Source organism: Pezoporus flaviventris, unplaced genomic scaffold (genome assembly GCF_033815535.1).
Source record: "Pezoporus flaviventris isolate CSIRO_AGI_PZ_B2104156 unplaced genomic scaffold, CSIRO_AGI_Pfla_v1 ptg000002l, whole genome shotgun sequence".
Taxonomy (NCBI): Eukaryota; Metazoa; Chordata; class Aves; order Psittaciformes; family Psittacidae; genus Pezoporus; species Pezoporus flaviventris.
Window position 1 is genome coordinate 69,828,704 of NW_026892550.1, and position 67,722 is coordinate 69,896,425.

The 67,722-nt window shown below is 52.6% G+C and overlaps 2 protein-coding genes across 2 annotated transcripts; both read right to left on the minus strand.

The window, feature by feature from the left end:
• Positions 1-9,038: 9,038 nt before the first annotated feature.
• On the minus strand, positions 9,039-28,117 carry LOC133274854 (adenylate cyclase type 10-like). Its single transcript, XM_061464362.1, has 26 exons — positions 27,732-28,117; positions 27,356-27,549; positions 26,944-27,048; positions 25,790-25,828; positions 25,093-25,236; positions 23,462-23,667; positions 22,940-23,033; positions 22,392-22,498; positions 21,791-21,979; positions 21,556-21,677; positions 20,845-20,921; positions 20,368-20,557; positions 19,407-19,459; positions 17,977-18,130; positions 17,094-17,286; positions 16,475-16,561; positions 15,768-16,048; positions 14,983-15,119; positions 14,322-14,447; positions 12,547-12,801; positions 11,583-11,921; positions 11,284-11,350; positions 10,636-10,807; positions 10,149-10,256; positions 9,812-9,990; positions 9,039-9,240 (listed from the first exon to the last, which is right to left on the minus strand). Exons 1-26 carry the CDS (start codon positions 28,115-28,117, stop codon positions 9,039-9,041), a joined length of 4,206 nt encoding a protein of 1,401 aa, XP_061320346.1.
• Positions 28,118-38,936: 10,819 nt separating this feature from the next.
• LOC133274860 (adenylate cyclase type 10-like) lies at positions 38,937-67,088 on the minus strand. The gene is made up of 27 exons (XM_061464374.1): positions 66,946-67,088; positions 57,629-57,709; positions 57,253-57,446; positions 56,841-56,945; positions 55,687-55,725; positions 54,990-55,133; positions 53,359-53,564; positions 52,837-52,930; positions 52,437-52,522; positions 51,688-51,876; positions 51,453-51,574; positions 50,742-50,818; positions 50,265-50,454; positions 49,304-49,356; positions 47,875-48,028; positions 46,992-47,184; positions 46,373-46,459; positions 45,666-45,946; positions 44,881-45,017; positions 44,220-44,345; positions 42,445-42,699; positions 41,481-41,819; positions 41,182-41,248; positions 40,534-40,705; positions 40,047-40,154; positions 39,710-39,888; positions 38,937-39,138 (listed from the first exon to the last, which is right to left on the minus strand). Exons 1-27 carry the CDS (start codon positions 67,086-67,088, stop codon positions 38,937-38,939), a joined length of 4,023 nt encoding a protein of 1,340 aa, XP_061320358.1.
• Between the last annotated feature and the right edge of the window lie 634 nt (positions 67,089-67,722).

Sequence of the window (67,722 nt, forward strand, 5' to 3'; positions counted from 1 at the left end):
CCACCCCAGTTCCGAAAGTAGGGACTTTGAAAAGGACAGAGAAAGTATATTAGAAGGTATACGTATGATAAATGCCGAGGAATCCGAAAGAAAGAGGGCGGTGCCTCGGCGCCGGATCGATTGCGGCGCCACTTTGAAGCACGCAGTAGAAAATAGGGATCATGCGCGAGCGGGAGATTTAAAGGAACCGCGAGCCTCTCCAACCCACTATGCCCTAGAGTGAAAAAATTTTTAACTCAGTCACGGAGGAGCCAGGTCTGCAGATGGCTACATACCGAACGAGATACATCTGATAAGAAAGACACAGCTGCGAGCAACGGAGACCCCGAGTTCGGCGCAGGATCAGCCCCCGAATCCCCTGAATCCGAGCCAGATTTATATCCTCTGCTTCCAGACCCTGACTCTTCGTCTCCCGGGTGGGTCTGCTCAGACTTACTGGCCCTGGAGACGCTCAGTTGTAACAATGGATAATCAAAGAGGTGAACATTACCGGGGAATTTTCTGCAATGGGCATCTTTGCATATCCTGTGTTTACTACACAGCAGGGGGCTAAAGAGTGGGAAGCTCTTGATCTCAAAATAGTTAAGGAGGCCTGACAAACAGTGACCACGTATGCGTTACAATCCTCTTATACTCAAGCTATATATGTTATGATTTTTTCTTGCAACTGACAGGGGGAGCCCATACAGTTTCTCTGTGATACTCATGTACTAGAAGTTGGTAAATATAAGTATGTCCAGGTTTCTATCAACCCTTGGAGACCTCTGTAGATACTGCTGGCCACTTCTTCCAGCACAGGCTGGCCACCTGTGTCGGAATGAGTGTGCATTTTGGTCAGTATAAAAGCCCAAGCCTCATACGATGTGGGGGAGGCAGAGCCTCTGCGGGGACGCCCGCTAAGGTTGAGCCTGCCACCTCGCACTGCAGTGATGCTTCTCGGAGCTGGTTTGCTGTTAGTCTCCACAGGGTCCTTGTGCCACGTTCTGTACGTGGGACTGTAGTGGGAGTAATGATGGCTTTTGCAGGGACTTAAAAAGAGGGGGGGAGGGAGAGAGAGTAATGATGCTGCACTTAACCTGTTTAACCCGTCTACTTCTCAAGAACTGAAGAACTGATAACCTGGGGGAGGGGGTATATTGGTGTCCTCCTGCCTACAGGTCCATGGTGACTGCCTGCAAAGTTTGTCAAGCCTTGCCATGAGCTGGACAGACGAATGGATAAACCTGATGCCTCAGCTACAGGAGCTGACCGTGATTACCCCAAGCAGAATGAGATAGAGGAAGAGAAAGAACAAATAACTGCAAAACATCACTTGGGGGCAACTGAAAAGTAACATCCTGAATATGTGTGCTTGTAAAATAGCTATTATTAGAGGTTGTGATTTTGTGTATAAAACCACCTGTATTTACTAGCTAGGTGCTAATAAGAAACTGCACCTTGTACTGTATAGATTTGTCACTTGTAAAAGAGATGTTAGAGTATGGAAATTTGCAGTAGCTGCTAGAAAATGCTAAGGCAAAAGCTAGAAAAATTTTAATACAATGGTAGTGTTATAAAGCAGGTGATGGAACAAATTTAAGAGGGGGGGAGAATTCCACTGGTAAGAAATTTCTTTGGCTAGTCCCTCACTGCCATCAGCATCTTCAACATGCTGCTGCACCCTGTAACAGTTACTCTGCTAATGTAAATGTGTGTGTGCCTTGCTGTAGTAGCAACTTGTTACTGGATGAAGCAGGTGAAACTGTGCATTGACAACAAGGTGCAAGGACTGAGGCTGACCAAATGCCTGCTACCACAATCAAGGGCAAGACTGGGTTGGCTTCTGTGTTTGCCACCAAGAAGAACCTTTAGCTCCGCTGTTGGCTGCAACCCAGCAGGCGTGGAGCGGTGGGGACACATGCCATGCCAGACCTTGATGTGAAGGATCAGAGAGCTATACAGCCTGTTATCAGAGAGCCATACAGCAGAAAAAAGGGGCAGGCCCAGGCAGCCTCTGGTTGGCGTATGTTGGAAATATAATCTAGCCCGGATCCCCTGCTCAAGTAGAGCCACCCAAACCATATATAAAACATAAAGGGGGAAGATGTGGAGACGGTGTTCTCACAGGAGAATGCATAAGTGGTACATAAACTTTGAATAGTCCTGAAAGATACAGCAAGGCCATGGGAGGCCCGAAGAAGCTTAAGCAAGCAAGATAAGAGGCTGGAATTCACCAAGTTAATGAGAACTGTGGACTGTTGGCAAGCTTTCAAGGTTGAGTTCTCACAGCTGTGTTTAAGCAATTATATGTTAGTCACTAAGGGTCTTCAAAACATGTATCCAATCATAATATGCCAAATCACTGTAAGTGCTTCAGCTCAACTAAGCAGACTGGGTTGCTGAGTTGCTAAGCAGACAATTCTACATCGAAGGCAATTCCCGATTTGTTTTAATGTTGACTCTGTAAGACATGCAACACTGCAGAACCTTTTGTTGTTGGAACAGGGACATGGATGTGAAGAGTCTGATGGAATGTCTTGTATGAGTCTCTCTGATTATGTTAATTCGATGCACGCACAGCTGAGAACCCTGGCTCAGCTTACCCAGCAATAGTAAATGAGCAATATCCTAAGAATAACTAGATGGTTGTCTTCACGGGGCATTACAGGTTGAGTCAGACACTGCTGTTTAAAAGTATTGCACTTATGTATCATGATTAGGTTAATCATCGTAGCTATTAGACTTGTTTATAGTTGTGTGATAAAACAGGTGAACAGAATAACCCATAATGCCTTGCTTGCACAAAGAAAAAGGGGGGAATTGTTGCAGAATGACTCTAAGAGCAGGACCATAGAGTTCTGGAGGACTGTGCAAGCAAGGCAGGGGGTGGCCCCCACAGGTGGTCGGAGACCGGACCTGGGAGGACAATGTGGAGGAAGCTGTGGGGGGGCTAACCAATACTGTTGCGCCAAGAAGGAGTGGCTGAATACCACTCCTATATATGTGTGAACTGCGTCACAAATAAGGTAGAAGTTGCTTATCACCCATATTGGGTTGGCCTGTCTGATTCTCCTCGCCGCTTACAAGGTGCCACCAGTTCATTTCCCCAGTTAATTCTTGAATCCTCATGAAAAATAACGTAGTAAAGCTGGGATAACCCCAGGAGTGGAGGAGCAGGCTTGCCTGTGCTACACGTTCCCTGCATTGAGGGTCTGTTCTGCTGCAGGTCTGATGCTGCCAGACACAGGCAGGGGTAGGCAGGATCAAATGCAATCATTAGGCATGTTTCATAGGATTGACCAGGAAGAGTCATTCCTGCGTGAGAGGCCAGGCCGGGACCTTGTTGAGAGCCACAGAGTGGCTGGCACATGCCCTTTGTACCTGGGGGGACGTTACTGGGGTCCATTTGGGGGCGTTTCTCTCTCCAACCACAGCCAACACCAACCAATGCCACTCATCTTCACTGCTGGAACCCCACCAAGGTCGAGCTGGTCCAGTGCCGAAAAAACATCAGGGCTCAGAGCTGTTTAATGCAGAGGGGAGAAGGAGATGAACCCCAAGCAGTGGCTCTTACACAAGAAGTAATCAACTCTGCAGCGATGCCTTGCACTATTTTCTGTTTTGCTCTGTCCCAGAGCACTTAAATCAATCCAGTTTAGTCTCACTGCTTCTCAGGTTAAAAATCCCCCCTAAGACAAAATCTTCCAGCTTTCAGAGGGGGAAAATCTGGGAAATGACCCCTCCAGGATACATTCACACTGACCTAAATGAGGTTAAAGCCGCCTGCTGAAGCAAGAAAGTGCAGGCATATCACGCAGTGCACTGATTGATTACTATTAAGACCACACAGACATGGATATTTTCCTTCCCGCTTCTCCCAGATCACTTTGCCAGGATCCCAGTGGCACCCAACAGCCAGACCACGCACATAAAACCGACAAATGAGACTCTTCATCAGTATGGTGTGCTGGGTTCAGCAGTAGCAGTCATTTTCATCCTTCTTACTAGCTGGTGCAGTGCTGTGTTTTTGACTTTAGTCTGAGAATAATGCGGTAACACACCGGTGTTTTTAGCTGTTGCTAAGACACCTCATGCCATCAAGGCAGAGATGTAACATACAGATGGGCTCGTGATCAAGGGGTGAACTTAACAATGGACACTATTGCCAAGGTTACTCATGAGTGTGAAACGTGCTGCAGTTAAGCAAGCCAAGCGGTTAAAGCCTCTTTGGTATGGAGGACGATGGCTGAAGTACAAATATGGGGAGGCCTGGCAGATTGATTGTATCACACTCCCACCAACCCGCCAAGGCAAGCACCATGTGCTTACCGTGGTGGAAGCAACCACCGGATGGCTGGAGACACACGCCGTGCCCCACGCCACTGCCCGGAACACTATCCTGGGCCTTGAGAAACAGATTTTGTGGTGACACAGCACCCCACAGAGAACTGAGTCAGACAATGGGACTCATTTCTGGAATAACCTTATAGACGCTTGGGCCAAAGAGCATGGCATTGAGTGGGTATATCACATCCCCTACCATGCACCAGCCTCTGGGAAATCGAACGGTACGATGTTAAAAACTACACTGAGAGGAATGGGTGGTGGGACTTTCAAGCATTGGGATACACACTTACCAAAGGCCACCTGGTTGGTCAACACCAGAGGATCTGCCAACAGGGCTGGCCCAGCCCAGTCAGAACTTTCACATACTGTAGAAGGGGATAAAGTTCCTGTGGTGCACATGAAGAATTTGCTGGAGAAGACGGTCTGGGTTATTCCTGCTTCAGGTAAAGGCAGACCCACTCGTGGGACTGCTTTTGCTCAGGGACCCGGATATACTTGGTGGGTGATGGGGGAAGATGGGGAATTCCCGTGTGTACCTCAAGGAGATTCAGTCTGGGGGGAAAACAGCCAATGAACTCAATTATATGCTGTTGCCTGGTATATAACACTTTTATAGCCCATCAGCTGGATGCCCATCCCCACCACTCTGGGCTTTGAAAAGAAGAAATGTGCTGTCATGATCATCAGTGGAGAATAAAGTCATGGGAAAAGCCAGCAGCAGCAGCAGAACTCTCCTCACGTCACCATCAACTGACCCTGACTTCCCTCCGACCATCATCCCAACAAGGAATGAACTTTGACAAAACCAGGTGAGCTCAGGGGAAGCAGGGGGAGGAAGAAGGGAGAGGAAAGAGCGAGCGGCTGTGTGGTTCTGGGTTACAGGCTCAGCTTAAACCACGAAATACGGTTATTACAGTGAAGGATGATGGAACGGGCTAACACTCAAACCGGGATGGAGGAATGCCCTAAACCGAACCTAAGTAATTTCCTTAAAAATCATAAAGAAACAAACTGGGGAAGTTGAAGGGGGAGAGAGCAAGGCGGGGGGGAGGGGGGGGGGGAACCCCAAAGGTATGAAAATAGCTTGGGTGCTAAAGGGGATCCTGCTGAGCCACAAGACCCACCCATTCCTTCCTCTGAACATACTTTCTTGGTGTTTTACCGGCTACTGCGAGGTAACAGCTGTCTGGGGAAGCAATATTCACCCTTCATGTGGGAAAAATGGAACTCTATCAATAATCAAGGTAACTGCAGCCTGCAAAATGCACAGGGAAGAGGCAAGGCCAGTCATGCTGTGCTTGAAGCTTCCCTGAAGCTGTTTGTTCAGGTCAGCTCTTCCATCCGCTTTGTCTTTCCCTCAAACCCAGGTTTCAAGCCCCTTCCCCAGTTACCCCCAAAACCACCCCACGCCACCGTCTCCCACTCAAACCTTCCCCTTCCACTGTTCCACAGGTTCCCAAAACCTTTATTTCACACACAGCCCTTTCCACCCACTTCCACAGCCCCACACACTCTCCTCAGGGAGAGGCACCCTCCCCACACCGCAGCTCTGAACCTCTGCAGCCACCTACAGGGCTGGGAGCAGCATTTTCGTTACGGGAAACCCCTCTCATTTGGAGCTAATGTAGACCTGCAGGCTCCTGGAAATCTGGGAGCAGTGTTTCCCTCAGGAGCCCCCATCACCTCAACCCCTCTCTCGTCCGGGACAGCCTTTCCGTTGTTTCCACCTTCTTTCTGCACCTCAGCCCCGGGGCATCCCCTCAGACCACTCCAGGGGGCGGAAATACCATCTCAGATTCAACTTTTCCATTTTACATCTCGCTCAGGAGGCTTGTTGTCCTGAAGTTACCCTCAAGTTTTGCTGCGGCTGGAAATGAAACCACCTGTAAGTGGCCATAAAGCTGCCAGCGGCATGGACCAGCACCCTTCCGGCAACGAGACTACCCGTCCTTTGGAGAGGCAGCTCTCTCGACGCCCCAGAGCCCAAGGCTGGTATGAGCGTGGCTCTCTTACCAGGATCCCTGCCCAGCTGCAGAGGACTGGATGTGGCTGGGCTGGATATCACACTGGGACTCCCACCCTCAGCCACTGACACGTGCTCCCACTGTACCTGGCAAAGGAAGGTGGCTCTGGTAAGCTCCTCCAGGAGCTGAAACCACAGCCCTGAGCACAGTGAGCACGCAGCTTTTGCTCTTCATGTCACAGAATCATAGTATCCCAGACTGGTTTGGGTTACAAGCGACCTTAAAGCTCATCCAGTCCCAACCCCCTGCCACGGGCAGGGTCACCTTCCACTAGAGCAGGTTGCTCCAAGCCCTGACGAGCCTGGCCTTGAGCACTGCCAGCGATGGGGGAGCCACAGCTTCTCCAGAAGAAAGGACCTCAGCTCATGGCCAGGGAAAAGGCCACATCGCCCAAGGCCTGGCTCAGCCGGTAACTTGTACAGGTGCTGCTGGGGCCAGCCAAGTGCTCGGTTGGAGTCTCATGGCCCTCGCACCCCAGCCCATCCGCAGCGGGGCGGAAAGCCGCAAGTGGCTGGGGCTCCAGGCGAGGTTCAGTGCTCAAGGCGGTGGAGCTGGCCCCTCGCAGCAGTCTAAATGCACCAAACAGCTTGCCTGTGCTCCTGACTGTGAGGATGGAAGGCACGGACCCAGAGGTAGAGTACAAGCTGGATTGCTTATTACAAGGATTACACGACATTTATACGCTTCCAAGCAATTAGCCAAGCACCTCTGTGTCTGCCTTGCGGTTACGTTTACGACATCGGGCAAAAGGTGTACCTGATCTTTCTTATCAACATCCTCTTTCCAGTTCTGACATCCTTGTTCCTTCCCGCAACGCGGAGGTGGAGGCGGCACGCCCGTGCTCTGCAGCTTCTTGTCCCGCCGCCACCAGGCGCAGCCCCTCGCCGGAGGAAAGCCGCCGCCGCTGCCTCCGCCCGGTTCTCGCGGGAGCGCCATTTTCCTTCCCGTCGCTTCGCCTCGTGACGGACGGGATATGTAGCATTCAGATTTTGGGGCAGGTTTACATCACCTTGATTTTCTGCTGCTTTTTTAATGTTTCTCCACATGTCATGCGCTGCGTCTACCTGAGCCGGGCAGGGCCAGGCAAACACTGGTGATGGCTCTGGGATGGGCAGCGAGTGCTGCTGACAGCAGCCCCAGAGCACCCAGAGCAACAGGAGAAGCCTCGCTCGACCCTGCAGACCTCGCAGCGTGCGCAGCAGGACCCCAGGCACGAGCCAGGCTGGCCTCGCCACACGCGACGTCACAAGGGGGGGTCAGTGCACCCTGTGCCCTGGAACCGGCAGATCCCGCTGCAGCCGCCCTCCGCAGGGTCCTGCTGACCCCAAAGAGAAGGCCCCGGCCCCCAGGACTCTCCCAGCCCTGCAAGAGGCCGCACAGCGGCAGCACTAGCAGTGCTCCACTGACTCTGGAGCGAAGGAGATCAACAAATGCACACGTTCAAGAAGTTCCAAGGAAGGCCGTAGGGCATCTGGGCTGTACCAGTAACACGTGGGTGAGGTGAGACACTTCACTTGGACTGAGGATGGGAAATGTACAGTGTATACACCAGATGGACATGTCAGTGAAGCTGTACCTGTCAGTCTGAGGACCCTTTTTACCATCAGGTGACTACCACTGCTGGTAAAAAGTACTGGAAGTTGCTCATTTCCCTGCCTCCAGGTGTGAACTTCCACCTCATGGCTCTTCTAACTTGTTAAGACTTGGATGATATTGAATGCTTGCAAAGGATTTAATCCAGGGAGCCACTGGATTTGTTTAGATGAGACCACTGGGCTGAAGATAGTATTCATAGTATTACGTGAAAACTAATACATGCTTTTATATAATAGACTTCTATAATGCAACAGGATTTTAAAAGCTCTTTTAAAATGACTGCACTTGGCTGGAAAATCCTTGCGAAAAGAGGTAGATAATTTTAAAATCAATTTAAACAATAAGTAAAATGGAAAAAAAACCAACAAAAACCCAACAAAAACCAACCAAGCCCAGCAAATACTCCCAAATAAATGCCTACTTCTCCTGTCCTTTCCCTTCTCTGTCCTGCTCCTTTTGATGCAGCCCAGGATATGGTTTGCTTTCTGGGCTGTGAGCGCACACTGAAGCCGGCTCAGGTTCAGTTTCTCATTGACCAAATGCTCAAAAGGAACATGACCAGCAGGTCAAAGGAGGGGATCCTGCCCCTCTACTCTGCTCTCATGAGACCTCACTTGGAGTATTGTGTGCAGTTCCATTGTCCTCAACATAAAAAGGATATGGAACTGTTGGAACAAGTCCAGAGGAGGGCCACGAGGATGATCAGGGGACTGGAGCACCTCCCGTATGAAGACAGGCTGAGAAAGTTGGGGCTGTTCAGCCTGGAGAAGAGAAGGCTGCGTGGAGACCTCATAGCAGCCTTCCAGTATCTGAACGGGGGCTATAGGGATGCTGGGGATGGACTCTTCATTAGGGACGCAACAAAAACCAACCAAGCCCAGCAAATACTCCCAAGTAACTGCCTGCTTCTCCTGTCCTTTCCCTTCTGTGTCCTGGGAGATATTTACAGATCCTGTAACAATAAAAGGATTTAATCTGAATGCGAAGGGACACATGAATATTTAATAATTTGTATGTATTGCTTCTTACGGTACTACAAATATTTGGAGAGTACCGTCTTTCTCCAAATGTAAGATAGATGGTGGTAATGAACTATATGATCATTTCCAAGCCAGCATCATAGCTCGTGCAGGCTGCTGACAGATACAAGTCCACTGCCCTGTCTGTGCTGGCCCTCATGCGCGCTGCCAGGCAGGACAGCCTCCATCCAGCAGAAGTGCCCTCCAGCCTGAAGAGGTGCTCCAGTAAGGAAAGACAGCGGCTCTGCCGCAGCAGCCAGGCGAGCTTCTTCTTCCTGCCAAGCAAGAGAAACTGCTAGGCCCAGAGGCTTTAGCTCTACAGGCTAGAGCCTATGAGCTGGGTCAGACAGGGCCAGGGGGCAAAACGGGTGCCAGACAAGACCGTTACACTTCCTTGGAAGAAATAGAGCTGATGGAGGGGGAGCTGCCAGAAGGGAAAGGGGCAAACAACAAGTACCACAGTGGGAAGCTGGCCGCTAGAGAGGATGTTGGCCTGACAGCACCAGGGGGGCCAAGCTCCTCTTACTGCTCCTTCTCCATGCCCTGGTCCTGCCTCCAGCCCCCCCACCCCTTTTCAGTACAGCTCTCTCTTCCCAGCCAGCACCAATCCACTGCCACAACTCGTGCCAGCAGACACATCCCTGGCTGCAAGCTGCTTTGATACCCTAAGGTATGCTTTGTTCCAAGGGCCTCAGAGGGAGGGAGGGAGAGAGGAACTTTATCGTTCCCTGTTCTACCCTCACATTGCTCTGTGTGGCCTCAAGCCTCGTCAGGTCTGTGCCCATATGCCTGTGACCAGGTAGGAAATAACTCTTTCTCCCCCGGGTTCTTGGTCGTGTTTCTTACTGGGCCTTCTGTGGAAGGGAAGATGCTCTTCTGGCAACATAAGCGGCACACTGCAATTTTTCAACCTGCGACCTGACAAAGTCTTCAGCGCGGTTCCGGGGAAATGGCCTTCCAAGCAGGCTCAAAGCCTTTCTGATCATTTTCTTTGCCAGCTCTGTGCGTCCCACACCATAGCAGACCTGCACAGGAAAAGGGAAACATCGCAATGTGGACTAGATGCCCAAGAGACTGCAGGGATCTGCCAGTGGCCAGAGAAGCCAGAGCTCTCCTGTCCACTGCATCTGGGGAAGGCATCCAGCTCCATCACTCAGGAGATCCCTCCAGACCGCGCCTTTACCTCCCCTTTGAGGCTGAAGAAGGTGGCATCTTCAAAGCGGGATATCACATTCGCTTTACTCTTTAGAGAGTTCCTCAGGATATCTGCTTCGCTCAGCTTCCTGAGGGCCTTTGTGAAAGCACACGGAGAGCAGGTGAGATTAGTGCAGAGCCCATGGCTACCCTTGTCCTCCCCCATTGCCTCTGGCATCTGTCTTCAGAGGGTCTGTTTCTTCCCCTGGTGATACCTGCACAAACAGTCATGTTTTTGACTGTGTGCCTCAGAGCACAGGCACCACTGATCGTTCAGGCCTCCTCCCTGCTAATGCCCCTCATGCTAAGGGCACAGCACCCAATGCCTCTTCCCACACAAGAGGCAAACCAAAGGAAGAAGTGAGGCTCAGAGCTCAACATCTTCCTTCCAAGGACCCACAAAGTCGTGTCCTAGTGCAACGCAAACTTGTCCTTCCCAGAGCCAGGCAGGACACACTGCAAGCAGGGCGACTCACCATGTAGTAGTTGGAGACATGCAGGTAGGCAGCTGCAGTCTCCAGAAGATAGTAAAAGGCTCTGGCAGCATTGCCCAGTGTTGTGTAGTGGTGAACCAATGGCACAAGCACTGACTCCACGATGCCTTTGCAGTCACATGAGAGCGCATTGTTGTCCTCTCTGTCAGTCGCACTACCCAGAGGACAGTGCCCAGGGGAAGAAGAGAGCAAAGAATACAAGGGTATCATCTAGAGTGGTCTTCCTTCCCAGAGACAACATCAAAAGCCCTTTGTGCAAAGCAGAGCAGGAAGCCACAGACAGGTACTAGTCATACAAGTCCTTTGGGAGGAGGGAGTAAGGAAGAAGCTAGGCTTTCTGTCACCTCCCACAGGCAAACCACCTGAGCCCTTGTGGTGGCTTTTTCCCTGTAGATTTTGCAGTACTACTCTGCAGGAACTGGAAAGCGAGGGCTTCTTTGACACTGAGCCGTGGGCGTCCTTAAGCACTCACTCATCTCCACAGCCATCTCCTCTCAGCTCCCACCCCACGGAAAGGCTCTTCGCTAAGCTAGAGTCACGGCTGACAGCCAAAAGCCAGCATTTTCTTTGTCTCCTCTGCACACCCTGAACTCACTCGCTTCAAAAAGAATCAGAACCTTGTCTGCTCACCCAAAATCCTCTTCCACAAAAGCTTGCTGCTGCTGCTGCTCCTGCTCCTCCTGAGTATCTGTAATACCTTGAAAGAAAACCAGGGACACCTCCCACATGTATCCTGGGATAAGAGTTGCTCTCCCTCTCCCAGTAGGCCTGCAAGGATCCTTGCAAGGTGCTAACACACTGAGGAAAGTCTGCAGTGGGTGTCCACTCCTGCTGGGCTCGTTCCTAGCAGATCTACTCCCACTCGACCCCCAGCACCAATCCCTGGGCTCCCGGAGGGCCCAAATTACAGAGCATGGTGCACAGCATACCTGCAGAGATGTAAAACCTCTCCTTCTTCAGCTGTTTTCCAGCCAGCACCAAGGCCTTCCAGGTGTGTGGGTCATCCCCATCATCAAAGTCCTTACAGCTCCCTTTGTCCTGGGTGCTGCTGACAGCGAAGCGGTGGAAGACAATAAAGTCCCCTTGGCCGCAGCTCTGGCATTTGTGTGCATACCGCTCCAGGAAGGCAGCACACTTGGAGTGCAGGGTGACCCGCTGTTTCTGGACCCACAGCTCGTAGGCAGCCTCCCGCAGCAGCGGCTTATGGAACATCAGCACACCAAATGGACACCCCACACTCTGCTTGCTTGGGGGGGAGGTCTCCACACCTGCAAGGCAAAGGGCCTTTGTATGAGCCCAAGCTGTGGCCAGATGGGGAGCCAGTCATGCCTCGGTGCAGATCCTGAATAGCAACAGTGCTGCTGCACGCCAAGCCCTGCAGCATGGGGTGAAAGGGCTGATGCTAGCACAGCCTTGGGGATGCAGTTCTCAGCTGCACTGGTCCAGGCAGGAGCTGGGGATGTTGTTGCCAGCCAAAGCAAGCCCCAGCCAGCACTTTCTCCCCGCTCTTGGCATGGCAGCCACCAGCCTCCTGAGCAGGAACCCTGCATCACAGGGTAATCAAAGCCCAATAAAAGCTTGCTGAAGACCCTGGGCCATTCTGGAGGGCATCTTTTGTCTGGATGCTGCAGGTGGCTGGGAGAGGATGTCAGGGATTCCACTCGTCCCATGCCTGCGCTACGAGCAGCACTTGGATTCAGGGGAGCAGAGGCATTTGGGACAGCTGGTGGGAACTTCCCTCCAGTGCAAACCTAGTGTGCTTTCAGACTGACTTGTAACAGCTTTGACAAACCCATCCCCAACAGCCATGCCAGCCCTCACAGGAAGGGAATCACGCCACGCCCTTAGGAGCCCATCTGGGAGCTCCTTGTCCACCCCACTGCTACCACTTACCAATCTCTGCCTGCGGAGGGGTGGCTGGCTCCTTGCTAGGATCTTGGACGTCTTCTGGCTCCTCAGTGCTCTCCGTCCACTTGAGGATGTTGTCACTCACTAGACTGTCCAACAAGGTAGTCATCTTGTGCCTCATTCTAATCGGAAGAATGTATGACAGCAGCTGGGTAGTGAACACCGGCCCGATGATGGCTGCAAACTTCAAAACAGTCTGCTCCAGTGGGGTGATCTCGTCCAGCTGAGCCAGCACAATCTCTGTCAAGGAGAAGCCACACGTCTCAGTCCTACCTCTTCCCCACACTGAGGCTGGAGGCACTGCAAAGATTCGACGCATGAACAGGATAGGCTTTGGCCCTACACTGGCCACTTCTGGGCAATTGCAGCCCAGGACAGGTGTCTGCACAATGGCTCCGCTCCTACTGGATTTGCAGTTCACAGGGCCTGGGAAAAAGTGAGACACTCAACAGACACACTCCCCCACTGGGATAGGGCAGGATCCAGCAGGTACATGCGTCCCACAATGTGCCCTGCCAAACCTGGACTAGGTTTTTGCCAGCCCTGCAAGCAGGGAACAGACAACTTTCACCACCTCAGAGGTGAACTCAGAGCTCCCGAGAAAGGTTGTCTCAACTCAGCCAGACCTTACTCTTCTTTTCTTTGACTTTTCTTCTTGGGTTGCTTTGGGCAAAACAACTTAAGAGCAGGAATGTTTCTTCAAGGTTCATACAAATGGCTACTGACAGACAGGAGGGACATTCAACAGTCATTGACAGTTCCCCTGGCTACAGGTGAACTTCCATGAAAATCCACAGGAAAGTGGTTTATTTTTTTTAATTACGTGTGTCTTGGGTTCAGCAGTAGCAGTCATTTTTCTCCTTCTTAGTAGCTGGTGCACTGCTGTGTTTTTGACTTTAGCCTCGGAACAACGCTTGTAACACCGACGTTTTTAGTTGTTGCTAAGTAATGTTTAGTCTGACCAAGGATCTTCTGAGTCTCATGCTCTGCCAGGGAGGAGGGGAAGCCAGGAGGAAGCAGAGACAGGACAGCTGACCCAGACTAGCCAAAGAGGTATTCCATACCACAGCACATCATGCCCAGGATGTAAACTGGGGGCAGTTACCAGGAAGGGTTAGATCACTGCTTGGTCGGACTGGGTATCGGTTGGCAGGTGGTGAGCGGTTGTATTCTCTTCCCTTGTTATTTCCCTTATCATTATTATTATTGGTGGTAGCAGTAGTGGTTTGTGTTATACCTTAGTTACTGAACTGTTCTTATCTCAACCCATTGGAGTTACATTCTTTCCATTCTCCTCCCCATCCCTCCGGGAGGGGGGGTGGGGGGGTGGGGGGGAGTGACAGTGTGAGATGCGTGGCTGGGCTTAAACCACCACAACATGCCATGAAACCACTGTTAGCTGGGGAACTCAAAAAGAAAGTAGCAAGATGGAAGCTGTGTTCAAAGGTGAGTCAGAGGCAAGTCAAATTTTTGTCCCAGTAGAAGATTTGCTTCTGTGAGAAAAGGGAGTCATTTTAGTGTTGCATCAACAACTTTTCCTCTTCTACCTGCTGCTGGAAAGCAACCAGCAGGCTCAAGCTGCTCCACACACAGGAAGGAAAAATGGTTGCCCACAATGCCAGGACTGTTGCTGGTTGGAGCAGAGCCACCTTTTCCAGCCCCAAAGCTGAGAGGGTGACTCTGCAGCACAGTGATGCCCAGCCTCCCTCCAGCCCCTGCGGCACAGCCAAGAGCCAGCAGAGTGGCTCTCTGCCCCTCACCTTTCAAGTTACTGGGCAGCATGGTGCTGTCCAGGTTCACGCCTGGCCTTACAATGCAGATCATGGCCGCAGCCCCTGCTCTGGACCTTGAGCTTGCTGTGAGGGATGACTCCAAGACTGCAAAAGCTAGGTGGAGCAAGAGAGAAGGAATGAGGCAATTTGCAAAGTGACCTGCAGCCTGAAAATGTTTCCAAGTTCACCTGAAATAGTCCAAGGCCCCTTCACACCACACAGTACAGGTGCACTGACCTGCGGGTGCTGAACATGCTCTCTGAGCAGAGCAAAATAGTTTTCACTGGAAGTTTCCCGCTCCTGGCCCTCACCTCAAGCTGGAGTTTGTTCTCAGTTAAGCTAGCATTTGGCCAACATAAGTTCTGTGCTCATGAGAACGTCTCACGACCACAACCTACGTGGTCCAGAACCATTTCCCCTGAGGTTTAGCCCCAAGAACTGAGGCCCCTCCAAGCCACAACTTGTGAGCCACTGCTTTGGCTGTCCTGACAACAAGGCACACAGAAGCCCGTGCCTCTGCCAGGCCAAGTTCTGCATGATCTGCTGCAAGATCTTACTCTGCCCCTAATCCATGGGGCAATGAAGGGGCAAGTTTGTGCTGTAGGGAATGCAACACAGCAACTCATTAGTCAGTGGCAAAGGTTCTTACTGTTCAGGTTCTCCCAGCTGTCCTCTGCTTTTTCACCCCACTTCTTGGTGCGGAACAAGAGCATGTCGTTGCAACGAAGGAAGTGCACCAGCTCCTCCAAGTAATACGGGATCCCCAAGCTTCTTTGGACAAGGAACCTGGGCAGGAACAGATCCAGCAGTGATCAGCACAAGAGAAGTAGAATCATAGAATGGGTTGGTTTGGAAAGGACCTTAGGATCATCTAGTTCCAACCCCCTCCCATGGGCAAGGACACCTCACACTAGACCATGTCGCCCAAGGCTCTGTCCAACCCGACCTTGAACCCTCCCAGGGGTGGAGCATTCACCACATCTTTGGACAACATGTTCCAGTGACTCGCCACCCTAAAAGGAAAAACAGTTGAGGTGGGTAGCAAGCCACTCAGGCATAGCTGGGGAGCCAGCATCTTTGTCACAGCTACACCTCACTTCTGAAAGGGAGGTCCTCCTGCTGGCATGTGGTTTTTGGCCCCCCTGAACCTCCAGCCTTTGCTGAAGTCCCTGGGGAAAGACTTGCAGACAGTGCCCAAAGCACAGAGCAGCAAGCCCTGCCTTTCCTCTCCTCAGGAGCTTAGGTGCTCTCTGGCAGCAGGGCAGACCTCTGCCCCAGGGAATCTGCCACACAGCCTGGCCACTTAGACCAAGCCCTTTTCACACCCCAGATATGCTTGGCCTTGGGGGTCTTCCTCCCTTCCTCCTTGTGAAACAGCAAAGGGTTGGCAGCTCCTATGCTTCGTGTCCAGGGAGCTCCCCTGCTCCAACTTACCTCACTAAAGCCCTAGGGATGCTGACCACTCTAAGGTCCTGGCAGAGCTTCTGCACCACAGCTGAAGGTTTCAGCTTCTCTAGTTGAAAGCAGATGATTTTATGGGACATCAGGTTGTTTGCTGTGGCTTTGTGAAAGCTCTCGGTTCTTGCAAAGCCGGGACATAAGCTCATGACCATGAAGACAGAGATGTTCCAGAGCAGAGGTGCCATGATACTCCAGGAGGCGGGGTCAATGAAATGGGCATTGTCGATGACAAATATGGCATTTCTGTCAATGGTCTGGAAAAAAAAGAGTTGTTCTGAGGGGAATCCAGTGGATTCTCAAGTGTCTTACAGGGAAGGAGATTTTGCCTCTGTCTCTTGAGAGGATGCTCTCAAGTCTCACCCCAACCAACTCCGTGCTTGGAAGCTTCCCAATGCCTAATTTCTTTGAGATTTTCAGGTCATGCTTAACATCACCTGCCCTGCAGAAGGAGGGAGCTTGGGCAAGGGAACGCAGAATTCTCTCTCCTCCAGGGAACGCTTTAAGGGAGGAAAGTTACTAGTATGCTTGTCGGGCTATGGAGAGAACATGGGGGGTTTCTCAGGCCCTAGAGGGCAAGGACCAGGTCCTCCCACCCACTCACACTGCTGTGGCGCAGAGCCCAGAGCCAGCAGGGTTGTTTTCCTCCTCTGACCCAGAAGGAGAAAAGGAGAAATGCTCACCTTCTCTAGCACTTTTGCCCAGGTTGAATGCAATTCCTCTTTCCTTTGCATTTCATGCATTTGGCGAACCTTGTCTGAAATGGGAAACTAGACAGAAAAGCAAAGTCAGGGAGAAACATGTCTCCAGGGCTCGCTACACCTACCCACCAAGCAAGATGGCAGAGCAAACCCTCCCTGCTCTGCCTCAGCACCTTCCCTCTCCCCAGCACGGGTGCAAGAGGCCACAGTGGGACTTCAACTAGAGCCTAAAGCAGAGGCTCAGGCAGAGCTGCATCTTGGCGGTGGGCTGAAGAGCTGGTTCTCTGACTGTGGGATCTTGGGCTGGCTGGAGCAGACCACTCACACAGCAATGACCTCAGCACAAGGTCAGACCCAGCCTCATTCCAGTGCTGCTTCCAGAATGCCGAACAAGGCACCAGGCACTGCCAGATGCAGCGCGGGACATTAAGTCACCACATACAGGCAGCCCCCGGGGCCAGGAATGGGAAACATGTGCTGTGACCCCCTGCAATCCCTCCCCCTGAGCTAAGGCACTCCAGCAGCCTTAGAAGACTGCTGAAGAACCAGAAGGGCTCAGGAGAAAGCCTTCTCCAGGGTCAGAGAGGCCTCTCGCTCTCACCTTGACAAGGAAGATGTCATTGAGGAGGCAGTAGTTGCTCTCTTCGATTATCCCGTTGAGATTTGTCCGTAGCACGTGCTCCCTGGCACTGCACGATTCACACTCATGGAGGCCCATCACCCTGGCCATCAGAATACGCATGGCAGAGAAGGACTGCCTCACGTTGACCTCTAGCAGTTCCATGCCAAATACCCTGCCATGCAAAAGCAAAAGGCACTGAGATCCCCAACGGCCCAAGTCTTCTAAGACAAAAGAGCTGGAGTTGCCTTTAGGGGGAACTCTTCAGCCTCCCACTTCAAAGTGGTACCGGGAGTTTCACTCCTTGTAAGAGAAAGGGCACAGAGAGGCAGTTGCTGCCAAGCCACTGGGAGAGCTAGGTCCAGACCCCTTCTGGTTTCTGCAGCGCTGGTCCATGTCTCCCTACCTCCCTACTGCAGAGGGACTTGCAGAGCTAAGAGGTGATCATGGAGCAAGTGGAGTTTGCCTTTGGGCTCCAGACCTTAGCAGTCTGCCTCTCAGCCACAGAGAGGCTTTTCTGGCCCAGTATTCCTTCTGGGAAACAGTCAGGGGGCAAGCAGGGCTTCTGAGACAGGCCACCCTGCTATATGTTGCATCTGGAATCCAATGCAAAGCACCGAGTTTGGGCTTTTTCCTTCTATTTGTGAAGGAGGAAACACCACAGGTCAAGAAGCACCTCCAACACCCCAAAGAGACAGGGGTAGGAGCAGAGCACGCAGGAGATAACTATGGAATGCCTCCATGAGGCTTTTTGAGGAGGCTTCAGTCCAAGGCCAAGGCACACTGGCCAAGGGGCTGGAGCGTTCCATGGCTCTCAGGGATGGAAAGAAGCAGTGTCCCAAAACTACAGGACAAAACCCTGTACCTGCAGCCAGCAGACTGGCCTAACTGGGACAGGTGATTAAGTAATTGGCTCTTCCCAGCGCCCCTTGCGCCCTCAAATGCCAGTATGTGTCTTTGTCCAAAACGGTTAGAGGCTTCCAAGCAGTTGACAAAGAGGTCAATCTCCTTCTTCCGACCTGTGAAGACAAACAAGAAAATGAGCTGCTGGGGCATGCTAGAAAGCAAAGAGCTGTCCCTTTGGCTGGTACCCTCCACCACAGCTTCCCTCCCACTACCACATCTGGCAGCCTACGATACCCCTGCTGCCTTCCAACCCTCTTGTCCCAGCTTTTGCACCTCTGCCTTCCTCAGAGTGGTAGCGGATGCCCTGTCCCACAGAGATTCAGACAGCCCCATGCAAATCCCCCCTCAGGGATCCAGTACAAGGCTGGAAGGGATGATCTGAGTTGCTTCAGGCAGCTGTGTCCCAAACAGACTTAGAACATCTTCTCCTGGCTGTACGACTGGCCACAGAGCACATCAGTGTTGATACACAACCGTGTTTTAGTTCTTGCTGAAGAGGGCTTGCACAGCATCAAGGCATTTTCTATTTCTCATGCCACCCTGCCAGCAAAAGCAGGCTGGGGGTGCACAAGAAGTTGGGATGGGGCACAGCTGCAACAGCAGACCCCAGCTGGCTTATTTCATTGCATATGATGCTGTGCTTCGCAAGAAAAGCTGGGGAAAAGGAGGAGGAAGGGGGCACATTACGAGTTCCTGTGTTTGTCTTCCCAAGTCCTTGATACACATGTTGAAGCTCTGCTTTCCTGGGAATGGCTGGACACCTGCCTGCCACCAGGAGGCAGTGAAAGAATGCCTGATTTTGCCTGTCATGGATGCACAGCAGCTGCTTTACCTATTAAGCTGTCCGTATCCAGTGGGCTCACTTTTACCCTTCCAATTCTCTTCCCCATCCCACTGTGGGGAGTGAGCAGCCGTGTGGGGCTGAGTTCCCTACCGGGGTTAACCCATGACAGGGCCCAAAACATCCAGCAAGACACTGAGTGATTAAAGGCGTCCGTGATGCTTGACTTTTCCATGTTTACAAGCAGATGCTGCCAAGAAAGCACCTCTGAGGAGTACAAGGGGGAGAACCAACCACCAAAACTCCCCATCAGTCTAGCAGAAGGAAATCTCTTTCCTGATCCCAAGGATGTGGGACTGGTTTAGCCCCCAGGGTGTGAGCAGCTTGAAACAAACCTTCCTATCAGGTCTGGAGCCTGCCTGGGATCACCGAGCGCCTCACCCTGCTTCCCACCCCAAAGATATCAACTAAGTAGGCACTGAGAGAGCCAGCACTTCCTCAGGGCCTCTGCAGGCAACATTATCCCCAGCAAAACCTTTTCCGTTCCCAATACATGTTACTGAGGGGAAGAAACTGGGGTTCAGAAGAGCAAGGCATTCTCCACATACCCAGCAAGGAGGCGTTCTCTGGCATCTTCATGGCAAGAGCCATGCCAAATATGCTAGGAGCAGGGGAAAAAGAAAGTACAAGTCAGTTAGCTGGTTAGAAGCCAAGGGACATCAAGAAGCAGCCTGGCATGGAGGGGCTGGATGTGCTCCTCAGGGTACCTGTTTTTCTTTCGAGCAGCATGTTATCCCCTGCATGCTCCCCCCCACCAAAGTTCAAGCTGGCATGCTGAGAGAGCTTTAAGCATTAAGAAACCCAACAGCCACACCAGGACAAGAGAATATATTGAGAGTCCGTCAACAGAGGCCAGACCCAGAGACATGTGAAAGAAGCAAGAGTGAGCTGCTGGTTAGCAGATATCTTTACTGCGTTGGCCAGGAAAAACCGAGAGTCTTGGAAACAAGGACCCAATGGGCTGGGATTCCAAGCACCTGGCACCTCTGGCTTAAGTCTTCCTGTATTTTCAGAGACTAACATTCAAACCATCATCCAAAAAGAAGGTCAAATCCTGGCCCAGAGGAAGAGCCCAGGTTTGAGGAGGAAGACATGATGAAGAATGTCCTGAGGGTCCACCTTTATCCATGGGAACCAGACTGGCCCAAAGCTTCCCACTCAAGAGCAGCTAGGACAAAACCTTCTTGGGTCAGCATTACCAGGGCATGTGGTAGAGCGAGCACAGCACGGAAAGCACAGTTTGAAAGCCATTTGGACAGAGCCTGAAAGCCAGGTTGTGTCTACCAAAACAAAACCTTCCCCATTCCTGTGGTTTCACTCCCACTCTCCCAGCAAGAGGAAACAGCAGGGAAGAGAGGTAAAAAGCCTCCTACACCAGGGCTTCTGACCGTCTCATCCACAGTGAATGGAGAGCGGCTTCTGCTCTCTCTGCAGAACTCCTCTATGCTGGCCAAGCTGGACCCTTGATGCCACCATCCCCTCATCCAGACTTCTCAAGAGGACACTCACCTGTTGGTGGTGATCCCCACATATTGATAGACAGTGACAGGATGTTTGAAGCCTTTCATCTTTCTCTCCGGCAGCTCCTTGAAGTAGCAAGAGGGCAGCCCAGAGCTGGCACAGGTTGTGGTATCACAGGTCACCAGCCCAGAGTAGCTCATCATCATCCGGGCTGCCAAGTTCACCTTCTGGCCAATGACTGCCAGAGAGATGAAGAAAGAGCACACAGTGATGTACCTGTGCCACCAGCTCCACAGTGCCCTTCCAGACCAACGGCTGCCCTACATCCGACACCCGCAGCCCCACAGTGGGTTAAGCAGATCCCAGGGGAACAACCAGCTGTGGAGCCCAGTGTCCCACCCCAGCCCAGGACTGGTGCTGCCTGGGCCATTCCTGGCTGGTTGTTGGACAGGCACTCTCCCCAGCCTGTCTTCCTCTTCCCACCAGCTCACGCCAGTTTCCCACACCGCACACACGTGCTTGTACCTGTGTACTCGTGCCTCAGAGGGTGGCCAATGAGGCCACAGAACGCCATCCCACTGGTAACAGACACAGACACTGTCCTGGCACACAGGGAAACAACACGGCTTCAGAAGCGCTCCAGGTGCAGTCCTGCCCACCCAGCTTCATCTCTTCCCGCATCTCCCCTCAGCACTAGCCTGGGCCACTGGCCATCCTGCCCTGCCAGCCTGGGGTTCGGGGTACAGAGAGCTCAGGGCTGTAAAGGACCCAGGCGGCAAGGACAAGGAACAGGGCTTAGAGCACAGGCAGGAACTTTTGGGCACTTCTCCTGAGACCCCCTTCCCTGAGCTGTGACCTGTGACCAGTGGGAAAAGAGGGAGGGAAGAAGGTGCCACAGCGTCACTGCCTGTGATGACAGCAATGTAAGATCAGGTGTCTAGGCCCCATCACTGTTCACAGGCCAGTCACCCAGAAGGTGCTGCTTCTGGCACCAAGGAGCCTCTCGCCTTCACTAGGGCTCATTCCAGCATGGTGGCTAGCAGGGTGTGCTTGGAGACACTCTGCCTGGCTGCCCAGGGATAAGCCCAGGGGTTGCCTGCCACCTCTCAGGGCACTGTTTCCTTCCTGCCAAGGAAGGGAGGACAGGGGAGGGTAAGCTAGACGCAACACTCTTTCTTCCTCTGCTTTACGCTGGCCCAGGCAGCATGCGCTCCCTCAGCCCCACCAGACACTCACCCTGTTTTTGCAATGATCTTGGAGCACGAGTTGAAGATCTGAAAAGCACTCTGCAAGGCATGAATGCTCTCATGGGCCAGCTTTACTCCAGGGAGTCCGAACACACAAAGGAATGTACAGCCCTGCCAAGGACAGATGCAGCACATCTTGCCACAATGCCTAAGAAGGAACCTTCCCCTCTTGCTCAGTATCCACCCTCTTGGGTTGGGGGGAGATGATTCCACCTCACACTCACTTTGTCAAACAGGAAGACTTTGTTCACTTCACCCTTGTGAGGACAGACGATTTCCTGCATCAGGCTGCTGACTTCACTGAGGACACTGCGGAAAGATACTATGTCCTTTGTATCAAAATTCAGGTGGAGGAAGAGGATGGTGACTGGCCGTAGCTCACAGAGGAAGTCCTGCGGCACTCTGTCTTCAAGCTGGAAGACAAGAGCATGACGGCTTCACAAGCCTGCTCTCCCAGGGGCTGCCCACGCCAGGTACAAAGGGAGAGCTGGTGTCCTGGCAATAGCAGGTACTAGTAGGGGAAGAGAAGATCCTCCTCTCGGTTTAAATGGTCGGCAGGCTGCCCAGCTTGCAGCAGTCAGATACCAAATCAGAACACAAATGACAAAGGCGAGAAGGGCGCTCCGGTAACACCCCATCTTGGGACAGTTACGGACATGAGTGGTGACACTGAGCGATGCTCATGGGGCTTCAGTGGATTCTCCCCTCTATCCTGCCATCACGTCCACAGAACATGAAGAGCCATACCCACAGAAAAGACAAGAGATGCAAATGTCTGCCCCACCACCCATCTCTCTGAGGACAACTCATCCAGTGGTGCAGCACCTGTGCCCCTTGGCCCAATTTGCCCACATTGTCATCTCGGGATGCATTTTCTTTGTTTGGCTTGCTCTCATGGAAACTCCCTCTCTGAATGCACCACTTCTTCTGCCCTGCAAAAAAAGCAGCCCCAGCAGCAACGGCCCAGGCGTACCTTCCTGAGAACAGCTTTTGGGATGTAACTAAGTATGTCTCCCACATCAGTATCAGGGTTCAAGAAAAGAGCAGGCCTGACAGCATCTGCAGAGAGGAAACACACATGGTTGCTGTGGGAAGATGGGACTACGAGCTGTTGGAAAGCAGGGGCTAGCACTGGCAACAGGGGAGAGACTCCTGCGTTTGCTTGTGTTGCCACCTGCAGGTGCTTAGGGCAGAGCTGTCCCCTGGAAGGAGATGGCAGCAGCAGCAACTGCCCCAGCTGATGCACAAGAGGGCCAAAAGCATGACTGCTAACTGAGAGGGGAAGAGGGGAGCGGTAGTTCATCCCTGACCCCTGCAGCAGCCAGGCCCCATGTTTCCAAGCAAAACCAAAACAAGGTGAATCTGGCACTCACATTCGTTTTCCGTGAAGCAGCACTTCTCCTTCTGTGGAAGCTTGTCTAAAACATTTTGGCATTCCGACAGAGACATCTGGTTCATGCCCGTAACCTGAAGGTACACAGAAGGAAAGCACTTGACACTGGCTTCTCCAGGAGTCCCAGGGGACAGATCCTGCCCTCCACTGTCACTGTCCAGAAAAGGGGAGAAGAAGCCTATCTGGCTGGACAGGACAGCAGTGCTTCCTCAGAAACCCTGGAGCTGAGCAGACGTCTTCCAAGCATCCCCCAGCTGTCAACAGCTCCGTGACCCACGGAGGACACTGCTGGTGGGGCCAAAACTCTTCCAGTGCCTCCTGACCCCTCAAACCAAGCAAGCCCAGCCCAGAGTTACTCCTAACATAAAAGGACAAGAGCATCAGCTGCTCTCCCCTTTCAGAGCTACAACTCTCTCCACATTCAGCTCTTCAGCTTTCTGAGGCCTCCCTCCTTCAGGTCCAGGTCCTCAGAATGGCTCTAGATGCTGTCCCATCCACCTACCTTCACAGCTGTTTTGCCCGCAATATGGCTGGTTCTGAGCCTGTGCTTCTCACATAGCTCCCAGCAGGAGGCTGAGAGGACAATTTCACCTGCTTCCGCAAGCTTTTCGGCCTCACAGACATCCTCCAGGGCCTTGCCAATGACACAGAAGTACTGCTGCCTCTCGTCTCCAAACCTCAGGTGGTGCATATTCCCTGCAGAGATCCCTGGGAGAGAGAGAGGGAGAAGCAGAGCTCTACAGCCTCCAGCATTTCAGCTGTTCAGAAGCCAATCTGAACCCCAGTGGGGAGATGGTCATTATGGAGGGGGAGGGCATCCTCCATCCTTCTCGAGGGGCTACTGACACAGGACCCTTAAATGGGTGTTAAGAAATAGACAAACCAAGTGGACAGTGACACTGTGTTGAGAGTGCTGGCTGTCTTAACCTGCCCCAGAAACCCAGCAAACCAAGCCCCTGATCACCGCCCACCCCCTTTACATGCAGGCGGGTTGTAGCTGTCTGCTCAAGAAAAATTACAGCCTGCAAAACCCTTCTCACAGCCTTAAGCAATGCAGCTCTCCTTTGCTCTTTGTGAAAGGCAGGGGAGAATCCAACACGGAAAAGGATGCAAAGCTGCCTCCACCTGAAAAATGAAGGGATAAGTTCCTCCTGCAGGCATCTGGCCGACAGCAGATGCTCAAAGACCCCAGTATTCAACCTGACACCTGCTCTTCCTTTGAGCTTCACAGAATCATAAAACCATAGAACAGTGAGGGCTGGAAAGGACCTTAAGATCACCTAGATCCAACCCCACTGCCATCTCGCACTAGACCATGTCACCCAAAAGGCCGCCAAATTGGTCAGGCAGGATTTCCCCTTAGTGAAGCCATGCTGGCTGTCACCAAGCACCTTGTTGTTTTTCATGTGCCTTAGCATGCCTTCCAGGAGAATCTGCTCCAAGATTTTGCCAGGCACAGAGGTGAGACTGACTGGTCTGTAGTTCCCTGGGTCATCCATTTTCCCCTTCTTGAAAATGGGGGTTATATTTCCCTTTTTCCAGTCGTCAGGAACTTGACATGACTGCCATGATTTTTCAAATATGATGGACAGTTGCAACTTCATTCACCAGCTCCTTCAGGAACCGCAGACGGACTGCATCAGTTCCCATGGGTTTGTGCACATTCAGGTTCTTAGGATGATCTTGAACCAGATCCCCTCCTACAGTGGGCCGAAGGTCTTCATTCTCACAGTCCCTGCATCTGCCTTCCAGGACTTGGGTGGTGTGCTCAGAGCATTTGCCAGTGACGGCTGAGGCAAAGAAGTCATTAAGAACCTCAGCCTTCTCCAAATCCAGGGTAGCCAGTTCTCCTGATAGCTTCTGGAGAGGGCCCATGTTGCCCTAGTCTGTCTTTTTATTTGCTACATACCTATAGAAGCTCTTCCTGTTATCTTTCAGATCCCTTGCCAGGTTTAATTCTAACTGTGAACGCACACAAACCCAGTGGTCTGGTGTCCAACTACAGGTGGCCCCTTGAATGCTTGCAGGAGATGCTTTCCTTTGGCGCTAGCCCCAGACGGGGATCCCCGCATTCCCTGCCAGTGTGAAGCACAGGAGAGTGCCACAGATCTGCACCTGGCACAGCACTTGTACCTATCTTAAGTCGGAATTTCTGACCCACGAGCATGTCATGCCTCCGGTACTTCTTCTGGATCTGCCAGCTACAGTGCACCACAAGGCTGATGGTCTTGGCCATCTCACTGGGTCTTGCTCTCCACAGCAGCAGCACAGCATCCCCTGGGGAAAGCAAGGGAACGTCAAGGCTCTGCTGAGACCTGACTCTCCCTGACCTACGCTCCATGGCAGGGACAGCAGAAACCAGATGACGTGCTGAAAAAGATGGACTTGTGGGAGGCCATAGGCCTCTGGAGGACCTCTGGACTTGCTGGGACTCCTCCTCCTCTTGCGGCCTGGCAGCCTGAGCTGTGCTGTCACCAGCCCGTCCCTCCATTCCCCCGTCCCCCCGTCCCTCACCAGCACTCCAATAAATGCCTTCGGCTTCACCTTCTAGTAGGTCTCCTCCTCTCAGTGCTGCCTCTGCCCTCACCCCCAGCACAGAGCCCTGCAAGCTGAGGCAGAGGGAGGGGAGCCACCACCCTTGCCGAAGCCAAACTGCAGGCCCAGGGTGGGAAGAGAAGCCTGGAGAAAGGGCGCTGCAAAGGCGTATGAGAGTGGCCAGGAAGATGGCTCAAGGTGCTGCACAGAGCCTCTGAAGGAGGACAGCAGAGCTGCCACAGCAGTCCCGTGCTGCAGATTAATACCCATGGGCATCATCATCCTAAGTACGTACCAGCAAACTTCAAGATGTCACCTCCAAGAGTCAGCATGTCTGGAGACAGAGGGAAGGAAAGGAAGAGTCATGTGGACACCTTCTTCCATAATCCACAAAGGAAGCCCCCGTGCTCAGAGCGGAGCACCCAGGCGACGGTGCACTATCCGGCACAGCTTAGGAAAAGCACCACCCTGGCCTGCCTCCCAGGCTCCCAGGGGCTGCAGCCCTGGTACCTGCACAGAAGGCACAGAGGCATGGCCTCAAGCTGCCACCTAATTTTCAGAATGGTGGAGGCTGGAAGGAACCTCTGGGGTCCATCTGGTCCAACCCTGCTCTCAAGCGGGGCAGAGCCAGCTGCCCAGGACGCTGGCTAGATGGCTTTGGAAGAGCCAAAAGAGGAAGATTTCTCAAGCTCCCTGGCAATCAGTCAGTCACCCCTCACAGCCAAAAAGTGTTTCCCAACTTACAGAGGGAAACTGCTGTGCTTCAGTGCGTGCCCATGGCATGGCCTCTGGTCCTGACAATGAGCACCACTGGAAAGAGCCTAGCTCTGTCTAATCTGCTCCCTCCCTTGAAGTTTTAGACACATTACTGTAAGATCCCCTGAAGCCTTCTCTTCCCTAGGCTAAACAGGCCCAGTTCCCCCAGCCTTTCCTTGTAGGAGAGATGCTCTAGACCCTTCATCCTCTTCGAGGCCTCTTCTGCTTTTCTTTACAAATGCTGCCAAAGGGGTGTCCAGAATGTGCTCATAATCAGCTCAGAAGGGTCAAGACATCCCCTGAGAAAATGGGCTTGGAAGGGTCTCTGTCTCTCCCTGTCTTTCCCACACAACGCCAGTGCCAGCATGTCCAGGTCACTTGTGCGCTGGCACTTGCTTGGTGCTCTCAGCCTGCTCTGGGCCCCCAGGCACCATGGAGCTGGGTGTTCCCATCAGAAGCACAGAGGTGGCTGCTGAGAAAGTGGGTGCCTCTTTGGCCACAGTGGGGAGCAGAAAGGACCTGCACTTGTCCTGACTTGCCAGGAGAGCCTGGCCGTTCTCACTGTTCCTCCAGGCCACAGAAAGTCCCAGCCCTTCCAAGGAAGCAGGACTAGGTTGCCCAGGATACCAGCCTCCCCATTCCATGAGCAGCCCTATGGCCTGCCGCCAGGCAGTCCTGCAGCATGGCTCTTACCCTCCAAAACGTCACACAGGTAGTGATTGAGGTCTTCCGCCAACTCATCAGTGCCTCTCTGTGAACCACCCTTCCAGATACAGTGCTCTGTCAAAGAGGTGAAATCTGTAACAGAGACACCCAGAAATCAGGAAATGAATGCCCTGGGGACCAAAGGACCTGGCAGCCAGTTCCACACTGGCCAGCCGGGGTGCCCAGCCCGGCACCTTCCCATGCCCCAACACAGTGTGGGTTGCAGCAGTGCTTAACCACCCATGATAGCCCATCCTTTTTGGGAATCCCAGCAGAAGACCTCAGCATTCATTATGGCCACTCACTATCAGCAGCAGGGGCAGGGCTCCAAAGGGCCTGGTGTGTGCCAGAATGGCTCACGTTCCTCGATGTCACAGTTGCTCCTCCCTGCGCACCCTACCTGAAATATCTGCAAAGAGCAGCACTCCGTGGACTGCCTGAAAGCTGGTCCCGAGGTAGTCGCTAGAAACAAGGCTGGGGAGAAAAGCTGCTGCTTTGTCCAGCTCTGAGCTGCAACGTTTCCTCTCCCAGGAAGAAGACGCCATCTGCACCCTGTGGTGTCCGGGGTACCTCAGGATCATCTGCTGTGCCCAGCTGGGAGAAGAAATATGACCCCAGTGCGCCATGTGAGGTGCCTGCATGTGGGGCAACTGTCCCTCTGCCCACAGGGTGGCCACAGTCACTGGCAGTGGCCTCCTCAGTAGGTCTTTGCTTCCCTGTCAGCTCTCCGCACACATCACAATGAGCTGACAGTGACATTCTCTGCGGGTCATCACCTTTGGAACTGCTGCCCCGTGGCCGAGGCTTCCTCCTTGACACTGGGCCACTGGCTGGAGGTGGCCAGCACCACCCCATTGCTTGGGGACAGCACCCAAGGGAGGCACATGCAGACCTGCTGCAGTGCCTTGCACACACAGCTGTTTGAGAGCACTGCTCCTTCCCGACAGCGGAATAGCTTGTCACCGTTTTCCCAGTAGTCTTGCCCGCTTCTTTTTCCAGTGCTCCCTTGCTGCTGCAGCAAAGGGAAGGGACAGTGCTCTCTGGTCTGGAGACAGGAGGGGGAGAGGGACTGGGAACCCTTGCTGGGCTGTATCTGAAGAGCACCAGGCAGCATGCAGTGGGCCACCCAGAAGTCCAGGACAGACTCCAAAATGGTGGGCATGTTATCTGGCAATGGAAGTAGTTAAGATTTTGTAAAGGGCTATGTGTATGAAAGCTTGGGGATGTTGAGTTTACACTAGCAGGTAGCAAGGAAAAATGTTTCCTTACTGTCCTGGGTCCAGCAGTAGCCGTCATTTTTCTCCTTCTTAGTAGCTGGTGCAGTGCTGTGTTTTTGACTTTAGCCTCGGAACGACGCTGATAACACCGATGTTTTTAGTTGTTGCTAAGTAATGTTTAGTCTGACCAAGGACTTTCTGAGTCTCATGCTCTGCCAGGGAGGAGGGGAAGCCAGGAGGAAGCAGAGACAGGACAGCTGACCCAGGGGAACAGAACAGGGGTGAGCAAGTGGCCCCGTGGTCCTTAGCTGCCGGCTGGGTTGAAACCATGACACATCTCCAGTGCAGACTTCCCTCCTGCCTCTCAAGGGGCTCCATGATGTTGGCTCCACGACACAGGCTCAAAATGCCAAAATTAATATTTATGGGGTAGAAGAAGGTGAATCCCATTGGTTGCAGATGCTGTCCCTACGTTAATATTTTTTTTCCTCCCCATAAAATCTAGTCTTTAGGTGCTGTTGCAGAATGACTCTAAGAGCAGGACCATAGAGTTCTGGAGGACTGTGCAAGCAAGGCAGGGGGTGGCCCCCACAGGTGGTCGGAGACCGGACCTGGGAGGACAATGTGGAGGAAGCTGTGGGGGGGCTAACCAATACTGTTGTGCCAAGAAGGAGTGGCTGAATACCACTCCTATATATATGTGAACTGCGTCACAAATAAAGCAGAAGCTGCTTATCACCCATATTGGGTTAGCGTGTCTGCTTTTCCTCGCCGCTTACAAATGGAGCCCGAACAGGGACGCAGACTACAGGGCCCTGGTCGCTGGGGACCCGGATTACAGGGCTCCGACTAGCGGGGACCCGGGATACAGGGCCCCGACTAGCGGGGACCCAGATACAGGGCCCCGACTAGCGGGGACCCAGATACAGGGCCCCGGTCGACGGGGACCCGGATACAGGGCCCCGGTTTAACGGGGACCCGGATACACGGCCCCGCTCGACGGGGACCCGGAACGGCGAGTGAGCGGCGCCGGCGGCAGTGGCCGGGAAGCGCGGGCAATGCTGCTGCGGTGGCGTGACGGACCCGGGTGCTCGGACTAACCGAAAGGAATCCGCCGCTGGGGCGAACCAGACACTGCTGCGTCGGGAGGCCGATCCGGAGACCGAGGTTACAGGACGACCCAGAAGAAGATGATCCGGAAAAGGCTGGCCATGAAAATGGACCGAGAGGTAGCCCTGGACTTATTACAGTGCTTTTTATAAGAGCGGGGAACTGAGCCCTGAACTTTTTACAGTGCTTTTTATAAAGCGGGGAATTGAGCCTGAGACTCTAAAGCAGCTAGCAGGTCTAGCGGCTAGGGAAGGCTAAGGGATTTTTTTTGCAGATCCTAATACAATATTTGAGGAGAGTGAGTGGCGAAAGTTTGGTGATGAACTATTTGACTCAGTGCTTAATGATTATAAAAAGGCAAAGAAACTCGGTAAACCACGGAGGGAAGTAATGAACTGTATAAAAAGATACAAGGCAGAAAAGAAAACTGCCGCGGTAGCAACGGAGAAACTAGGAACAGACGTCCCCGGTCGGTTGAAACCGGGGGAAGATTACAACTCGTTCCCCCCCCCAACTCGCGGGAGCACAGGGTTTCCCCCCACCCCCCACCCCCACCCCCTTCCTTTTCTCCCCTTCCATCAGAAGGTGCCGCGGAGGAGGTGCAACCCCCTGCTCCCCCACCACCCCAGTTCCGAAAGTAGGGACTTTGAAAAGGACAGAGAAAGTATATTAGAAGGTATACGTATGATAAATGCCGAGGAATCCGAAAGAAAGAGGGCGGTGCCTCGGCGCCGGATCGATTGCGGCGCCACTTTGAAGCACGCAGTAGAAAATAGGGATCATGCGCGAGCGGGAGATTTAAAGGAACCGCGAGCCTCTCCAACCCACTATGCCCTAGAGTGAAAAAATTTTTAACTCAGTCACGGAGGAGCCAGGTCTGCAGATGGCTACATACCGAACGAGATACATCTGATAAGAAAGACACAGCTGCGAGCACCGGAGACCCCGAGTTCGGCGCAGGATCAGCCCCCGAATCCCCTGAATCCGAGCCAGATTTATATCCTCTGCTTCCAGACCCTGACTCTTCGTCTCCCGGGTGGGTCTGCTCAGACTTACTGGCCCTGGAGACGCTCAGTTGTAACAATGGATAATCAAAGAGGTGAACATTACCGGGGAATTTTCTGCAATGGGCATCTTTGCATATCCTGTGTTTACTACACAGCAGGGGGCTAAAGAGTGGGAAGCTCTTGATCTCAAAATAGTTAAGGAGGCCTGACAAACAGTGACCACGTATGCGTTACAATCCTCTTATACTCAAGCTGTGTATGTTATGATTTTTTCTTGCAACTGACAGGGGGAGCCCATACAGTTTCTCTGTGATACTCATGTACTAGAAGTTGGTAAATATAAGTATGTCCAGGTTTCTATCAACCCTTGGAGACCTCTGTAGATACTGCTGGCCACTTCTTCCAGCACAGGCTGGCCACCTGTGTCGGAATGAGTGTGCATTTTGGTCAGTATAAAAGCCCAAGCCTCATACGATGTGGGGGAGGCAGAGCCTCTGCGGGGACGCCCGCTAAGGTTGAGCCTGCCACCTCGCACTGCAGTGATGCTTCTCGGAGCTGGTTTGCTGTTAGTCTCCACAGGGTCCTTGTGCCACGTTCTGTACGTGGGACTGTAGTGGGAGTAATGATGGCTTTTGCAGGGACTTAAAAAGAGGGGGGGAGGGAGAGAGAGTAATGATGCTGCACTTAACCTGTTTAACCCGTCTACTTCTCAAGAACTGAAGAACTGATAACCTGGGGGAGGGGGTATATTGGTGTCCTCCTGCCTACAGGTCCATGGTGACTGCCTGCAAAGTTTGTCAAGCCTTGCCATGAGCTGGACAGACGAATGGATAAACCTGATGCCTCAGCTACAGGAGCTGACCGTGATTACCCCAAGCAGAATGAGATAGAGGAAGAGAAAGAACAAATAACTGCAAAACATCACTTGGGGGCAACTGAAAAGTAACATCCTGAATATGTGTGCTTGTAAAATAGCTATTATTAGAGGTTGTGATTTTGTGTATAAAACCACCTGTATTTACTAGCTAGTTGCTAATAAGAAACTGCACCTTGTACTGTATAGATTTGTCACTTGTAAAAGAGATGTTAGAGTATGGAAATTTGCAGTAGCTGCTAGAAAATGCTAAGGCAAAAGCTAGAAAAATTTTAATACAATGGTAGTGTTATAAAGCAGGTGATGGAACAAATTTAAGAGGGGGGGAGAATTCCACTGGTAAGAAATTTCTTTGGCTAGTCCCTCACTGCCATCAGCATCTTCAACATGCTGCTGCACCCTGTAACAGTTACTCTGCTAATGTAAATGTGTGTGTGCCTTGCTGTAGTAGCAACTTGTTACTGGATGAAGCAGGTGAAACTGTGCATTGACAACAAGGTGCAAGGACTGAGGCTGACCAAATGCCTGCTACCACAATCAAGGGCAAGACTGGGTTGGCTTCTGTGTTTGCCACCAAGAAGAACCTTTAGCTCCGCTGTTGGCTGCAACCCAGCAGGCGTGGAGCGGTGGGGACACATGCCATGCCAGAAGGATCAGAGAGCTATACAGCCTGTTATCAGAGAGCCATACAGCAGAAAAAAGGGGCAGGCCCAGGCAGCCTCTAGTTAGCGTATGTTGGAAATATAATCTAGCCCGGATCCCCTGCTCAAGTAGAGCCACCCAAACCATATATAAAACATAAAGGGGGAAGATGTGGAGACGGTGTTCTCACAGGAGAATGCATAAGTGGTACATAAACTTTGAATAGTCCTGAAAGATACAGCAAGGCCATGGGAGGCCCGAAGAAGCTTAAGCAAGCAAGATAAGAGGCTGGAATTCACCAAGTTAATGAGAACTGTGGACTGTTGGCAAGCTTTCAAGGTTGAGTTCTCACAGCTGTGTTTAAGCAATTATATGTTAGTCACTAAGGGTCTTCAAAACATGTATCCAATCATAATATGCCAAATCACTGTAAGTGCTTCAGCTCAACTAAGCAGACTGGGTTGCTGAGTTGCTAAGCAGACAATTCTACATCGAAGGCAATTCCCGATTTGTTTTAATGTTGACTCTGTAAGACATGCAACACTGCAGAACCTTTTGTTGTTGGAACAGGGACATAGATGTGAAGAGTCTGATGGAATGTCTTGTATGAGTCTCTCTGATTATGTTAATTCGATGCACGCACAGCTGAGAACCCTGGCTCAGCTTACCCAGCAATAGTAAATGAGCAATATCCTAAGAATAACTAGATGGTTGTCTTCACGGGGCATTACAGGTTGAGTCAGACACTGCTGTTTAAAAGTATTGCACTTATGTATCATGATTAGGTTAATCATCGTAGCTATTAGACTTGTTTATAGTTGTGTGATAAAACAGGTGAACAGAATAACCCATAATGCCTTGCTTGCACAAAGAAAAAGGGGGGAATTGTTGCAGAATGACTCTAAGAGCAGGACCATAGAGTTCTGGAGGACTGTGCAAGCAAGGCAGGGGGTGGCCCCCACAGGTGGTCGGAGACCGGACCTGGGAGGACAATGTGGAGGAAGCTGTGGGGGGGCTAACCAATACTGTTGCGCCAAGAAGGAGTGGCTGAATACCACTCCTATATATGTGTGAACTGCGTCACAAATAAGGTAGAAGTTGCTTATCACCCATATTGGGTTGGCCTGTCTGATTCTCCTCGCCGCTTACAAGGTGCCACCAGTTCATTTCCCCAGTTAATTCTTGAATCCTCATGAAAAATAACGTAGTAAAGCTGGGATAACCCCAGGAGTGGAGGAGCAGGCTTGCCTGTGCTACACGTTCCCTGCATTGAGGGTCTGTTCTGCTGCAGGTCTGATGCTGCCAGACACAGGCAGGGGTAGGCAGGATCAAATGCAATCATTAGGCATGTTTCATAGGATTGACCAGGAAGAGTCATTCCTGCGTGAGAGGCCAGGCCGGGACCTTGTTGAGAGCCACAGAGTGGCTGGCACATGCCCTTTGTACCTGGGGGGACGTTACTGGGGTCCATTTGGGGGCGTTTCTCTCTCCAACCACAGCCAACACCAACCAATGCCACTCATCTTCACTGCTGGAACCCCACCAAGGTCGAGCTGGTCTAGTGCCGAAAAAACATCAGGGCTCAGAGCTGTTTAATGCAGAGGGGAGAAGGAGATGAACCCCAAGCAGTGGCTCTTACACAAGAAGTAATCAACTCTGCAGCGATGCCTTGCACTATTTTCTGTTTTGCTCTGTCCCAGAGCACTTAAATCAATCCAGTTTAGTCTCACTGCTTCTCAGGTTAAAAATCCCCCCTAAGACAAAATCTTCCAGCTTTCAGAGGGGGAAAATCTGGGAAATGACCCCTCCAGGATACATTCACACTGACCTAAATGAGGTTAAAGCCGCCTGCTGAAGCAAGAAAGTGCAGGCATATCACGCAGTGCACTGATTGATTACTATTAAGACCACACAGACATGGATATTTTCCTTCCCGCTTCTCCCAGATCACTTTGCCAGGATCCCAGTGGCACCCAACAGCCAGACCACGCACATAAAACCGACAAATGAGACTCTTCATCAGTATGGTGTGCTGGGTTCAGCAGTAGCAGTCATTTTCATCCTTCTTACTAGCTGGTGCAGTGCTGTGTTTTTGACTTTAGTCTGAGAATAATGCGGTAACACACCGGTGTTTTTAGCTGTTGCTAAGACACCTCATGCCATCAAGGCAGAGATGTAACATACAGATGGGCTCGTGATCAAGGGGTGAACTTAACAATGGACACTATTGCCAAGGTTATTCATGAGTGTGAAACGTGCTGCAGTTAAGCAAGCCAAGCGGTTAAAGCCTCTTTGGTATGGAGGACGATGGCTGAAGTACAAATATGGGGAGGCCTGGCAGATTGATTGTATCACACTCCCACCAACCCGCCAAGGCAAGCACCATGTGCTTACCGTGGTGGAAGCAACCACCGGATGGCTGGAGACACACGCCGTGCCCCACGCCACTGCCCGGAACACTATCCTGGGCCTTGAGAAACAGATTTTGTGGTGACACAGCACCCCACAGAGAATTGAGTCAGACAATGGGACTCATTTCTGGAATAACCTTATAGACGCTTGGGCCAAAGAGCATGGCATTGAGTGGGTATATCACATCCCCTACCATGCACCAGCCTCTGGGAAATCGAACGGTACGATGTTAAAAACTACACTGAGAGGAATGGGTGGTGGGACTTTCAAGCATTGGGATACACACTTACCAAAGGCCACCTGGTTGGTCAACACCAGAGGATCTGCCAACAGGGCTGGCCCAGCCCAGTCAGAACTTTCACATACTGTAGAAGGGGATAAAGTTCCTGTGGTGCACATGAAGAATTTGCTGGAGAAGACGGTCTGGGTTATTCCTGCTTCAGGTAAAGGCAGACCCACTCGTGGGACTGCTTTTGCTCAGGGACCCGGATATACTTGGTGGGTGATGGGGGAAGATGGGGAATTCCCGTGTGTACCTCAAGGAGATTCAGTCTGGGGGGAAAACAGCCAATGAACTCAATTATATGCTGTTGCCTGGTATATAACACTTTTATAGCCCATCAGCTGGATGCCCATCCCCACCACTCTGGGCTTTGAAAAGAAGAAATGTGCTGTCATGATCATCAGTGGAGAATAAAGTCATGGGAAAAGCCAGCAGCAGCAGCAGAACTCTCCTCACGTCACCATCAACTGACCCTGACTTCCCTCCGACCATCATCCCAACAAGGAATGAACTTTGACAAAACCAGGTGAGCTCAGGGGAAGCAGGGGGAGGAAGAAGGGAGAGGAAAGAGCGAGCGGCTGTGTGGTTCTGGGTTACAGGCTCAGCTTAAACCACGAAATACGGTTATTACAGTGAAGGATGATGGAACGGGCTAACACTCAAACCGGGATGGAGGAATGCCCTAAACCGAACCTAAGTAATTTCCTTAAAAATCATAAAGAAACAAACTGGGGAAGTTGAAGGGGGAGAGAGCAAGGCGGGGGGGAGGGGGGGGGGGGGGGGGGAACCCCAAAGGTATGAAAATAGCTTGGGTGCTAAAGGGGATCCTGCTGAGCCACAAGACCCACCCATTCCTTCCTCTGAACATACTTTCTTGGTGTTTTACCGGCTACTGCGAGGTAACAGCTGTCTGGGGAAGCAATATTCACCCTTCATGTGGGAAAAATGGAACTCTATCAATAATCAAGGTAACTGCAGCCTGCAAAATGCACAGGGAAGAGGCAAGGCCAGTCATGCTGTGCTTGAAGCTTCCCTGAAGCTGTTTGTTCAGGTCAGCTCTTCCATCCGCTTTGTCTTTCCCTCAAACCCAGGTTTCAAGCCCCTTCCCCAGTTACCCCCAAAACCACCCCACGCCACCGTCTCCCACTCAAACCTTCCCCTTCCACTGTTCCACAGGTTCCCAAAACCTTTATTTCACACACAGCCCTTTCCACCCACTTCCACAGCCCCACACACTCTCCTCAGGGAGAGGCACCCTCCCCACACCGCAGCTCTGAACCTCTGCAGCCACCTACAGGGCTGGGAGCAGCATTTTCGTTACGGGAAACCCCTCTCATTTGGAGCTAATGTAGACCTGCAGGCTCCTGGAAATCTGGGAGCAGTGTTTCCCTCAGGAGCCCCCATCACCTCAACCCCTCTCTCGTCCGGGACAGCCTTTCCGTTGTTTCCACCTTCTTTCTGCACCTCAGCCCCGGGGCATCCCCTCAGACCACTCCAGGGGGCGGAAATACCATCTCAGATTCAACTTTTCCATTTTACATCTCGCTCAGGAGGCTTGTTGTCCTGAAGTTACCCTCAAGTTTTGCTGCGGCTGGAAATGAAACCACCTGTAAGTGGCCATAAAGCTGCCAGCGGCATGGACCAGCACCCTTCCGGCAACGAGACTACCCGTCCTTTGGAGAGGCAGCTCTCTCGACGCCCCAGAGCCCAAGGCTGGTATGAGCGTGGCTCTCTTACCAGGATCCCTGCCCAGCTGCAGAGGACTGGATGTGGCTGGGCTGGATATCACACTGGGACTCCCACCCTCAGCCACTGACACGTGCTCCCACTGTACCTGGCAAAGGAAGGTGGCTCTGGTAAGCTCCTCCAGGAGCTGAAACCACAGCCCTGAGCACAGTGAGCACGCAGCTTTTGCTCTTCATGTCACAGAATCATAGTATCCCAGACTGGTTTGGGTTACAAGCGACCTTAAAGCTCATCCAGTCCCAACCCCCTGCCACGGGCAGGGTCACCTTCCACTAGAGCAGGTTGCTCCAAGCCCTGACGAGCCTGGCCTTGAGCACTGCCAGCGATGGGGGAGCCACAGCTTCTCCAGAAGAAAGGACCTCAGCTCATGGCCAGGGAAAAGGCCACATCGCCCAAGGCCTGGCTCAGCCGGTAACTTGTACAGGTGCTGCTGGGGCCAGCCAAGTGCTCGGTTGGAGTCTCATGGCCCTCGCACCCCAGCCCATCCGCAGCGGGGCGGAAAGCCGCAAGTGGCTGGGGCTCCAGGCGAGGTTCAGTGCTCAAGGCGGTGGAGCTGGCCCCTCGCAGCAGTCTAAATGCACCAAACAGCTTGCCTGTGCTCCTGACTGTGAGGATGGAAGGCACGGACCCAGAGGTAGAGTACAAGCTGGATTGCTTATTACAAGGATTACACGACATTTATACGCTTCCAAGCAATTAGCCAAGCACCTCTGTGTCTGCCTTGCGGTTACGTTTACGACATCGGGCAAAAGGTGTACCTGATCTTTCTTATCAACATCCTCTTTCCAGTTCTGACATCCTTGTTCCTTCCCGCAACGCGGAGGTGGAGGCGGCACGCCCGTGCTCTGCAGCTTCTTGTCCCGCCGCCACCAGGCGCAGCCCCTCGCCGGAGGAAAGCCGCCGCCGCTGCCTCCGCCCGGTTCTCGCGGGAGCGCCATTTTCCTTCCCGTCGCTTCGCCTCGTGACGGACGGGATATGTAGCATTCAGATTTTGGGGCAGGTTTACATCACCTTGATTTTCTGCTGCTTTTTTAATGTTTCTCCACATGTCATGCGCTGCGTCTACCTGAGCCGGGCAGGGCCAGGCAAACACTGGTGATGGCTCTGGGATGGGCAGCGAGTGCTGCTGACAGCAGCCCCAGAGCACCCAGAGCAACAGGAGAAGCCTCGCTCGACCCTGCAGACCTCGCAGCGTGCGCAGCAGGACCCCAGGCACGAGCCAGGCTGGCCTCGCCACACGCGACGTCACAAGGGGGGGTCAGTGCACCCTGTGCCCTGGAACCGGCAGATCCCGCTGCAGCCGCCCTCCGCAGGGTCCTGCTGACCCCAAAGAGAAGGCCCCGGCCCCCAGGACTCTCCCAGCCCTGCAAGAGGCCGCACAGCGGCAGCACTAGCAGTGCTCCACTGACTCTGGAGCGAAGGAGATCAACAAATGCACACGTTCAAGAAGTTCCAAGGAAGGCCGTAGGGCATCTGGGCTGTACCAGTAACACGTGGGTGAGGTGAGACACTTCACTTGGACTGAGGATGGGAAATGTACAGTGTATACACCAGATGGACATGTCAGTGAAGCTGTACCTGTCAGTCTGAGGACCCTTTTTACCATCAGGTGACTACCACTGCTGGTAAAAAGTACTGGAAGTTGCTCATTTCCCTGCCTCCAGGTGTGAACTTCCACCTCATGGCTCTTCTAACTTGTTAAGACTTGGATGATATTGAATGCTTGCAAAGGATTTAATCCAGGGAGCCACTGGATTTGTTTAGATGAGACCACTGGGCTGAAGATAGTATTCATAGTATTACGTGAAAACTAATACATGCTTTTATATAATAGACTTCTATAATGCAACAGGATTTTAAAAGCTCTTTTAAAATGACTGCACTTGGCTGGAAAATCCTTGCGAAAAGAGGTAGATAATTTTAAAATCAATTTAAACAATAAGTAAAATGGAAAAAAAACCAACAAAAACCCAACAAAAACCAACCAAGCCCAGCAAATACTCCCAAATAAATGCCTACTTCTCCTGTCCTTTCCCTTCTCTGTCCTGCTCCTTTTGATGCAGCCCAGGATATGGTTTGCTTTCTGGGCTGTGAGCGCACACTGAAGCCGGCTCAGGTTCAGTTTCTCATTGACCAAATGCTCAAAAGGAACATGACCAGCAGGTCAAAGGAGGGGATCCTGCCCCTCTACTCTGCTCTCATGAGACCTCACTTGGAGTATTGTGTGCAGTTCCATTGTCCTCAACATAAAAAGGATATGGAACTGTTGGAACAAGTCCAGAGGAGGGCCACGAGGATGATCAGGGGACTGGAGCACCTCCCGTATGAAGACAGGCTGAGAAAGTTGGGGCTGTTCAGCCTGGAGAAGAGAAGGCTGCGTGGAGACCTCATAGCAGCCTTCCAGTATCTGAACGGGGGCTATAGGGATGCTGGGGATGGACTCTTCATTAGGGACGCAACAAAAACCAACCAAGCCCAGCAAATACTCCCAAGTAACTGCCTGCTTCTCCTGTCCTTTCCCTTCTGTGTCCTGGGAGATATTTACAGATCCTGTAACAATAAAAGGATTTAATCTGAATGCGAAGGGACACATGAATATTTAATAATTTGTATGTATTGCTTCTTACGGTACTACAAATATTTGGAGAGTACCGTCTTTCTCCAAATGTAAGATAGATGGTGGTAATGAACTATATGATCATTTCCAAGCCAGCATCATAGCTCGTGCAGGCTGCTGACAGATACAAGTCCACTGCCCTGTCTGTGCTGGCCCTCATGCGCGCTGCCAGGCAGGACAGCCTCCATCCAGCAGAAGTGCCCTCCAGCCTGAAGAGGTGCTCCAGTAAGGAAAGACAGCGGCTCTGCCGCAGCAGCCAGGCGAGCTTCTTCTTCCTGCCAAGCAAGAGAAACTGCTAGGCCCAGAGGCTTTAGCTCTACAGGCTAGAGCCTATGAGCTGGGTCAGACAGGGCCAGGGGGCAAAACGGGTGCCAGACAAGACCGTTACACTTCCTTGGAGGAAATAGAGCTGATGGAGGGGGAGCTGCCAGAAGGGAAAGGGGCAAACAACAAGTACCACAGTGGGAAGCTGGCCGCTAGAGAGGATGTTGGCCTGACAGCACCAGGGGGGCCAAGCTCCTCTTACTGCTCCTTCTCCATGCCCTGGTCCTGCCTCCAGCCCCCCCACCCCTTTTCAGTACAGCTCTCTCTTCCCAGCCAGCACCAATCCACTGCCACAACTCGTGCCAGCAGACACATCCCTGGCTGCAAGCTGCTTTGATACCCTAAGGTATGCTTTGTTCCAAGGGCCTCAGAGGGAGGGAGGGAGAGAGGAACTTTATCGTTCCCTGTTCTACCCTCACATTGCTCTGTGTGGCCTCAAGCCTCGTCAGGTCTGTGCCCATATGCCTGTGACCAGGTAGGAAATAACTCTTTCTCCCCCGGGTTCTTGGTCGTGTTTCTTACTGGGCCTTCTGTGGAAGGGAAGATGCTCTTCTGGCAACATAAGCGGCACACTGCAATTTTTCAACCTGCGACCTGACAAAGTCTTCAGCGCGGTTCCGGGGAAATGGCCTTCCAAGCAGGCTCAAAGCCTTTCTGATCATTTTCTTTGCCAGCTCTGTGCGTCCCACACCATAGCAGACCTGCACAGGAAAAGGGAAACATCGCAATGTGGACTAGATGCCCAAGAGACTGCAGGGATCTGCCAGTGGCCAGAGAAGCCAGAGCTCTCCTGTCCACTGCATCTGGGGAAGGCATCCAGCTCCATCACTCAGGAGATCCCTCCAGACCGCGCCTTTACCTCCCCTTTGAGGCTGAAGAAGGTGGCATCTTCAAAGCGGGATATCACATTCGCTTTACTCTTTAGAGAGTTCCTCAGGATATCTGCTTCGCTCAGCTTCCTGAGGGCCTTTGTGAAAGCACACGGAGAGCAGGTGAGATTAGTGCAGAGCCCATGGCTACCCTTGTCCTCCCCCATTGCCTCTGGCATCTGTCTTCAGAGGGTCTGCTTCTTCCCCTGGTGATACCTGCACAAACAGTCATGTTTTTGACTGTGTGCCTCAGAGCACAGGCACCACGGATCGTTCAGGCCTCCTCCCTGCTAATGCCCCTCATGCTAAGGGCACAGCACCCAATGCCTCTTCCCACACAAGAGGCAAACCAAAGGAAGAAGTGAGGCTCAGAGCTCAACATCTTCCTTCCAAGGACCCACAAAGTCGTGTCCTAGTGCAACGCAAACTTGTCCTTCCCAGAGCCAGGCAGGACACACTGCAAGCAGGGCGACTCACCATGTAGTAGTTGGAGACATGCAGGTAGGCAGCTGCAGTCTCCAGAAGATAGTAAAAGGCTCTGGCAGCATTGCCCAGTGTTGTGTAGTGGTGAACCAATGGCACAAGCACTGACTCCACGATGCCTTTGCAGTCACATGAGAGCGCATTGTTGTCCTCTCTGTCAGTCGCACTACCCAGAGGACAGTGCCCAGGGGAAGAAGAGAGCAAAGAATACAAGGGTATCATCTAGAGTGGTCTTCCTTCCCAGAGACAACATCAAAAGCCCTTTGTGCAAAGCAGAGCAGGAAGCCACAGACAGGTACTAGTCATACAAGTCCTTTGGGAGGAGGGAGTAAGGAAGAAGCTAGGCTTTCTGTCACCTCCCACAGGCAAACCACCTGAGCCCTTGTGGTGGCTTTTTCCCTGTAGATTTTGCAGTACTACTCTGCAGGAACTGGAAAGCGAGGGCTTCTTTGACACTGAGCCGTGGGCGTCCTTAAGCACTCACTCATCTCCACAGCCATCTCCTCTCAGCTCCCACCCCACGGAAAGGCTCTTCGCTAAGCTAGAGTCACGGCTGACAGCCAAAAGCCAGCATTTTCTTTGTCTCCTCTGCACACCCTGAACTCACTCGCTTCAAAAAGAATCAGAACCTTGTCTGCTCACCCAAAATCCTCTTCCACAAAAGCTTGCTGCTGCTGCTGCTCCTGCTCCTCCTGAGTATCTGTAATACCTTGAAAGAAAACCAGGGACACCTCCCACATGTATCCTGGGATAAGAGTTGCTCTCCCTCTCCCAGTAGGCCTGCAAGGATCCTTGCAAGGTGCTAACACACTGAGGAAAGTCTGCAGTGGGTGTCCACTCCTGCTGGGCTCGTTCCTAGCAGATCTACTCCCACTCGACCCCCAGCACCAATCCCTGGGCTCCCGGAGGGCCCAAATTACAGAGCATGGTGCACAGCATACCTGCAGAGATGTAAAACCTCTCCTTCTTCAGCTGTTTTCCAGCCAGCACCAAGGCCTTCCAGCTGTGTGGGTCATCCCCATCATCAAAGTCCTTACAGCTCCCTTTGTCCTGGGTGCTGCTGACAGCGAAGCGGTGGAAGACAATAAAGTCCCCTTGGCCGCAGCTCTGGCATTTGTGTGCATACCGCTCCAGGAAGGCAGCACACTTGGAGTGCAGGGTGACCCGCTGTTTCTGGACCCACAGCTCGTAGGCAGCCTCCCGCAGCAGCGGCTTATGGAACATCAGCACACCAAATGGACACCCCACACTCTGCTTGCTTGGGGGGGAGGTCTCCACACCTGCAAGGCAAAGGGCCTTTGTATGAGCCCAAGCTGTGGCCAGATGGGGAGCCAGTCATGCCTCGGTGCAGATCCTGAATAGCAACAGTGCTGCTGCACGCCAAGCCCTGCAGCATGGGGTGAAAGGGCTGATGCTAGCACAGCCTTGGGGATGCAGTTCTCAGCTGCACTGGTCCAGGCAGGAGCTGGGGATGTTGTTGCCAGCCAAAGCAAGCCCCAGCCAGCACTTTCTCCCCGCTCTTGGCATGGCAGCCACCAGCCTCCTGAGCAGGAACCCTGCATCACAGGGTAATCAAAGCCCAATAAAAGCTTGCTGAAGACCCTGGGCCATTCTGGAGGGCATCTTTTGTCTGGATGCTGCAGGTGGCTGGGAGAGGATGTCAGGGATTCCACTCGTCCCATGCCTGCGCTACGAGCAGCACTTGGATTCAGGGGAGCAGAGGCATTTGGGACAGCTGGTGGGAACTTCCCTCCAGTGCAAACCTAGTGTGCTTTCAGACTGACTTGTAACAGCTTTGACAAACCCATCCCCAACAGCCATGCCAGCCCTCACAGGAAGGGAATCACGCCACGCCCTTAGGAGCCCATCTGGGAGCTCCTTGTCCACCCCACTGCTACCACTTACCAATCTCTGCCTGCGGAGGGGTGGCTGGCTCCTTGCTAGGATCTTGGACGTCTTCTGGCTCCTCAGTGCTCTCCGTCCACTTGAGGATGTTGTCACTCACTAGACTGTCCAACAAGGTAGTCATCTTGTGCCTCATTCTAATCGGAAGAATGTATGACAGCAGCTGGGTAGTGAACACCGGCCCGATGATGGCTGCAAACTTCAAAACAGTCTGCTCCAGTGGGGTGATCTCGTCCAGCTGAGCCAGCACAATCTCTGTCAAGGAGAAGCCACACGTCTCAGTCCTACCTCTTCCCCACACTGAGGCTGGAGGCACTGCAAAGATTCGACGCATGAACAGGATAGGCTTTGGCCCTACACTGGCCACTTCTGGGCAATTGCAGCCCAGGACAGGTGTCTGCACAATGGCTCCGCTCCTACTGGATTTGCAGTTCACAGGGCCTGGGAAAAAGTGAGACACTCAACAGACACACTCCCCCACTGGGATAGGGCAGGATCCAGCAGGTACATGCGTCCCACAATGTGCCCTGCCAAACCTGGACTAGGTTTTTGCCAGCCCTGCAAGCAGGGAACAGACAACTTTCACCACCTCAGAGGTGAACTCAGAGCTCCCGAGAAAGGTTGTCTCAACTCAGCCAGACCTTACTCTTCTTTTCTTTGACTTTTCTTCTTGGGTTGCTTTGGGCAAAACAACTTAAGAGCAGGAATGTTTCTTCAAGGTTCATACAAATGGCTACTGACAGACAGGAGGGACATTCAACAGTCATTGACAGTTCCCCTGGCTACAGGTGAACTTCCATGAAAATCCACAGGAAAGTGGTTTATTTTTTTTAATTACGTGTGTCTTGGGTTCAGCAGTAGCAGTCATTTTTCTCCTTCTTAGTAGCTGGTGCACTGCTGTGTTTTTGACTTTAGCCTCGGAACAACGCTTGTAACACCGACGTTTTTAGTTGTTGCTAAGTAATGTTTAGTCTGACCAAGGATCTTCTGAGTCTCATGCTCTGCCAGGGAGGAGGGGAAGCCAGGAGGAAGCAGAGACAGGACAGCTGACCCAGACTAGCCAAAGAGGTATTCCATACCACAGCACATCATGCCCAGGATGTAAACTGGGGGCAGTTACCAGGAAGGGTTAGATCACTGCTTGGTCGGACTGGGTATCGGTTGGCAGGTGGTGAGCGGTTGTATTCTCTTCCCTTGTTATTTCCCTTATCATTATTATTATTGGTGGTAGCAGTAGTGGTTTGTGTTATACCTTAGTTACTGAACTGTTCTTATCTCAACCCATTGGAGTTACATTCTTTCCATTCTCCTCCCCATCCCTCCGGGAGGGGGGGTGGGGGGGTGGGGGGGAGTGACAGTGTGAGATGCGTGGCTGGGCTTAAACCACCACAACATGCCATGAAACCACTGTTAGCTGGGGAACTCAAAAAGAAAGTAGCAAGATAGAAGCTGTGTTCAAAGGTGAGTCAGAGGCAAGTCAAATTTTTGTCCCAGTAGAAGATTTGCTTCTGTGAGAAAAGGGAGTCATTTTAGTGTTGCATCAACAACTTTTCCTCTTCTACCTGCTGCTGGAAAGCAACCAGCAGGCTCAAGCTGCTCCACACACAGGAAGGAAAAATGGTTGCCCACAATGCCAGGACTGTTGCTGGTTGGAGCAGAGCCACCTTTTCCAGCCCCAAAGCTGAGAGGGTGACTCTGCAGCACAGTGATGCCCAGCCTCCCTCCAGCCCCTGCGGCACAGCCAAGAGCCAGCAGAGTGGCTCTCTGCCCCTCACCTTTCAAGTTACTGGGCAGCATGGTGCTGTCCAGGTTCACGCCTGGCCTTACAATGCAGATCATGGCCGCAGCCCCTGCTCTGGACCTTGAGCTTGCTGTGAGGGATGACTCCAAGACTGCAAAAGCTAGGTGGAGCAAGAGAGAAGGAATGAGGCAATTTGCAAAGTGACCTGCAGCCTGAAAATGTTTCCAAGTTCACCTGAAATAGTCCAAGGCCCCTTCACACCACACAGTACAGGTGCACTGACCTGCGGGTGCTGAACATGCTCTCTGAGCAGAGCAAAATAGTTTTCACTGGAAGTTTCCCGCTCCTGGCCCTCACCTCAAGCTGGAGTTTGTTCTCAGTTAAGCTAGCATTTGGCCAACATAAGTTCTGTGCTCATGAGAACGTCTCACGACCACAACCTACGTGGTCCAGAACCATTTCCCCTGAGGTTTAGCCCCAAGAACTGAGGCCCCTCCAAGCCACAACTTGTGAGCCACTGCTTTGGCTGTCCTGACAACAAGGCACACAGAAGCCCGTGCCTCTGCCAGGCCAAGTTCTGCATGATCTGCTGCAAGATCTTACTCTGCCCCTAATCCATGGGGCAATGAAGGGGCAAGTTTGTGCTGTAGGGAATGCAACACAGCAACTCATTAGTCAGTGGCAAAGGTTCTTACTGTTCAGGTTCTCCCAGCTGTCCTCTGCTTTTTCACCCCACTTCTTGGTGCGGAACAAGAGCATGTCGTTGCAACGAAGGAAGTGCACCAGCTCCTCCAAGTAATACGGGATCCCCAAGCTTCTTTGGACAAGGAACCTGGGCAGGAACAGATCCAGCAGTGATCAGCACAAGAGAAGTAGAATCATAGAATGGGTTGGTTTGGAAAGGACCTTAGGATCATCTAGTTCCAACCCCCTCCCATGGGCAAGGACACCTCACACTAGACCATGTCGCCCAAGGCTCTGTCCAACCCGACCTTGAACCCTCCCAGGGGTGGAGCATTCACCACATCTTTGGACAACATGTTCCAGTGACTCGCCACCCTAAAAGGAAAAACAGTTGAGGTGGGTAGCAAGCCACTCAGGCATAGCTGGGGAGCCAGCATCTTTGTCACAGCTACACCTCACTTCTGAAAGGGAGGTCCTCCTGCTGGCATGTGGTTTTTGGCCCCCCTGAACCTCCAGCCTTTGCTGAAGTCCCTGGGGAAAGACTTGCAGACAGTGCCCAAAGCACAGAGCAGCAAGCCCTGCCTTTCCTCTCCTCAGGAGCTTAGGTGCTCTCTGGCAGCAGGGCAGACCTCTGCCCCAGGGAATCTGCCACACAGCCTGGCCACTTAGACCAAGCCCTTTTCACACCCCAGATATGCTTGGCCTTGGGGGTCTTCCTCCCTTCCTCCTTGTGAAACAGCAAAGGGTTGGCAGCTCCTATGCTTCGTGTCCAGGGAGCTCCCCTGCTCCAACTTACCTCACTAAAGCCCTAGGGATGCTGACCACTCTAAGGTCCTGGCAGAGCTTCTGCACCACAGCTGAAGGTTTCAGCTTCTCTAGTTGAAAGCAGATGATTTTATGGGACATCAGGTTGTTTGCTGTGGCTTTGTGAAAGCTCTCGGTTCTTGCAAAGCCGGGACATAAGCTCATGACCATGAAGACAGAGATGTTCCAGAGCAGAGGTGCCATGATACTCCAGGAGGCGGGGTCAATGAAATGGGCATTGTCGATGACAAATATGGCATTTCTGTCAATGGTCTGGAAAAAAAAGAGTTGTTCTGAGGGGAATCCAGTGGATTCTCAAGTGTCTTACAGGGAAGGAGATTTTGCCTCTGTCTCTTGAGAGGATGCTCTCAAGTCTCACCCCAACCAACTCCGTGCTTGGAAGCTTCCCAATGCCTAATTTCTTTGAGATTTTCAGGTCATGCTTAACATCACCTGCCCTGCAGAAGGAGGGAGCTTGGGCAAGGGAACGCAGAATTCTCTCTCCTCCAGGGAACGCTTTAAGGGAGGAAAGTTACTAGTATGCTTGTCGGGCTATGGAGAGAACATGGGGGGTTTCTCAGGCCCTAGAGGGCAAGGACCAGGTCCTCCCACCCACTCACACTGCTGTGGCGCAGAGCCCAGAGCCAGCAGGGTTGTTTTCCTCCTCTGACCCAGAAGGAGAAAAGGAGAAATGCTCACCTTCTCTAGCACTTTTGCCCAGGTTGAATGCAATTCCTCTTTCCTTTGCATTTCATGCATTTGGCGAACCTTGTCTGAAATGGGAAACTAGACAGAAAAGCAAAGTCAGGGAGAAACATGTCTCCAGGGCTCGCTACACCTACCCACCAAGCAAGATGGCAGAGCAAACCCTCCCTGCTCTGCCTCAGCACCTTCCCTCTCCCCAGCACGGGTGCAAGAGGCCACAGTGGGACTTCAACTAGAGCCTAAAGCAGAGGCTCAGGCAGAGCTGCATCTTGGCGGTGGGCTGAAGAGCTGGTTCTCTGACTGTGGGATCTTGGGCTGGCTGGAGCAGACCACTCACACAGCAATGACCTCAGCACAAGGTCAGACCCAGCCTCATTCCAGTGCTGCTTCCAGAATGCCGAACAAGGCACCAGGCACTGCCAGATGCAGCGCGGGACATTAAGTCACCACATACAGGCAGCCCCCGGGGCCAGGAATGGGAAACATGTGCTGTGACCCCCTGCAATCCCTCCCCCTGAGCTAAGGCACTCCAGCAGCCTTAGAAGACTGCTGAAGAACCAGAAGGGCTCAGGAGAAAGCCTTCTCCAGGGTCAGAGAGGCCTCTCGCTCTCACCTTGACAAGGAAGATGTCATTGAGGAGGCAGTAGTTGCTCTCTTCGATTATCCCGTTGAGATTTGTCCGTAGCACGTGCTCCCTGGCACTGCACGATTCACACTCATGGAGGCCCATCACCCTGGCCATCAGAATACGCATGGCAGAGAAGGACTGCCTCACGTTGACCTCTAGCAGTTCCATGCCAAATACCCTGCCATGCAAAAGCAAAAGGCACTGAGATCCCCAACGGCCCAAGTCTTCTAAGACAAAAGAGCTGGAGTTGCCTTTAGGGGGAACTCTTCAGCCTCCCACTTCAAAGTGGTACCGGGAGTTTCACTCCTTGTAAGAGAAAGGGCACAGAGAGGCAGTTGCTGCCAAGCCACTGGGAGAGCTAGGTCCAGACCCCTTCTGGTTTCTGCAGCGCTGGTCCATGTCTCCCTACCTCCCTACTGCAGAGGGACTTGCAGAGCTAAGAGGTGATCATGGAGCAAGTGGAGTTTGCCTTTGGGCTCCAGACCTTAGCAGTCTGCCTCTCAGCCACAGAGAGGCTTTTCTGGCCCAGTATTCCTTCTGGGAAACAGTCAGGGGGCAAGCAGGGCTTCTGAGACAGGCCACCCTGCTATATGTTGCATCTGGAATCCAATGCAAAGCACCGAGTTTGGGCTTTTTCCTTCTATTTGTGAAGGAGGAAACACCACAGGTCAAGAAGCACCTCCAACACCCCAAAGAGACAGGGGTAGGAGCAGAGCACGCAGGAGATAACTATGGAATGCCTCCATGAGGCTTTTTGAGGAGGCTTCAGTCCAAGGCCAAGGCACACTGGCCAAGGGGCTGGAGCGTTCCATGGCTCTTAGGGATGGAAAGAAGCAGTGTCCCAAAACTACAGGACAAAACCCTGTACCTGCAGCCAGCAGACTGGCCTAACTGGGACAGGTGATTAAGTAATTGGCTCTTCCCAGCGCCCCTTGCGCCCTCAAATGCCAGTATGTGTCTTTGTCCAAAACGGTTAGAGGCTTCCAAGCAGTTGACAAAGAGGTCAATCTCCTTCTTCCGACCTGTGAAGACAAACAAGAAAATGAGCTGCTGGGGCATGCTAGAAAGCAAAGAGCCGTCCCTTTGGCTGGTACCCTCCACCACAGCTTCCCTCCCACTACCACATCTGGCAGCCTACGATACCCCTGCTGCCTTCCAACCCTCTTGTCCCAGCTTTTGCACCTCTGCCTTCCTCAGAGTGGTAGCGGATGCCCTGTCCCACAGAGATTCAGACAGCCCCATGCAAATCCCCCCTCAGGGATCCAGTACAAGGCTGGAAGGGATGATCTGAGTTGCTTCAGGCAGCTGTGTCCCAAACAGACTTAGAACATCTTCTCCTGGCTGCACGACTGGCCACAGAGCACATCAGTGTTGATACACAACCGTGTTTTAGTTCTTGCTGAAGAGGGCTTGCACAGCATCAAGGCATTTTCTATTTCTCATGCCACCCTGCCAGCAAAAGCAGGCTGGGGGTGCACAAGAAGTTGGGATGGGGCACAGCTGCAACAGCAGACCCCAGCTGGCTTATTTCATTGCATATGATGAGTGCTTCGCAAGAAAAGCTGGGGAAAAGGAGGAGGAAGGGGGCACATTACGAGTTCCTGGGTTTGTCTTCCCAAGTCCTTGATACACATGTTGAAGCTCTGCTTTCCTGGGAATGGCTGGACACCTGCCTGCCACCAGGAGGCAGTGAAAGAATGCCTGATTTTGCCTGTCATGGATGCACAGCAGCTGCTTTACCTATTAAGCTGTCCGTATCCAGTGGGCTCACTTTTACCCTTCCAATTCTCTTCCCCATCCCACTGTGGGGAGTGAGCAGCCGTGTGGGGCTGAGTTCCCTACCGGGGTTAACCCATGACAGGGCCCAAAACATCCAGCAAGACACTGAGTGATTAAAGGCGTCCGTGATGCTTGACTTTTCCATGTTTACAAGCAGATGCTGCCAAGAAAGCACCTCTGAGGAGTACAAGGGGGAGAACCAACCACCAAAACTCCCCATCAGTCTAGCAGAAGGAAATCTCTTTCCTGATCCCAAGGATGTGGGACTGGTTTAGCCCCCAGGGTGTGAGCAGCTTGAAACAAACCTTCCTATCAGGTCTGGAGCCTGCCTGGGATCACCGAGCGCCTCACCCTGCTTCCCACCCCAAAGATATCAACTAAGTAGGCACTGAGAGAGCCAGCACTTCCTCAGGGCCTCTGCAGGCAACATTATCCCCAGCAAAACCTTTTCCGTTCCCAATACATGTTACTGAGGGGAAGAAACTGGGGTTCAGAAGAGCAAGGCATTCTCCACATACCCAGCAAGGAGGCGTTCTCTGGCATCTTCATGGCAAGAGCCATGCCAAATATGCTAGGAGCAGGGGAAAAAGAAAGTACAAGTCAGTTAGCTGGTTAGAAGCCAAGGGACATCAAGAAGCAGCCTGGCATGGAGGGGCTGGATGTGCTCCTCAGGGTACCTGTTTTTCTTTCGAGCAGCATGTTATCCCCTGCATGCTCCCCCCCACCAAAGTTCAAGCTGGCATGCTGAGAGAGCTTTAAGCATTAAGAAACCCAACAGCCACACCAGGACAAGAGAATATATTGAGAGTCCGTCAACAGAGGCCAGACCCAGAGACATGTGAAAGAAGCAAGAGTGAGCTGCTGGTTAGCAGATATCTTTACTGCGTTGGCCAGGAAAAACCGAGAGTCTTGGAAACAAGGACCCAATGGGCTGGGATTCCAAGCACCTGGCACCTCTGGCTTAAGTCTTCCTGTATTTTCAGAGACTAACATTCAAACCATCATCCAAAAAGAAGGTCAAATCCTGGCCCAGAGGAAGAGCCCAGGTTTGAGGAGGAAGACATGATGAAGAATGTCCTGAGGGTCCACCTTTATCCATGGGAACCAGACTGGCCCAAAGCTTCCCACTCAAGAGCAGCTAGGACAAAACCTTCTTGGGTCAGCATTACCAGGGCATGTGGTAGAGCGAGCACAGCACGGAAAGCACAGTTTGAAAGCCATTTGGACAGAGCCTGAAAGCCAGGTTGTGTCTACCAAAACAAAACCTTCCCCATTCCTGTGGTTTCACTCCCACTCTCCCAGCAAGAGGAAACAGCAGGGAAGAGAGGTAAAAAGCCTCCTACACCAGGGCTTCTGACCGTCTCATCCACAGTGAATGGAGAGCGGCTTCTGCTCTCTCTGCAGAACTCCTCTATGCTGGCCAAGCTGGACCCTTGATGCCACCATCCCCTCATCCAGACTTCTCAAGAGGACACTCACCTGTTGGTGGTGATCCCCACATATTGATAGACAGTGACAGGATGTTTGAAGCCTTTCATCTTTCTCTCCGGCAGCTCCTTGAAGTAGCAAGAGGGCAGCCCAGAGCTGGCACAGGTTGTGGTATCACAGGTCACCAGCCCAGAGTAGCTCATCATCATCCGGGCTGCCAAGTTCACCTTCTGGCCAATGACTGCCAGAGAGATGAAGAAAGAGCACACAGTGATGTACCTGTGCCACCAGCTCCACAGTGCCCTTCCAGACCAACGGCTGCCCTACATCCGACACCCGCAGCCCCACAGTGGGTTAAGCAGATCCCAGGGGAACAACCAGCTGTGGAGCCCAGTGTCCCACCCCAGCCCAGGACTGGTGCTGCCTGGGCCATTCCTGGCTGGTTGTTGGACAGGCACTCTCCCCAGCCTGTCTTCCTCTTCCCAACAGCTCACGCCAGTTTCCCACACCGCACACACGTGCTTGTACCTGTGTACTCGTGCCTCAGAGGGTGGCCAATGAGGCCACAGAACGCCATCCCACTGGTAACAGACACAGACACTGTCCTGGCACACAGGGAAACAACACGGCTTCAGAAGCGCTCCAGGTGCAGTCCTGCCCACCCAGCTTCATCTCTTCCCGCATCTCCCCTCAGCACTAGCCTGGGCCACTGGCCATCCTGCCCTGCCAGCCTGGGGTTCGGGGTACAGAGAGCTCAGGGCTGTAAAGGACCCAGGCGGCAAGGACAAGGAACAGGGCTTAGAGCACAGGCAGGAACTTTTGGGCACTTCTCCTGAGACCCCCTTCCCTGAGCTGTGACCTGTGACCAGTGGGAAAAGAGGGAGGGAAGAAGGTGCCACAGCGTCACTGCCTGTGATGACAGCAATGTAAGATCAGGTGTCTAGGCCCCATCACTGTTCACAGGCCAGTCACCCAGAAGGTGCTGCTTCTGGCACCAAGGAGCCTCTCGCCTTCACTAGGGCTCATTCCAGCATGGTGGCTAGCAGGGTGTGCTTGGAGACACTCTGCCTGGCTGCCCAGGGATAAGCCCAGGGGTTGCCTGCCACCTCTCAGGGCACTGTTTCCTTCCTGCCAAGGAAGGGAGGACAGGGGAGGGTAAGCTAGACGCAACACTCTTTCTTCCTCTGCTTTACGCTGGCCCAGGCAGCATGCGCTCCCTCAGCCCCACCAGACACTCACCCTGTTTTTGCAATGATCTTGGAGCACGAGTTGAAGATCTGAAAAGCACTCTGCAAGGCATGAATGCTCTCATGGGCCAGCTTTACTCCAGGGAGTCCGAACACACAAAGGAATGTACAGCCCTGCCAAGGACAGATGCAGCACATCTTGCCACAATGCCTAAGAAGGAACCTTCCCCTCTTGCTCAGTATCCACCCTCTTGGGTTGGGGGGAGATGATTCCACCTCACACTCACTTTGTCAAACAGGAAGACTTTGTTCACTTCACCCTTGTGAGGACAGACGATTTCCTGCATCAGGCTGCTGACTTCACTGAGGACACTGCGGAAAGATACTATGTCCTTTGTATCAAAATTCAGGTGGAGGAAGAGGATGGTGACTGGCCGTAGCTCACAGAGGAAGTCCTGCGGCACTCTGTCTTCAAGCTGGAAGACAAGAGCATGACGGCTTCACAAGCCTGCTCTCCCAGGGGCTGCCCACGCCAGGTACAAAGGGAGAGCTGGTGTCCTGGCAATAGCAGGTACTAGTAGGGGAAGAGAAGATCCTCCTCTCGGTTTAAATGGTCGGCAGGCTGCCCAGCTTGCAGCAGTCAGATACCAAATCAGAACACAAATGACAAAGGCGAGAAGGGCGCTCCGGTAACACCCCATCTTGGGACAGTTACGGACATGAGTGGTGACACTGAGCGATGCTCATGGGGCTTCAGTGGATTCTCCCCTCTATCCTGCCATCACGTCCACAGAACATGAAGAGCCATACCCACAGAAAAGACAAGAGATGCAAATGTCTGCCCCACCACCCATCTCTCTGAGGACAACTCATCCAGTGGTGCAGCACCTGTGCCCCTTGGCCCAATTTGCCCACATTGTCATCTCGGGATGCATTTTCTTTGTTTGGCTTGCTCTCATGGAAACTCCCTCTCTGAATGCACCACTTCTTCTGCCCTGCAAAAAAAGCAGCCCCAGCAGCAACGGCCCAGGCGTACCTTCCTGAGAACAGCTTTTGGGATGTAACTAAGTATGTCTCCCACATCAGTATCAGGGTTCAAGAAAAGAGCAGGCCTGACAGCATCTGCGGAGAGGAAACACACATGGTTGCTGTGGGAAGATGGGACTACGAGCTGTTGGAAAGCAGGGGCTAGCACTGGCAACAGGGGAGAGACTCCTGCGTTTGCTTGTGTTGCCACCTGCAGGTGCTTAGGGCAGAGCTGTCCCCTGGAAGGAGATGGCAGCAGCAGCAACTGCCCCAGCTGATGCACAAGAGGGCCAAAAGCATGACTGCTAACTGAGAGGGGAAGAGGGGAGCGGTAGTTCATCCCTGACCCCTGCAGCAGCCAGGCCCCACGTTTCCAAGCAAAACCAAAACAAGGTGAATCTGGCACTCACATTCGTTTTCCGTGAAGCAGCACTTCTCCTTCTGTGGAAGCTTGTCTAAAACATTTTGGCATTCCGACAGAGACATCTGGTTCATGCCCGTAACCTGAAGGTACACAGAAGGAAAGCACTTGACACTGGCTTCTCCAGGAGTCCCAGGGGACAGATCCTGCCCTCCACTGTCACTGTCCAGAAAAGGGGAGAAGAAGCCTATCTGGCTGGACAGGACAGCAGTGCTTCCTCAGAAACCCTGGAGCTGAGCAGACGTCTTCCAAGCATCCCCCAGCTGTCAACAGCTCCGTGACCCACGGAGGACACTGCTGGTGGGGCCAAAACTCTTCCAGTGCCTCCTGACCCCTCAAACCAAGCAAGCCCAGCCCAGAGTTACTCCTAACATAAAAGGACAAGAGCATCAGCTGCTCTCCCCTTTCAGAGCTACAACTCTCTCCACATTCAGCTCTTCAGCTTTCTGAGGCCTCCCTCCTTCAGGTCCAGGTCCTCAGAATGGCTCTAGATGCTGTCCCATCCACCTACCTTCACAGCTGTTTTGCCCGCAATATGGCTGGTTCTGAGCCTGTGCTTCTCACATAGCTCCCAGCAGGAGGCTGAGAGGACAATTTCACCTGCTTCCGCAAGCTTTTCGGCCTCACAGACATCCTCCAGGGCCTTGCCAATGACACAGAAGTACTGCTGCCTCTCGTCTCCAAACCTCAGGTGGTGCATATTCCCTGCAGAGATCCCTGGGAGAGAGAGAGGGAGAAGCAGAGCTCTACAGCCTCCAGCATTTCAGCTGTTCAGAAGCCAATCTGAACCCCAGTGGGGAGATGGTCATTATGGAGGGGGAGGGCATCCTCCATCCTTCTCGAGGGGCTACTGACACAGGACCCTTAAATGGGTGTTAAGAAATAGACAAACCAAGTGGACAGTGACACTGTGTTGAGAGTGCTGGCTGTCTTAACCTGCCCCAGAAACCCAGCAAACCAAGCCCCTGATCACCGCCCACCCCCTTTACATGCAGGCGGGTTGTAGCTGTCTGCTCAAGAAAAACTACAGCCTGCAAAACCCTTCTCACAGCCTTAAGCAATGCAGCTCTCCTTTGCTCTTTGTGAAAGGCAGGGGAGAATCCAACACGGAAAAGGATGCAAAGCTGCCTCCACCTGAAAAATGAAGGGATAAGTTCCTCCTGCAGGCATCTGGCCGACAGCAGATGCTCAAAGACCCCAGTATTCAACCTGACACCTGCTCTTCCTTTGAGCTTCACAGAATCATAAAACCATAGAACAGTGAGGGCTGGAAAGGACCTTAAGATCACCTAGATCCAACCCCACTGCCATCTCGCACTAGACCATGTCACCCAAAAGGCCGCCAAATTGGTCAGGCAGGATTTCCCCTTAGTGAAGCCATGCTGGCTGTCACCCAGCACCTTGTTGTTTTTCATGTGCCTTAGCATGCCTTCCAGGAGAATCTGCTCCAAGATTTTGCCAGGCACAGAGGTGAGACTGACTGGTCTGTAGTTCCCTGGGTCATCCATTTTCCCCTTCTTGAAAATGGGGGTTATATTTCCCTTTTTCCAGTCGTCAGGGACTTGACATGACTGCCATGATTTTTCAAATATGATGGACAGTTGCAACTTCATTCACCAGCTCCTTCAGGAACCGCAGACGGACTGCATCAGTTCCCATGGGTTTGTGCACATTCAGGTTCTTAGGATGATCTTGAACCAGATCCCCTCCTACAGTGGGCCGAAGGTCTTCATTCTCACAGTCCCTGCATCTGCCTTCCAGGACTTGGGTGGTGTGCTCAGAGCATTTGCCAGTGACGGCTGAGGCAAAGAAGTCATTAAGAACCTCAGCCTTCTCCAAATCCAGGGTAGCCAGTTCTCCTGATAGCTTCTGGAGAGGGCCCATGTTGCCCTAGTCTGTCTTTTTATTTGCTACATACCTATAGAAGCTCTTCCTGTTATCTTTCAGATCCCTTGCCAGGTTTAATTCTAACTGTGAACGCACACAAACCCAGTGGTCTGGTGTCCAACTACAGGTGGCCCCTTGAATGCTTGCAGGAGATGCTTTCCTTTGGCGCTAGCCCCAGGCGGGGATCCCCGCATTCCCTGCCAGTGTGAAGCACAGGAGAGTGCCACAGATCTGCACCTGGCACAGCACTTGTACCTATCTTAAGTCGGAATTTCTGACCCACGAGCATGTCATGCCTCCGGTACTTCTTCTGGATCTGCCAGCTACAGTGCACCACAAGGCTGATGGTCTTGGCCATCTCACTGGGTCTTGCTCTCCACAGCAGCAGCACAGCATCCCCTGGGGAAAGCAAGGGAACGTCAAGGCTCTGCTGAGACCTGACTCTCCCTGACCTACGCTCCATGGCAGGGACAGCAGAAACCAGATGACGTGCTGAAAAAGATGGACTTGTGGGAGGCCATAGGCCTCTGGAGGACCTCTGGACTCGCTGGGACTCCTCCTCCTCTTGCGGCCTGGCAGCCTGAGCTGTGCTGTCACCAGCCCGTCCCTCCATTCCCCCGTCCCCCCGTCCCTCACCAGCACTCCAATAAATGCCTTCGGCTTCACCTTCTAGTAGGTCTCCTCCTCTCAGTGCTGCCTCTGCCCTCACCCCCAGCACAGAGCCCTGCAAGCTGAGGCAGAGGGAGGGGAGCCACCACCCTTGCCGAAGCCAAACTGCAGGCCCAGGGTGGGAAGAGAAGCCTGGAGAAAGGGCGCTGCAAAGGCGTATGAGAGTGGCCAGGAAGATGGCTCAAGGTGCTGCACAGAGCCTCTGAAGGAGGACAGCAGAGCTGCCACAGCAGTCCCGTGCTGCAGATTAATACCCATGGGCATCATCATCCTAAGTACGTACCAGCAAACTTCAAGATGTCACCTCCAAGAGTCAGCATGTCTGGAGACAGAGGGAAGGAAAGGAAGAGTCATGTGGACACCTTCTTCCATAATCCACAAAGGAAGCCCCCGTGCTCAGAGCGGAGCACCCAGGCGATGGTGCACTATCCGGCACAGCTTAGGAAAAGCACCACCCTGGCCTGCCTCCCAGGCTCCCAGGGGCTGCAGCCCTGGTACCTGCACAGAAGGCACAGAGGCATGGCCTCAAGCTGCCACCTAATTTTCAGAATGGTGGAGGCTGGAAGGAACCTCTGGGGTCCATCTGGTCCAACCCTGCTCTCAAGCGGGGCAGAGCCAGCTGCCCAGGACGCTGGCTAGATGGCTTTGGAAGAGCCAAAAGAGGAAGATTTCTCAAGCTCCCTGGCAATCAGTCAGTCACCTCTCACAGCCAAAAAGTGTTTCCCAACTTACAGAGGGAAACTGCTGTGCTTCAGTGCGTGCCCATGGCATGGCCTCTGGTCCTGACAATGAGCACCACTGGAAAGAGCCTAGCTCTGTCTAATCTGCTCCCTCCCTTGAAGTTTTAGACACATTACTGTAAGATCCCCTGAAGCCTTCTCTTCCCTAGGCTAAACAGGCCCAGTTCCCCCAGCCTTTCCTTGTAGGAGAGATGCTCTAGACCCTTCATCCTCTTCGAGGCCTCTTCTGCTTTTCTTTACAAATGCTGCCAAAGGGGTGTCCAGAATGTGCTCATAATCAGCTCAGAAGGGTCAAGACATCCCCTGAGAAAATGGGCTTGGAAGGGTCTCTGTCTCTCCCTGTCTTTCCCACACAACGCCAGTGCCAGCATGTCCAGGTCACTTGTGCGCTGGCACTTGCTTGGTGCTCTCAGCCTGCTCTGGGCCCCCAGGCACCATGGAGCTGGGTGTTCCCATCAGAAGCACAGAGGTGGCTGCTGAGAAAGTGGGTGCCTCCTTGGCCACAGTGGGGAGCAGAAAGGACCTGCACTTGTCCTGACTTGCCAGGAGAGCCTGGCTGTTCTCACTGTTCCTCCAGGCCACAGAAAGTCCCAGCCCTTCCAAGGAAGCAGGACTAGGTTGCCCAGGATACCAGCCTCCCCATTCCATGAGCAGCCCTATGGCCTGCCGCCAGGCAGTCCTGCAGCATGGCTCTTACCCTCCAAAACGTCACACAGGTAGTGATTGAGGTCTTCCGCCAACTCATCAGTGCCTCTCTGTGAACCACCCTTCCAGATACAGTGCTCTGTCAAAGAGGTGAAATCTGTAACAGAGACACCCAGAAATCAGGAAATGAATGCCCTGGGGACCAAAGGACCTGGCAGCCAGTTCCACACTGGCCAGCCGGGGTGCCCAGCCCGGCACCTTCCCATGCCCCAACACAGTGTGGGTTGCAGCAGTGCTTAACCACCCATGATAGCCCATCCTTTTTGGGAATCCCAGCAGAAGACCTCAGCATTCATTATGGCCACTCACTATCAGCAGCAGGGGCAGGGCTCCAAAGGGCCTGGTGTGTGCCAGAATGGCTCACGTTCCTCGATGTCACAGTTGCTCCTCCCTGCGCACCCTACCTGAAATATCTGCAAAGAGCAGCACTCCGTGGACTGCCTGAAAGCTGGTCCCGAGGTAGTCGCTAGAAACAAGGCTGGGGAGAAAAGCTGCTGCTTTGTCCAGCTCTGAGCTGCAACGTTTCCTCTCCCAGGAAGAAGACGCCATCTGCACCCTGTGGTGTCCGGGGTACCTCAGGATCATCTGCTGTGCCCAGCTGGGAGAAGAAATATGACCCCAGTGCGCCATGTGAGGTGCCTGCATGTGGGGCAACTGTCCCTCTGCCCACAGGGTGGCCACAGTCACTGGCAGTGGCCTCCTCAGTAGGTCTTTGCTTCCCTGTCAGCTCTCCGCACACATCACAATGAGCTGACAGTGACATTCTCTGCGGGTCATCACCTTTGGAACTGCTGCCCCGTGGCCGAGGCTTCCTCCTTGACACTGGGCCACTGGCTGGAGGTGGCCAGCACCACCCCATTGCTTGGGGACAGCACCCAAGGGAGGCACATGCAGACCTGCTGCAGTGCCTTGCACACACAGCTGTTTGAGAGCACTGCTCCTTCCCGACAGCGGAATAGCTTGTCACCGTTTTCCCAGTAGTCTTGCCCGCTTCTTTTTCCAGTGCTCCCTTGCTGCTGCAGCAAAGGGAAGGGACAGTGCTCTCTGGTCTGGAGACAGGAGGGGGAGAGGGACTGGGAACCCTTGCTGGGCTGTATCTGAAGAGCACCAGGCAGCATGCAGTGGGCCACCCAGAAGTCCAGGACAGACTCCAAAATGGTGGGCATGTTATCTGGCAATGGAAGTAGTTAAGATTTTGTAAAGGGCTATGTGTATGAAAGCTTGGGGATGTTGAGTTTACACTTGCAGGTAGCAAGGAAAAATGTTTCCTTACTGTCCTGGGTCCAGCAGTAGCCGTCATTTTTCTCCTTCTTAGTAGCTGGTGCAGTGCTGTGTTTTTGACTTTAGCCTCGGAACGACGCTGATAACACCGATGTTTTTAGTTGTTGCTAAGTAATGTTTAGTCTGACCAAGGACTTTCTGAGTCTCATGCTCTGCCAGGGAGGAGGGGAAGCCAGGAGGAAGCAGAGACAGGACAGCTGACCCAGGGGAACAGAACAGGGGTGAGCAAGTGGCCCCGTGGTCCTTAGCTGCCGGCTGGGTTGAAACCATGACACATCTCCAGTGCAGACTTCCCTCCTGCCTCTCAAGGGGCTCCATGATGTTGGCTCCACGACACAGGCTCAAAATGCCAAAATTAATATTTATGGGGTAGAAGAAGGTGAATCCCATTGGTTGCAGATGCTGTCCCTACGTTAATATTTTTTTTCCTCCCCATAAAATCTAGTCTTTAGGTGCTGTTGCAGAATGACTCTAAGAGCAGGACCATAGAGTTCTGGAGGACTGTGCAAGCAAGGCAGGGGGTGGCCCCCACAGGTGGCCGGAGATCGGACCTGGGAGGAGAATGTGGAGGAAGCTGTGGGGGGGCTAACCAATACTGTTGTGCCAAGAAGGAGTGGCTGAATACCACTCCTATATATATGTGAACTGCGTCACAAATAAAGCAGAAGCTGCTTATCACCCATATTGGGTTAGCGTGTCTGCTTTTCCTCGCCGCTTACAAATGGTGCCCGAACAGGGACGCAGACTACAGGGCCCTGGTCGCTGGGGACCCGGATTACAGGGCTCCGACTAGCGGGGACCCGGGATACAGGGCCCCGACTAGCGGGGACCCAGATACAGGGCCCCGGTCGACGGGGACCCGGATACAGGGCCCCGACTAGCGGGGACCCGGATACAGGGCCCCGGTTTAACGGGGACCCGGATACACGGCCCCGCTCGACGGGGACCCGGAACGGCGAGTGAGCGGCGCCGGCGGCAGTGGCCGGGAAGCGCGGGCAATGCTGCTGCGGTGGCGTGACGGACCCGGGTGCTCGGACTAACCGAAAGGAATCCGCCGCTGGGGCGAACCAGACACTGCTGCGTCGGGAGGCCGATCCGGAGACCGAGGTTACAGGACGACCCAGAAGAAGATGATCCGGAAAAGGCTGGCCATGAAAATGGACCGAGAGGTAGCCCTGGACTTATTACAGTGCTTTTTATAAGAGCGGGGAACTGAGCCCTGAACTTTTTACAGTGCTTTTTATAAAGCGGGGAATTGAGCCTGAGACTCTAAAGCAGCTAGCAGGTCTAGCGGCTAGGGAAGGCTAAGGGATTTTTTTTGCAGATCCTAATACAATATTTGAGGAGAGTGAGTGGCGAAAGTTTGGTGATGAACTATTTGACTCAGTGCTTAATGATTATAAAAAGGCAAAGAAACTCGGTAAACCACGGAGGGAAGTAATGAACTGTATAAAAAGATACAAGGCAGAAAAGAAAACTGCCGCGGTAGCAACGGAGAAACTAGGAACAGACGTCCCCGGTCGGTTGAAACCGGGGGAAGATTACAACTCGTTCCCCCCCCCCAACTCGCGGGAGCACAGGGTTTCCCCCCACCCCCCACCCCCACCCCCTTCCTTTTCTCCCCTTCCATCAGAAGGTGCCGCGGAGGAGGTGCAACCCCCTGCTCCCCCACCACCCCAGTTCCGAAAGTAGGGACTTTGAAAAGGACAGAGAAAGTATATTAGAAGGTATACGTATGATAAATGCCGAGGAATCCGAAAGAAAGAGGGCGGTGCCTCGGCGCCGGATCGATTGCGGCGCCACTTTGAAGCACGCAGTAGAAAATAGGGATCATGCGCGAGCGGGAGATTTAAAGGAACCGCGAGCCTCTCCAACCCACTATGCCCTAGAGTGAAAAAATTTTTAACTCAGTCACGGAGGAGCCAGGTCTGCAGATGGCTACATACCGAACGAGATACATCTGATAAGAAAGACACAGCTGCGAGCAACGGAGACCCCGAGTTCGGCGCAGGATCAGCCCCCGAATCCCCTGAATCCGAGCCAGATTTATATCCTCTGCTTCCAGACCCTGACTCTTCGTCTCCCGGGTCGGTCTGCTCAGACTTACTGGCCCTGGAGACGCTCAGTTGTAACAATGGATAATCAAAGAGGTGAACATTACCGGGGAATTTTCTGCAATGGGCATCTTTGCATATCCTGTGTTTACTACACAGCAGGGGGCTAAAGAGTGGGAAGCTCTTGATCTCAAAATAGTTAAGGAGGCCTGACAAACAGTGACCACGTATGCGTTACAATCCTCTTATACTCAAGCTATATATGTTATGATTTTTTCTTGCAACTGACAGGGGGAGCCCATACAGTTTCTCTGTGATACTCATGTACTAGAAGTTGGTAAATATAAGTATGCCCAGGTTTCTATCAACCCTTGGAGACCTCTGTAGATACTGCTGGCCACTTCTTCCAGCACAGGCTGGCCACCTGTGTCGGAATGAGTGTGCATTTTGGTCAGTATAAAAGCCCAAGCCTCATACGATGTGGGGGAGGCAGAGCCTCTGCGGGGACGCCCGCTAAGGTTGAGCCTGCCACCTCGCACTGCAGTGATGCTTCTCGGAGCTGGTTTGCTGTTAGTCTCCACAGGGTCCTTGTGCCACGTTCTGTACGTGGGACTGTAGTGGGAGTAATGATGGCTTTTGCAGGGACTTAAAAAGAGGGGGGGAGGGAGAGAGAGTAATGATGCTGCACTTAACCTGTTTAACCCGTCTACTTCTCAAGAACTGAAGAACTGATAACCTGGGGGAGGGGGTATATTGGTGTCCTCCTGCCTACAGGTCCATGGTGACTGCCTGCAAAGTTTGTCAAGCCTTGCCATGAGCTGGACAGACGAATGGATAAACCTGATGCCTCAGCTACAGGAGCTGACCGTGATTACCCCAAGCAGAATGAGATAGAGGAAGAGAAAGAACAAATAACTGCAAAACATCACTTGGGGGCAACTGAAAAGTAACATCCTGAATATGTGTGCTTGTAAAATAGCTATTATTAGAGGTTGTGATTTTGTGTATAAAACCACCTGTATTTACTAGCTAGGTGCTAATAAGAAACTGCACCTTGTACTGTATAGATTTGTCACTTGTAAAAGAGATGTTAGAGTATGGAAATTTGCAGTAGCTGCTAGAAAATGCTAAGGCAAAAGCTAGAAAAATTTTAATACAATGGTAGTGTTATAAAGCAGGTGATGGAACAAATTTAAGAGGGGGGGAGAATTCCACTGGTAAGAAATTTCTTTGGCTAGTCCCTCACTGCCATCAGCATCTTCAACATGCTGCTGCACCCTGTAACAGTTACTCTGCTAATGTAAATGTGTGTGTGCCTTGCTGTAGTAGCAACTTGTTACTGGATGAAGCAGGTGAAACTGTGCATTGACAACAAGGTGCAAGGACTGAGGCTGACCAAATGCCTGCTACCACAATCAAGGGCAAGACTGGGTTGGCTTCTGTGTTTGCCACCAAGAAGAACCTTTAGCTCCGCTGTTGGCTGCAACCCAGCAGGCGTGGAGCGGTGGGGACACATGCCATGCCAGACCTTGATGTGAAGGATCAGAGAGCTATACAGCCTGTTATCAGAGAGCCATACAGCAGAAAAAAGGGGCAGGCCTAGGCAGCCTCTAGTTGGCATATGTTGGAAATATAATTTAGCCCGGATCCCCTGCTCAAGTAGAGCCACCCAAACCATATATAAAACATAAAGGGGGAAGATGTGGAGACGGTGTTCTCACAGGAGAATGCATAAGTGGTACATAAACTTTGAATAGTCCTGAAAGATACAGCAAGGCCATGGGAGGCCCGAAGAAGCTTAAGCAAGCAAGATAAGAGGCTGGAATTCACCAAGTTAATGAGAACTGTGGACTGTTGGCAAGCTTTCAAGGTTGAGTTCTCACAGCTGTGTTTAAGCAATTATATGTTAGTCACTAAGGGTCTTCAAAACATGTATCCAATCATAATATGCCAAATCACTGTAAGTGCTTCAGCTCAACTAAGCAGACTGGGTTGCTGAGTTGCTAAGCAGACAATTCTACATCGAAGGCAATTCCCGATTTGTTTTAATGTTGACTCTGTAAGACATGCAACACTGCAGAACCTTTTGTTGTTGGAACAGGGACATGGATGTGAAGAGTCTGATGGAATGTCTTGTATGAGTCTCTCTGATTATGTTAATTCGATGCACGCACAGCTGAGAACCCTGGCTCAGCTTACCCAGCAATAGTAAATGAGCAATATCCTAAGAATAACTAGATGGTTGTCTTCACGGGGCATTACAGGTTGAGTCAGACACTGCTGTTTAAAAGTATTGCACTTATGTATCATGATTAGGTTAATCATCGTAGCTATTAGACTTGTTTATAGTTGTGTGATAAAACAGGTGAACAGAATAACCCATAATGCCTTGCTTGCACAAAGAAAAAGGGGGGAATTGTTGCAGAATGACTCTAAGAGCAGGACCATAGAGTTCTGGAGGACTGTGCAAGCAAGGCAGGGGGTGGCCCCCACAGGTGGTCGGAGACCGGACCTGGGAGGACAATGTGGAGGAAGCTGTGGGGGGGCTAACCAATACTGTTGCGCCAAGAAGGAGTGGCTGAATACCACTCCTATATATGTGTGAACTGCGTCACAAATAAGGTAGAAGTTGCTTATCACCCATATTGGGTTGGCCTGTCTGATTCTCCTCGCCGCTTACAAGGTGCCACCAGTTCATTTCCCCAGTTAATTCTTGAATCCTCATGAAAAATAACGTAGTAAAGCTGGGATAACCCCAGGAGTGGAGGAGCAGGCTTGCCTGTGCTACACGTTCCCTGCATTGAGGGTCTGTTCTGCTGCAGGTCTGATGCTGCCAGACACAGGCAGGGGTAGGCAGGATCAAATGCAATCATTAGGCATGTTTCATAGGATTGACCAGGAAGAGTCATTCCTGCGTGAGAGGCCAGGCCGGGACCTTGTTGAGAGCCACAGAGTGGCTGGCACATGCCCTTTGTACCTGGGGGGACGTTACTGGGGTCCATTTGGGGGCGTTTCTCTCTCCAACCACAGCCAACACCAACCAATGCCACTCATCTTCACTGCTGGAACCCCACCAAGGTCGAGCTGGTCCAGTGCCGAAAAAACATCAGGGCTCAGAGCTGTTTAATGCAGAGGGGAGAAGGAGATGAACCCCAAGCAGTGGCTCTTACACAAGAAGTAATCAACTCTGCAGCGATGCCTTGCACTATTTTCTGTTTTGCTCTGTCCCAGAGCACTTAAATCAATCCAGTTTAGTCTCACTGCTTCTCAGGTTAAAAATCCCCCCTAAGACAAAATCTTCCAGCTTTCAGAGGGGGAAAATCTGGGAAATGACCCCTCCAGGATACATTCACACTGACCTAAATGAGGTTAAAGCCGCCTGCTGAAGCAAGAAAGTGCAGGCATATCACGCAGTGCACTGATTGATTACTATTAAGACCACACAGACATGGATATTTTCCTTCCCGCTTCTCCCAGATCACTTTGCCAGGATCCCAGTGGCACCCAACAGCCAGACCACGCACATAAAACCGACAAATGAGACTCTTCATCAGTATGGTGTGCTGGGTTCAGCAGTAGCAGTCATTTTCATCCTTCTTACTAGCTGGTGCAGTGCTGTGTTTTTGACTTTAGTCTGAGAATAATGCGGTAACACACCGGTGTTTTTAGCTGTTGCTAAGACACCTCATGCCATCAAGGCAGAGATGTAACATACAGATGGGCTCGTGATCAAGGGGTGAACTTAACAATGGACACTATTGCCAAGGTTATTCATGAGTGTGAAACGTGCTGCAGTTAAGCAAGCCAAGCGGTTAAAGCCTCTTTGGTATGGAGGACGATGGCTGAAGTACAAATATGGGGAGGCCTGGCAGATTGATTGTATCACACTCCCACCAACCCGCCAAGGCAAGCACCATGTGCTTACCGTGGTGGAAGCAACCACCGGATGGCTGGAGACACACGCCGTGCCCCACGCCACTGCCCGGAACACTATCCTGGGCCTTGAGAAACAGATTTTGTGGTGACACAGCACCCCACAGAGAATTGAGTCAGACAATGGGACTCATTTCTGGAATAACCTTATAGACGCTTGGGCCAAAGAGCATGGCATTGAGTGGGTATATCACATCCCCTACCATGCACCAGCCTCTGGGAAATCGAACGGTACGATGTTAAAAACTACACTGAGAGGAATGGGTGGTGGGACTTTCAAGCATTGGGATACACACTTACCAAAGGCCACCTGGTTGGTCAACACCAGAGGATCTGCCAACAGGGCTGGCCCAGCCCAGTCAGAACTTTCACATACTGTAGAAGGGGATAAAGTTCCTGTGGTGCACATGAAGAATTTGCTGGAGAAGACGGTCTGGGTTATTCCTGCTTCAGGTAAAGGCAGACCCACTCGTGGGACTGCTTTTGCTCAGGGACCCGGATATACTTGGTGGGTGATGGGGGAAGATGGGGAATTCCCGTGTGTACCTCAAGGAGATTCAGTCTGGGGGGAAAACAGCCAATGAACTCAATTATATGCTGTTGCCTGGTATATAACACTTTTATAGCCCATCAGCTGGATGCCCATCCCCACCACTCTGGGCTTTGAAAAGAAGAAATGTGCTGTCATGATCATCAGTGGAGAATAAAGTCATGGGAAAAGCCAGCAGCAGCAGCAGAACTCTCCTCACGTCACCATCAACTGACCCTGACTTCCCTCCGACCATCATCCCAACAAGGAATGAACTTTGACAAAACCAGGTGAGCTCAGGGGAAGCAGGGGGAGGAAGAAGGGAGAGGAAAGAGCGAGCGGCTGTGTGGTTCTGGGTTACAGGCTCAGCTTAAACCACGAAATACGGTTATTACAGTGAAGGATGATGGAACGGGCTAACACTCAAACCGGGATGGAGGAATGCCCTAAACCGAACCTAAGTAATTTCCTTAAAAATCATAAAGAAACAAACTGGGGAAGTTGAAGGGGGAGAGAGCAAGGCGGGGGGGAGGGGGGGGGGTGAACCCCAAAGGTATGAAAATAGCTTGGGTGCTAAAGGGGATCCTGCTGAGCCACAAGACCCACCCATTCCTTCCTCTGAACATACTTTCTTGGTGTTTTACCGGCTACTGCGAGGTAACAGCTGTCTGGGGAAGCAATATTCACCCTTCATGTGGGAAAAATGGAACTCTATCAATAATCAAGGTAACTGCAGCCTGCAAAATGCACAGGGAAGAGGCAAGGCCAGTCATGCTGTGCTTGAAGCTTCCCTGAAGCTGTTTGTTCAGGTCAGCTCTTCCATCCGCTTTGTCTTTCCCTCAAACCCAGGTTTCAAGCCCCTTCCCCAGTTACCCCCAAAACCACCCCACGCCACCGTCTCCCACTCAAACCTTCCCCTTCCACTGTTCCACAGGTTCCCAAAACCTTTATTTCACACACAGCCCTTTCCACCCACTTCCACAGCCCCACACACTCTCCTCAGGGAGAGGCACCCTCCCCACACCGCAGCTCTGAACCTCTGCAGCCACCTACAGGGCTGGGAGCAGCATTTTCGTTACGGGAAACCCCTCTCATTTGGAGCTAATGTAGATCTGCAGGCTCCTGGAAATCTGGGAGCAGTGTTTCCCTCAGGAGCCCCCATCACCTCAACCCCTCTCTCGTCCGGGACAGCCTTTCCGTTGTTTCCACCTTCTTTCTGCACCTCAGCCCCGGGGCATCCCCTCAGACCACTCCAGGGGGCGGAAATACCATCTCAGATTCAACTTTTCCATTTTACATCTCGCTCAGGAGGCTTGTTGTCCTGAAGTTACCCTCAAGTTTTGCTGCGGCTGGAAATGAAACCACCTGTAAGTGGCCATAAAGCTGCCAGCGGCATGGACCAGCACCCTTCCGGCAACGAGACTACCCGTCCTTTGGAGAGGCAGCTCTCTCGACGCCCCAGAGCCCAAGGCTGGTATGAGCGTGGCTCTCTTACCAGGATCCCTGCCCAGCTGCAGAGGACTGGATGTGGCTGGGCTGGATATCACACTGGGACTCCCACCCTCAGCCACTGACACGTGCTCCCACTGTACCTGGCAAAGGAAGGTGGCTCTGGTAAGCTCCTCCAGGAGCTGAAACCACAGCCCTGAGCACAGTGAGCACGCAGCTTTTGCTCTTCATGTCACAGAATCATAGTATCCCAGACTGGTTTGGGTTACAAGCGACCTTAAAGCTCATCCAGTCCCAACCCCCTGCCACGGGCAGGGTCACCTTCCACTAGAGCAGGTTGCTCCAAGCCCTGACGAGCCTGGCCTTGAGCACTGCCAGCGATGGGGGAGCCACAGCTTCTCCAGAAGAAAGGACCTCAGCTCATGGCCAGGGGAAAGGCCACATCGCCCAAGGCCTGGCTCAGCCGGTAACTTGTACAGGTGCTGCTGGGGCCAGCCAAGTGCTCGGTTGGAGTCTCATGGCCCTCGCACCCCAGCCCATCCGCAGCGGGGCGGAAAGCCGCAAGTGGCTGGGGCTCCAGGCGAGGTTCAGTGCTCAAGGCGGTGGAGCTGGCCCCTCGCAGCAGTCTAAATGCACCAAACAGCTTGCCTGTGCTCCTGACTGTGAGGATGGAAGGCACGGACCCAGAGGTAGAGTACAAGCTGGATTGCTTATTACAAGGATTACACGACATTTATACGCTTCCAAGCAATTAGCCAAGCACCTCTGTGTCTGCCTTGCGGTTACGTTTACGACATCGGGCAAAAGGTGTACCTGATCTTTCTTATCAACATCCTCTTTCCAGTTCTGACATCCTTGTTCCTTCCCGCAACGCGGAGGTGGAGGCGGCACGCCCGTGCTCTGCAGCTTCTTGTCCCGCCGCCACCAGGCGCAGCCCCTCGGCCGGAGGAAAGCCGCCGCCGCTGCCTCCGCCCGGTTCTCGCGGGAGCGTCATTTTCCTTCCCGTCGCTTCGCCTCGTGACGGACGGGATATGTAGCATTCAGATTTTGGGGCAGGTTTACATCACCTTGATTTTCTGCTGCTTTTTTAATGTTTCTCCACATGTCATGCACTGCGTCTACCTGAGCCGGGCAGGGCCAGGCAAACACTGGTGATGGCTCTGGGATGGGCAGCGAGTGCTGCTGACAGCAGCCCCAGAGCACCCAGAGCAACAGGAGAAGCCTCGCTCGACCCTGCAGACCTCGCAGCGTGCGCAGCAGGACCCCAGGCACGAGCCAGGCTGGCCTCGCCACACGCGACGTCACAAGGGGGGGTCAGTGCACCCTGTGCCCTGGAACCGGCAGATCCCGCTGCAGCCGCCCTCCGCAGGGTCCTGCTGACCCCAAAGAGAAGGCCCCGGCCCCCAGGACTCTCCCAGCCCTGCAAGAGGCCGCACAGCGGCAGCACTAGCAGTGCTCCACTGACTCTGGAGCGAAGGAGATCAACAAATGCACACGTTCAAGAAGTTCCAAGGAAGGCCGTAGGGCATCTGGGCTGTACCAGTAACACGTGGGTGAGGTGAGACACTTCACTTGGACTGAGGATGGGAAATGTACAGTGTATACACCAGATGGACATGTCAGTGAAG

What these genes read in the sequence shown, in the direction of transcription:
- LOC133274854 (XM_061464362.1), bottom strand. Translation starts at nt 28,117, where the DNA reads ATGCCCACCATTTTGGAGTCTGTCCTGGACTTCTGGGTGGCCCACTGC. An exon ending in AGAGAACGCCTCCTTGCTGG is followed by an intron (nt 18,131 to 19,406) that starts GTATGTGGAGAA and finishes TTGTCTTCACAG; the next exon opens with GTCGGAAGAAGGAGATTGAC. An exon ending in TTTGTGGAAGAGGATTTTGG is followed by an intron (nt 10,808 to 11,283) that starts GTGAGCAGACAA and finishes TCCTCTGGGTAG; the next exon opens with TGCGACTGACAGAGAGGACA.
- LOC133274860 (XM_061464374.1), bottom strand. Translation starts at nt 67,088, where the DNA reads ATGACGCTCCCGCGAGAACCGGGCGGAGGCAGCGGCGGCGGCTTTCCT. An exon ending in GCTCTTTGCAGATATTTCAG is followed by an intron (nt 56,946 to 57,252) that starts GTAGGGTGCGCA and finishes TCTCTGTTACAG; the next exon opens with ATTTCACCTCTTTGACAGAG. An exon ending in ATGTCTCCAACTACTACATG is followed by an intron (nt 40,155 to 40,533) that starts GTGAGTCGCCCT and finishes GCTTTCACAAAG; the next exon opens with GCCCTCAGGAAGCTGAGCGA.